We start from the raw sequence: 72,089 nt of genomic DNA, 5'->3' as shown, positions 1-72,089 counted from the left end.
TGTCCGAAAACTCCGCTAAGGGTAAATAGGTGTCCCAACTCCCTCCAAAATTTAAATCACATGCACGGAGCATATCTTCAAGCGTCTGAATCGTCCGCTCGCTTTGTCCATCCGTCTGCGGGTGGTATGCGGTACTGAAATGCACCTTCGTACCCAACTCCTCATGAAACATCTTCCAAAACCTTGAAGTAAAACGTACATCCCGATCTGAAACAATCAACATCGGAACCCCATGCCGCGATACCACCTCCCTCACATATAATTCCGCCAACTTCTCCGCATAAGAGCTCTCATTGATGACTAGAAAATGAGCGCTCTTCGTCGATCTATCCACAATCACCCAAATCGCATCGACTCCTCTCGCAGTCCTCGGCAATTTGGTGATAAAATCCATGATAATCTGTTCCCACTTCCATTCGGGAATCTCTAGCGGCTGCAATTTACCGCGTGGACGCTAGTGGTCGGCCTTAACCTGACGACAAGACAGGCACCTCTCGACGAACCATGTAGCATCCCTGTTCATACAGGGCCACCAATACTCCTTCCTTAGGTCCAAATACATCTTAGTAACCTCGGGATGAATCGAGAATTTTGATCGATGCGCTTCCTCCATCAAAATAGTACGCGTACCGCCCACAAACGGTACCCAAATCCGACCCTGAAAAGTCATAAGTCCCCGACCATCCGTTACAAATTGCGATACCTGACCGACAACCCGCTCCCTCTTCTGGTTTTCTGGTCTCGCAACCTCAGCTTGAGCTCCTCGGATGGTGCCCAAAATCGGGGTCATTACCGTCAACCTCATACAAATGTCTCGGATCGGGGCGCTTTCCGCCCTACGGCTCAATGCATCGGCCACCACATTAGCCTTGCCCGGGTGGTACAGGATTTCACAATCATAATCCTTTACCACATCCAACCATCTCCTCTGTCGCATATTCAGATTTGGCTGATCCATCAAGTACTTCAGACTCTTGTGGTCCGTGTAGATGGTACACCGAACCCCATAAAGATAGTGTCGCCAGATCTTGAGGGCAAACACCACAGCCCCCAATTCCAGGTCGTGGGTGGGATATCTCGACTCATGAGGCTTCAACTGCCTCGAAGCAAATGCTATAACGTGTCCCCTCTGCATAAGTACCGTCCCTAAACCCGATATAGATGCATCAGAGAATACCACAAAATCCTCCATCCCTGGGAGTGCAAGCACCGGGGCCTCGCACAATTTCTAACGAAGGGTCTCGAAAGACCCTTCCAGGTCATCTTAGTAAGTGGCACGACGATCTTGGAAGTGGCACGACGATCTTGGAGAAATCCTTGATAAACCTCCGATAATAGCCGACCAATCCCAGAAAACTCCTGATCTCAGTGGGCGATCTCGGCACTTCCCATCTCAACACCACCTCAATCTTGGCCGGATCGACCAATATCCCTTTCTGGTTGACAAGGTACCATAGGAACTGGACCTCTCGTAACATGAAATCACACTTGGAGAATTTGGCATACAGCCTCTCCGATCTCAATACTCCAAGAATTTCCCTCAAATGTTCCTCATGCTGCTCCCTAGACCTCGAATATACCAGAATATCATCAATGAATACGATCACCGACCGATCCAACATCGGCCTGCACACCCTGTTCATAAGATCCATGAACGCACCCGGGGCATTGGTGAGCCCAAAAGGCATCACCACAAACTCATAATATCCATAACGAGTTCAGAATGCAGTCTTCTGAATATCTTCATCCCGAACCCTCATCTGATGATAACCCGACCTCAAGTCTATCTTGGAGAACCAAGATGCCCCCTGCAACTGATCGAACAGATCATCGATCCTAGGTAACGGATACCGGTTGTTAACCATCAACTTGTTCAACTCCCGGTAATCGATACACATCCGGTGTGAACCATCCTTTTTCCTGACAAATAAAATCGGCGCTCCCCAAGGTGAGCTACTCGGTCGAATAAACCCCTTTCCCAACAGCTCCTGAAGCTGCGAGGATAACTCCTGCATTTCTGGTGGAGCGAGGCGATAAGGCGCCTTGGCGATGGGCGCCGCTCCCAGAACCAGATTGATACGGAACTCCACTTGCCTTTCTGGAGGCACACCTGGTAATTCTTCGGGGAACACATCCGAAAACTCGCATACTACTGGAACGTCGTCAACCGAGTTGGGCCTCCCCACGGCCACTCGAGTGTCCATCAAGTAGGCTATGAATCCACTGCAGCCCTGCTGCAAACTCTGCCTCGCCCTGGTAGCCGAACAAAACGCTGACCCACACTGGATCCCCTCGCCATACACCGTAAGCACTCCCCCACTAGGGTCTCGTATAGTCACCAGCTGTCTCTCGCAGTCAATGACTGCCCCAAACATACTCAACCAGTCCATGCCCACGATGATGCATACATCCCCCATCGCTATAGGAACCAAGTCTATAGGGAACTCGACCCCAAAAATCTCGAGCACACATCCTCGAATCACGTCAGTGGCATATACCACTTTCTCATCTGCTATAGAAACCTACAGGGGTCGACTCATCACCTCCTGATCAATACCGATGTGCTGGCTAAAAGCCAACGATAGAAAAGAACGACTCGCACCCGAGTCAAATAATACCAAGGCAGGTACAGAATTCACAAGAAAAGTACCTACGCATATCATAATATAAGCACAATATCTTAGCATAAAAGTAAATACGCGAAAGAATACATACCATCTACGACATCGGGCACCATGCGGACCTCCTCCGCAGTCAACTGAAAAGCTCTCCCACGAGCCTTCGGAGCCTCGGCTTTCACCGGCTGAGTCTCGGTAACCCTGGCGGCAGGCGCAGATCCCTTGCAAAGCTGGGGGCACTCGGCCTTCCGATGGTCGGTCTGGTTGCAATGAAAGCAAACCATAAATCCCTTGGGGCAATCCCTAGCAATGTGCCCCTCCTTGACACACTTGTAGCAAGCACCTGATCGACATGCGCCCTCGTGACCCTTGTCGCACTTTCCGCAAGTGCGGCCCTTCTGACCTCCAGTCCTCGAATCGGCGGACTTGGTCCGCTTGGCTGCCGGTTGGGACTGAGCCGGCCGCCGATCCACCCGCTGAGACTGGCCTCCTCCCTGGCCTGGGTCTCCAACTCGATCTCTCTCTTCCTGGCATTCGCCTGGAGCTCAGCAAAGGTCTGGTATGACAAGTTCGATATGAACTCCCGGATATCCCTCCTCAGTACACCCAAATATCAGCTCATCCGAGCCTGCTCACGGCAAAACATCGCCTTCTCATGAAACTTCCGAGTGATCACCGTAACAGAATCATTACCCTGCTTGAGGGTCAAGAAATACTGAACCAACCGTTCCCTCTCCACCGGGGGAACATACTCGTCTCTGAACATAGCAGTAAATCTCTCCCAAGTCACAGCTGAAACCTCCGCAAGAGTGAAATTTGCTGTTACGAATTTCCACCAATCCTTTGCTCCTAGGCCGAGCTGGTTCAAAGCGAACCGTACCCTCAGATGCTCCGGACATGAACAAGTGTAGAAGCATCCCTCGATATCATCAATCCATCTCATCGCAGCGATCGGATCCTGCGTCCCGTCAAACTTGGGTGGCTTCGTGTTGCTGAACTCCCGGAACAGCAACGAGTCACCTCCCTTCGGTCTGGCAGCGGCCACAGCTACTGTAGCTGCAGCGGCTGTGGCCTCAGTCACCGTGGCATATCGCTCATCAAAAGTCTCCATCAGTGTGCTCTTAATAGACCTAAACATCTCCGGAATCTTGGCCCGGATCGCTGCAGCCACCTCCTCATGAATCATCTGACGAAGCTCCTCGTCACTCACACCGCTCGTACCAGGTCTGTGGCGTGGTCCAACCATGATGCCTCTGAAATACAACATAAAAATATTAGAGACTCCATCGAGCATAATCGCACTCGATAACGCAACCCTACTCGGTCTTCGATACCCAAGGATTCTTGCTTGAGTTGCCCACTGACCCGGTGTCTTCAGTAGTACGGGCCCAATACTACCAACTCTCTTATCAAACTTTTATTGCTTTTATTAATTAAAATTTTTCTCAAATCCCCAGTTTGAGTTTAGTTACGCCCGAAGGTGTATCCGAATCCTTCAAACCAAGGCTCTAATACCAACTTGTAACGAAGTAAATTTTAAAACAAATTTTTCATTTTTGCAAACATCCAAAAACCATCATATAATATTCCAAATTCAAACGTGAACAATGTTATCATAACAATATACATCCCAATGATCATAAAATAGTTTCCCCAACAATGTGTACGATCACGCTGACGCCTTCCCACGGTCCTCGCTAGTACCTGAAACACATAACACAACAACTGTAAGCATAAATGCTTAGTGAGTTCCCCAAAACACAACTTACGCACATACGCCTTTCCAGGCCGTGACCTTCCAGTCCATGTGTCTTAGGGGACTTCCATCCCGACTAGGTAAACCTTCCGGTCCTACCTACATCAACCTTACGATCCACATCACCATGCCTTCCGGCCCATAATATAATGCCTTCCAGCCCATATCAAGCATATCATACATGGCACATATAAACGATTAACTTATCACATACAATGCATATATCTCATAACATATTCGACCTTCCGGCCACACGATAAAAACCCTTCCAGGTACAGTATATTGAGAAAACTCACCTCGTAGAAAGTCTAAGATCTCGCGTACTCGCTATCTCCAAATGCCAACGATGACCCTACCTCGCCTAATCATAAAAATATCATTTAATAATCAAAGACTTCCACAACTAAAACTTTACCTTTATCATCATTCCTCAGAGGGTAAAAGACCATTTTACCCTTCCTTGACCTAAAGTCCTCATGTTGACCAAAACCCTAAAATTCAACAAAAGTCAACCCTGTGAGTACGCGGGGCGTACTACTAGATGTACGCGGGGCGTACATCGCCAACCCATGGATCGGGGTCTCCACCTAGTACGTTGCGCGTACTGGAAGTTACGCCCAGCGTAACCATCAGATTCTAACACACTTCATTTCTGGTCTTAATCAGTTAAGCCATTACTCCAACTTCTAGATCCGACTCTGTTAATGTGTCTAAACCCATAAAGTCGAGACCTTTAAGCCTTGGCATGGTTGTAAAGGCTCCAACACTTCTTAACATCATTCTATTCCAACTCAAGGACCTAGATCTCATGCATGGTGCAATATTGACGTCCAAGATGTCATTTTATGAGTGTACAACTCCAATAGATTAGAATTATGAAGGATCTAAGCTTATGGAGGCCATTTGCACAAAAAGTCTCCACCTTTGGGACTAAATCCCTAGAAAATGTTACTTGAAGCATATAACATGAACCAAGTGACAAGATCCGAACTTTTTACCTGAAAATGAAGCTTCAACCCTTGCAAAGCTCGGATCTACACTTGAACACCACTTCTAGTCTTTCGAATGAGCTCTTCTTCTCCTTTGCAAACTTGGAATGGAACCACCAAGCTTAGAATACTCACAAAATGGCTTAAGAACGAATGCACACTCTTTTTAGGGTGTCTCTCTGAGGGATGGTGGCTGAGAAGTCCAACCACACATTTCTTTTATAGCCCTCCAAAGGAATTAGGGTTTTTAGGTCTGGACCAGTTACGCCAAGCGTAACCTTGGGTACGCCTAGCGTACCTGAGGGTGAACGCGTCCAAATGAGGTGCGCGAGTACGCACAGCGTACACCTTGTATGCCCAATGTACTTGCCTATCATGAAAACCCTAAAATGACAACATAACCAAGATGCAGGGCCAAATAGAAGAATACCTGGATTTCGGGTTGTTACAGTTGAAACTCGACAACAATGACAACAACCACCATGTGGAGACCAACGAGGGTGCTATGACCTCAACCAAGGGGGACCGGCGGTCAAAGCCCTCCCGACGAAGACCCAGCGGATCGCGAATATCGGGGATTAAAAAAAACAGGAAGACTACAATCCAAGTTCAGAAAACTGCGCCCTACTACGGACCCTACCATCTCTTGTACCCGTGATTCAGAATTAGACTACTATTCCTGAGGCCATCTCTCTTTTTAGGACCTTATCACTGCTCGTGAAGAGGAAAGAGAGTGATAGGGTAGACACATGACATTCAAAGAAAGGATGATTGCAGCCAAGCATCGGTTGGCAAAGCTACAAAAATGCATCGACCTAGCCTCAGGCATCACAAGGGATGGATCGTCGTGAGTAGAGTTCATACCGTTCACTAGACCTGGTAAATTAGCTTCATAAGTATGCATTGGTGCTACTCTATTATAGGTAAAAGCACGACACTACAAATTAAGTGGTCATACTAATCGAGAAATCTAGTTACTATCAAAACCCGTCCATGCACAAATGTGAGGTAGACCTGCATCGAGGTCAAAATTTTCACTGAAACCATGATTACTAAAGTCATATTAACAAGATGGGCTTAGGATGTACCTAAAAAACTCGAAGGTCTATTTAGCCTTAATTATATAACTAAGCATACATCAATAGTTCATGATAAGGACCTACCTCGGGTCAAGTAAAAGGTTTCACTTGGATACAAAACTACTAAAATACATGAGTTTACCATATAAAGAATCTCGTTGTAAATTGTTTTCAGAACACCCTCAACAACCAAATTACGTTACAAATCGATATGAGATAAACTTAGTTAGAAAACTTGCAACATGACATATAGCCACTCTAAAAACTCATTATCGTCTCACCTTTAAACATTTTATTGAGAAGTTTCTTCTTCATAGACCTATGGAGTGCAAACGTTCCAACACTAATGCACAGGATCCCATCAAAACTCCTCAACCAAGTGTGTTCGGACAAACATGATTCTAAGATGAGTACAGCGTAGCGCCCATATGAAACCTACTCCTACCTACTGCCATAACTCCATCTCAGGAGCGTTAGCGGAAACACTAGGAATAGTACACTAATGTGCAAAAATTTATATGCGTAAATATAAATTGTAAGGATGAACTTCAGATAATCATTTCCACTAACGAAGTCGTTTTTTGTCATGAAACAGGGCTATGTCTTCACCAAGAGGCAACCAACCAACTAGCAAAGCGCCAACACTGCAGATAGATGCTGCTAGTTTTCAGGCTGCAGTCACGGCAGCCGTGACAGCCATCATGGCACAATTCAATGCTAACAACATCAATAGAAGTGGAAGCGGTACTAACAATACAAATTGTGGTAACAATCAAGGACACCAAAGGGTGTCTACCAACGAAAATACCTCAGGCCACGAACCAACGAACAAGAAGAGAAAGTTTTGGAACATGAAAGAGCGCCACCAATCTCAAGGATCCACTAAAAGACAACAACCCATGGCCGCCCCTACCATTACAACAGCAGTCACTACACATGCCTCGACACTAGCCACAGGGTCTACCACCCAAACGCCAGCCATACCATATGAGGGATCACTCCCAAAGTGCAACCAATGTGGCTTTCATCACTATGGGGCTTACCGGCAGATGCACTGTAAAAACTGCAACAAGAAAGGGCCTACCGTCCATTTCTGTAAGGCCCCTGCCCATCACCTCCCTTCAATCACCTGCACCAAGGTAGGCCCAGTATGCTACCTATGCGGTGAAACGGGACACTTCAAGAGAGAATGTCCAACTGAGAAGAATGACGAAGGAGCAGGAGGAGTGTGATGAACACACCAACAGGAGCAGCAAGGGAACCATGTTAGGACTTTTGTAATGTTCCCAACGACAAAATGTTTAAGTACTATATATTTGTAATGAATTAGGTATGCTTGCTAAAGTCACCGTCTTTCTAAAAAGTAATTAAAATACTCTCTCTCATACAAATCAAACCAAAGACATTCATATATGACCTTAGGATCATTACTTGTAAGATGTGATGACTTCGTACATACATCAGGGTTAATTATAATCAAAATACTAAAGTCTTGAAACAAATAATTCCATCCTGACTACATTTTCATGTCTAGTATTAGGGGTTGAGTGGGGTCACCCACTCGACGATTTCACCGATATCAACTTACATACGACGATCATGTACCGCTCGATCGTAAGAAGACCTGTCAGGAATCATGATATCAGGTATCATTACTAGCTATCGAAACACACCCACTACCAGTGCTAGACACTGTGGTATGAATCATCTACAGTAATCATAACATCAAACAAAACTGAACACACGGAACAGAAACACAAGATACCCTATCACTCTAGTGATCTCTTCTTACGAATACAGCTTAACTCATGTTATCTAAAAAAAAAAGATATTGTTGTCATCATCCAATTTGCATTGATATAGCCCTCATCATCCCGATTTAACATCCACAAAAGGACCCTTCACCTAACCCCCTGAATATCGAAACCTTTGTCTCTCATAAACATCCAGCACGGACCTCCGGGTCATCTCTCGCTACGGAACTCCAAAACACGCACCAAAGGAGTGTTATACTTCCCGAAGCCTTATCACATGTATTTATAGGAGACCTTCGGGAATGTCACGCATGTAGCAGACAAGATTCAAGTACAAAAGCTTGGGACATATATAGTACGAGTCCTGCCATGAGCTTCGGGCTAATGTTGCTCAGAAGGACGAGTGAATGTCCTACCATCTGAAAAGGCCTAGTCGCATAAACCAAACCCACATGCTTCTTACCGAGCTACAAGAACTGTCAGGTCAAACCTGTCGAACTACTCAACAATGAAATTGAAGAACCAAGCTTCTCGCCCTAGAGAGCTCCGGTATTTTTCTTCAAATAGAAAGGCAAATTGCTCGTAATTCCATCGAATTCAGAGGCCCCGACAATATCTCCAGTAGAAACCTTTACTATCTACCTTGCATAAACAAATAGGCCGACCAACCGCAAGGAACGAGGTACCCTTCAGGAATTGGACCTGAGATATGAATATCACTAGTCACGAGTATTGAAGAAGGATGTCCGAGAACAGTCCTCCTATTTCGATGCGGACGCTGAAAGTTTGTAGTGATACCCCTCGGATAGGACCAAACCCACTCGTAGAATTCATGAACGTAATAAATAGGATATGCCGTTCTTACTAGGATCAGTTCGCCATTGTCATTCTAAATGACTTGCTTATCTACCCTCGTAATAAGAAGGAAACCAAGGAGAGCAGCTATAACAAAACCACGGAATCGATACGATCAGAGAAGTATTACCCGAAGTTCTCTAGATACGAGTTTTGGTAATTGAGGAGTCCAATTCCTAAGACACATCATTATCAATGTGGAAATTCTTAAGGATCCTTTCAATTGATCAAAACCGTTGAGAAATAGTCAGCACCAAAGGCGTTAGCAGGAATACGCCAAAAAAAAAATTTGGGTCTCGCTGACCTACCATCTTAGTTCCTTTGGAACTTCTCGTAAAATACGGAACCCCCCTCCCAACTTTGACCCTAAAGAGAGCAACCCTTGACAGGAAGAGAAGCAAGTGCGAGAAACCTTTAGAACTCTAGTATAACAGACCAAATTCCTGTGGAAACACTCACTCTGGGAAGGCTTAGTACGCTTCGGAAAGCATGGAAAGCCAATACCCCAGATAATTATGCCTTTCGAGATTCTTGTCAGAATCAGCCCTGTAACTCGCTACTTCAATCAACTCCCGCGAGCTTGATAAAGTACAGTCTACCTGACACATCCCAAACTTATAAGAAGTATATATCCGATGAGACTCTTGCAATTCCCCTCGACGAGATCGAGTTCCACAAGAGCCTCACCTTCTTGGAAGAACCGTAGTGACCATGGACCGAGGTCAAGCGGATGAAACAACGCTGCTTCCCATTAGTGAAAGTTCACTGGAATACTAACCAAGGACCTAGAGTAACTTGGGAGCGTGAGAATCAGTCGATTAGAAAGTATCCCCACTTCTTGTCTCGATTGTTCATGCCTACTCCTTGCCTTAATTCAAATTTCGGGACAAAATTCCCTCTAACAGGGGGATGTTGTGACAACCGTCTATTTTCGGTCAAGTCAAAGTCAACTAAAGTCAACAAGTCAAACCGTTTGACTCAATTTTCCCGTGGGTACTAGAGTTTACGTTAGGTAAATACTAAACAAGTCGCTATTCTAATGAGAAATCATAAATCAAAAAGTGCGAACATCTAGATCTCCTTAACCTAAAATTGTGGTACGTGGCGAGCCAAACCGATAAAACAATGTTGCATACTCATCGGGAGGGTGTAAGTTCCTTAAACAAGGCTTAACAGGGTTTCCGGACTTTGCATTGCGAAGCCGGACACTCACAAACACCACACATGAAACCTCTCTCAATCATTTTCACTCTATCTATTCTTATCAAGAATCTCTCCCAAATCTCTCTAAGAATGTCAAATCTCTCCCAAATCTCTCCAAGTATATGAAATCTCTCCCAAATATCTCTTTGTATGAGAAATCTCTCCAAGTATGTGAAATCTCTCCAAAAATTCTCTTTGTATGAGAAATCTCTCCGAGTACGTGAAATCTCTCGTAGATCTCTCTAAGTATGTGAAATCTCTCCCAAAACTCTCTTTGTATGAGAAATCTCTCCAATAATGTGAAATCTCTCCCAAATCTCTCTTTGTATGAGAAACCCCTCTAAGTATGTGAAATCTCTCCCAAATCTCTCCTTGTATGAGAAATCTCTCCAAGAATGTGAAATCTCTCCCAAATCTCTCCTTATGAGAAATCTCTCCCAAATCTCTCTCAAAAGTTCCTTAAACTTTTTATAGTCTTTCGGGCCATCCCGACCCTTAACCGGGTCAAAAACGGCTTAAAACAGGGTAAAAACGAGTAAAATAGCCTATTAGGACCCGAAAGTCCTCTTAGGGGCCGAACCCTCCTGAGCCGAACCCTCCTGAAACGAACCCGAAGCTACTGTTCATTCGGTCTATTTTGCTTCTTACTTCTGGAACCGAAACCTACGAACCAAAAGTTCCTTTCAGACTGAACCTGCTAAGAGCCGAAAATACACACTTGGGACCGAACCTCGCACATACAACCGAACCCGAACCTCGCTCAAGAAGAACCGAACCCGAAACTACTGTTCATTTCGGGCTATTTCGGTTCTGATGCCTATGGACCGAACCCTTTGCTTCTTGCTTCGGACTGAGCCTGCCTTTCGCCTCTTACTCCCGGTTCGCTCCTTTCACTTCCTGCTCGGCATCAGCAAGGACCGAACCTCGGCCTAGGACCGAGAGGTCTCGCTGGAAGTGCTTTTTCTCCCGGTTTTCGTGTAGTTTTGCGATTAAGGCCCGTTTTTAATTATTTTAACACGGGATTTTCACCCAAAATCATATTTTAACATAACGAACCCTAAATATTCACAATTTAATCATATTTTCATGAAAATCTTTATTTAAATAATAAAAGCTAGTGCGTAAAGTACAAAGAGGTGGAGTGTTGACTTTACTTTACCTTATGACACAAGCAACCACTCCCACACCCACTCTATGACCAACCACACCTCCCCACCTTACCTAGGTCACATCAATGTCCTTTACACTCAATTATCACCCTTTCCCACATTTTTGAAAGCTGTACATTCATCCTCTCTCCTCACTTCTCTCATTTGCTCTCATTTCACCAAGGATCCAACTCCACTTTTCTCTCAAACTTTCTCTCTCAAATTTGAGATTCAAGGCTGATTATCAAGCTTTGTCACACTCTTGGTAAGTATAATTCATCCTCTCTATGAGTATTTCATTTCCTTCTACTCCAATCATAGATTGCTTACACAAATTACATCATTTTGGTGTTAGATTCTCGAAACTCTTCAAGGCATCTTCAAGTGTTCTTGAGTTGAACACTTCCTTAATCCAACATTCATCCACTAAAATCACTCAAGGTGAGTTCATACCCCTACATTTTAATGTTTTCTCAAGTTTTAAGGGGGGGGGGGGGGAATACATGTTAAAACACCAAGAACATAACTAAACTTTTCTAACAGCCTTCATCAGAAAAGTTCAAATCCAATCACGGACTGTTTTGGACAACTTAAGGATTTTAGTCTTCAAAACTATTTTAGGTGCAAGTAGTTCCACTTATTAGCTTTAAAATGACTACTTTCACATCCCATACGATATTTCTAGAATTTATGGTATTTTTTACAAAACAGCCTGTCTTTTCAAACACAAATTCGGACCAGTCTGTGAATATGAGCATTTTAATACAAGTTAAAAGCTTCCAAAAATCATGATAAAAATTATGAGTAAACTAGACACAATTTAGGAACTCTCCGAATTTACGGATCTAGTTTTGGACTCCGTATGATTTTTCTATGATTTTTCCAAAACAGTGCAGAAAGGTTAAAGTTAGTTAACAGCATATAAATTTCATAACACTTTGTATTATGTTGAGCAAAGTGTATAATCATAAGTTATAATTATTGAATGTGTTTCCTTGTTAGTTTATCATCATAAACTGAAACAAAGTCATTCATGATAATATTATTCACTCATTTAGAACACGTATATTAAGCTATAAAAAGCATAGTTTAATGGATTCATAACACTAATGCATTTTCATAAAAGAGTTCTTACATATTACAAACGTTTTAGATAAACTATAATAGGTATAGTTTATGATACATCACATAACACACTCATACTAAAAGGGTACATTCATATAGAAAAGGTTTACACTCACACACATTACACATAAACTTGTTAACCTAAATTGTGAGACAATCTCTTTCCATACGTCCGAGTGCGGAATATAATTCCTGGTAGTTATAATCAGAGTCTCCCAGAGGGAGAAGGTGATACTTGTATATAGATCTATATTGGGTTTGACACCCCACACCTTGCTGCTAGCTATAGTGGGACCTGCAGGTCTACAGGTGACAAATGTCATTTCAGTTTTGCGACGCCTGAGAAACGTCGTGGCAGGTTCATTCAGTCATAGTATGATTATAGTGACTCACATAGGGAAAAATAAAGTTTATGGGATTTTTATAAAACCTAAATGGGTTTTATGTCGATTTAAAATCACTTTTAATCTCAATAAGTACAGATATAACTGTACACTTTCGGTTTTGGTAATTATGACTACACATCATTTGAAACCACATTTACACTTTTAAGTATGGCCAATACTTGTTATTTCTCGGTCCTGGGATCTAGGACTACATATACATAAAGTATTAACAAACATAAGAAATTACGGGAATTTCATTTAATTCAAGCGCGTTTATGTCGATTTAAACACATATCACTTTCTATTAGTAAGAGAGGTTATTTATACATTTTGGTCTTCGGTTATAAGACTACATTACACAGATTTTAAAGAAAATATCGGATTTTCTGGATACATATTCTAACGCTTTTACAAGGAAAACGATTTACTTCTCTAACGAAATCTCTTATGAACTCACCAACCTTTGTGTTGACATTTTTTTTAAAACTACTTGTATTCTCAGGAATTCAGTGAAACACAAAATCAACAACGTTTTGAGGATGGGACCATAATTCATCAAACAGTTCATTTTGTATCATAATGTAATTGATGTGAATCATGTAAACATATACTTTGATGTAACTTTTTCAATTATATTTGTGATGCTTGTATTTACTTTGAGAACTATTATACTCGTTGTTGTGATACTCTACATGAAGTCCTCCACCCCCGGACTTTTCCGCCATCCTTGGTTTAGGGGTGTGACATTGTGCAAAGATGTTTTGGGAGGTCAGTGATAGCAACCGGTGGTTGATAGTCAGTGCCCTAAGTGGGGGAGAATTGGAAATTCTCCGGATGGTTGATAGGCTTGAGAGATTGTTTAGTTGCTTGGGATTCAGCGGTATTTCTGTCAGCCGAGAGCAGACTGGTATGGGTGAGTAGCAGGCATGCGGGGCAGGATACAGATCTATGGCATTGATCGTGGAGGGACTGGGATCAGGCTGGGATCGAGTATGTATGATGGAGATAGAGTTCGGAACCCATAGAGGGCTAGAACAGTATGCATGGGAGGATTTCCCGGAGAGATAACTCGGAATGTGATTGCTAGTTGAGCAGTCCGGATAGACTGAAGGTCAGTAGGCGTACCAGTCAGGCCGAAGGCTCGGTGAACGGTCCAGCTAGACGGAAGGCCCTGGAGGGCGGTCTAGGTCTACTGAAGGTTATGAGAGTGGTCCAGTTTGGCTGAAGGTCTGGTAAGGTGGTCCAGTCATGCTGAAGACTCCGCATGTGTTGTTAGATCGGTGCGAGGAAATGGATTGAGTATGTCATGATATGTTAGCGTTGCAAGGTTTGGCCCCGAATAATGATCACGAGCAGTGGAGGTAGTGCATGGACTTGAGAGTCTTCGTGAGTGGATTCAGAGTAGGTATGGTGCATGGGATAGCGGTTATGCCATAAGGAAATGGTGTAGTGTTGGGTGAGCACTGTGGCACTTGTGGTGGTGTCAAGGCAGCCAAGTGGTTCTCCTTGGTAAGGAAAAGGAAAAAAAATGTAGCTTCGAGAGGGAATGTAAGTTACGAAAGTGAAATCAGTAGTGCGAAGTATGTTAGAGGTGTTTCAATTATGGCTATTGCACGGTGTGTGCGGCGGCGATATGGAATCACATCATGTTTGGATGTCTGTCGAGGTTACGGAAGGAAATTCCAAGGGGGTAAAGTCAAAAGGCTCGTAAGGGGTGCATGAATGGAGTTTTGGAGTCCCATCTTGATCTCGGTGAAGGAATTGTGTAGTAATGATTCATCCTAAGGGATGTTTTGAGGGTCGTCAGTGTGATGCGTTTTCCTAACCCGAGGGTGCTAGAGCTAGTTCAGCATGTGCAGGTGATTGCAAGAGGAGAACTCATGGGAGTTACTTTGAAGAATGTGTCTTTTTGTCAGCATGGAATGGATAGAGTTGGACTCGGATTGGGAATCCGGTGGTGCATGGTTATTTATAGCTCATATGGGTCGAGTGATGATGGTGATTTGGAGCAGTGTTGCATCATGGGTGGTACTCACTTGTTAGGTGTGGTTATCAGAGGGTAAAGTCGGTGGCAGGTTTGTGACGGTGGTCAGGACACCGCGAGAAAGGAGAAAGTGAGTTTTTGGCTTCCATGGTTGTGCTTTGGGGAACCTGGCTGGGTTATTGCCAGGAGTTGTAATGCGAGAGAATTTCTAGAGTTGAGTTGCCGCAGGCTTCGAGGACGAAGCCTAATTTAAGTGAGGGAGAATTGTAACATCCCGGAATATCAAGAGTAGAGTTGAAGGGCTAAAAGTGAAAATATATAAGGGCAACTCGGCGAGTCCATGGGTGGACTCGACGAGTAGGGTCGCGACTTTGGTCGCGTGTTAAGTGGTCTACTCGGCGAGTCCGAAGATGGACTCGGCGAGTAGGCGCTGAGTGGAGAAAACCCTAAATCCGGAGGATGAGCCCTATTTAAAGGACATTATACCCTCTCCCCAGCCTCTTTGATCTCCCTTGAAGTCCAGAAACCCTAGATACATGATTGTGGAGGATTTTAGTGCAATTGGAGCTTGGGGAAGTGTTTGTTGAAGAAATCTTGAAGGAGAAGAGACTTGGATCAAATGGCTTTGCAAGGATTCAAATTAATCTTCTCTTGGAGCTTCCATTTTAGGTATTAGTTCATTATTTGAGCTACTATTATCTAGATTCATCATTTTTGGAGGTGTTAGAGATTATATCTCTTGATGTATTGGAGTTTAGAGGTTAGATCTGAGGTTGCTACCTCAGATCTGGAATGGAGAAGGGTTAGAAGGCATAAAGGTCCTTGTTTTGAGTGATTGATGGAGCCATCTTGTCCCAAAACCCAAACCCTAGAGTGAAAATGCCTAGATCTTCTTGGATTCACGTAAATATTGCCACTTTACGTGATGGATGGCCTTAGGAGGGGTAGATCTATGGTTTGGATCATCTGCATGGCTTGGAAAGCCTCTGTATGGATTCAGACGCGGTGGTACTCGGCGAGTCACGTGGGTGGACTCAACGAGTTGCTTGAAGAAAGGCTGGAACTCGGCGAATTGGAAGAACAACTCGGCGAGTTGGATGAAGATGGTATCGAACTCGGCGAGTTGTAAGAACAACTCGGCGAGTAGGTTGAAGGTAGTCGTAGACTCAGCGAGTCTGTTCTTGGACTTGGCGAGTCTGGTCGTAGGGTTTGTGTTTCTTTTGGAGGGGCTGTGACTCGGTGAGTCAAGGCATGACTTGGTAAGATGTGTGCGTGTGGACTCAGAGTTGTTGGACTCAACGAGTCTCGGGGCGACTCGGCGAGTAGAGTCAGTCAGGTGTAGACTTTGTCTTTGACCAAGGGCTGACCAGTTGATTTCCAGGGGCATTTTGGTAATTGTTGAATATTTTTCAGTGTTTTGGTGGTTGGCGAGTGGTGGAGATCCTATCAGTAGTTGGAGCAGCTTGAGTTATCCATTCAGCCGACAGTTTTGAGGTGAGTTATCCTCAGTATATCAATGGGGTCTAAGGCACCAAGGCCGGCCCTTTATCGGATTGAGATCCGGGTATCTGTTTTTATGTTATTGCTTTGATATGTTTGCATCATGGTAGTTAGGATGGTATTCGTTATAGACCTGGTTAAGGTCGGTATCCTAGTATATAGGATGATGCTATGCTAGTGACCGGTTAGGTCGGTATCCTGCTTAGAGTATGTTGTGTTACGTGATCTACTAGATCGGTTTGATTAAATATGAATTGTTATGTGATTATATGTTTATGTGCACGTGGTTGTATGGTATGGAGTTGGGTTGAGGCGGGTCCTGCTTCGTGCTGTAGGCCAAGATACCCAGGGCGGACCAGTTGTACCGAAGGCCCATCGAGCGGTCCGGATAGGCTGTAGGCCCCACGAGGGCGGACCAGACGTGTCGAGGCTCGGAGAGTGGACCAGGCCGACTGAAGGCCCGATGCGGACGGACCAGTCATACTATATACTCAGAGAGTGGACCAGGTGAGTTGAAGGCCCGGTGCGGGCAGACCAACCACACTTCAGACTCGAGGGACATGACTAGACTTAGAGGGTGGACTAGGTGGACTGAAGGCCCGACACAGCGGACCAGTCTCACAGTAGACCCGATATGCATGGCTGTTTTGTGATCTGTTATGATATGTGTATGGTATATGTGTTGGATTAATGTCTAAGTCCATAACTATATTTGGTATGTACTTGACCCGACCCGGCATGGTCCATTTGGGTTGCACTTCACCGACACAATTTATATGCATAATATTTTGAGAATAGTATGTTTATGATTAGATATTAATATATTATAAGTTCTAATATATTATTATGGAATTATATTATTTAATTAGTATTGATCAAGAATTAATTTATAATTAATTAAGTGATCAAAAGGAACTAATTAAATATGGACTCTTATATATATGGAATGGGCCAAGTTCATTTAGGTTGGGCTAAGCTTTCATAGATAGTCCATGGAGTGTTTAACCCATGGATCCTAGGAAATGAAAGGTCATGGGTATTAGGGTTTAACCCTAATCCTCCACACTAAATAAAATTGTCCTTGGTTGGTGAAATTGGCACTAGTGTGGGTACACTATGAAGGGCTAGCCAATTTCACTAGAGAGAACCAAGTATCCATATTCTCTAAAGTCTTCCAAGGTGTTTTGGTGATTTGTGATTCCACTTGAGGCTTCCACACTATTGGGGCTAAGCTCTTAAAGCTTGAAGACATCAAGCTACATCAAAAGGTATGTCATCTAACTAGTACTTTGTAGTACAAGTGCTTCATAATATGCTAGTTAGGATTAAAGCCTTAGAAAGTTCTTATTTGCATGTATTATAGAGAAAACATAGATCCAAGGTTTATAGGGTTGCATGTACACCATAGGAGTGTTAGAATGCTCAAAACCCAACAATATGTGGTTAGTATTTTGGGGGTATCTCACTAAGCTTGCGGGCTTACAGTTGTGGTTTAATGTTTTTCAGGTTCTTCAGGAGACCGTGGCATGGCAAAGGCGTGATCGTACTACTCCTCATGTTTGTGTTTTATGATATGGACCTGGGAATACTCTGACAATGAATGTATTGAAACCCTTTTTGTAATAACTTAATGAATTGGGATGTTTTAGAAAAAGTTTAAATTTTGTTGAAAATTTTTATCGTTACATTTAGTAGATGGTAATGAGTCGTATGATTGATAATTGCATGTATTATGTGCCTACTTGATCCTTAATTGTTTATATGTTGATATATGGCGGCGGACGAGGTTGAGGTAGTCATTCTGTGTGTTGTAGGCCAAGATACCATGTGCAGGTCAGATGTAAGACGTATGCAAAGAGGCTTAGGAGAGATGTTGAGTTAAGGCGGTAGGCTAACAAACCCAGGGCGTTCCAGCCGGGAGACTATGGGTCGGGGGTATTCCAATTCGATGACTGAGGATCCAATATGCATGCTTGTATATATTATGTGGTGTTTGGTATTTTGGGGAAATTCGCTAAGGTTTGTGCTTAACCAGTTGTTATTGCTTCATGTATAATCGGTTATCGTGGGAATGCGAAGGCGTGATTGTACACATCCATCTACAACAATGAAGATTTTGTGATACAATATTACTCTTAATTTAACAAATGTAATCTAGAACAAATTGTTTTTTTTTCTTTATCCATATTTTATAATGAGGAGTTTTACCTTAACAAAAATTTTAAAAAAAAAATTGTTGTGAAAATGGGACGTTACAAGTTGGTATTAGAGCCTTGGTTTGAAGGATTTGTAGGAACACTTGTGTGAATCCAAACTCAAACTAGGATCCAAGGATTTTCAGAAAACATTTTCGAAAAGGAAATTTTATAACAAAATTTTGGGTTAGGGACTTGGATCGATCTCTTGTCATGTTATTGTTTGATTGTTGGCTTGGGATCGGGAAAGTGGACATTTGACGTAACCTTGGTTTTACAAGAAGCTGCGGTGTATATAGTCAGCCATAGCCCGAACAAGAGAGTGGTTCCCAAAATACCCATACTTGTTATATGTGTTGAATTTGAAGATATGAGAATTTTTAGAAAAAGCATGCTAGTGGATAAGCTAAGGTTCTCTTAGGGACTGTTGGATAATAATGCCTGATTTTTGTGATGCCTTAGGCTATAGGGAAATGCTTGACATATGTTATTTTATTGGGTGATTCAGGCGTCTATGTTGGATAGTTGTATATGGTTGGGATTAAATAACCTTAGAATGATTGACTTAGCCTTATTTTTTGTTCCTTGTTTGGTTGTGGACTTAGGGCAACATCAATTATTCGACAGTGTATCTGACCCCGTAGTATGTATAACAAGCATGCACAAAAGCAACCAGCGATACGGGAGTAAGGATGATTCTAGGAGGAGTGCTTAGGAAGTTAGTTGTGACTTAAAGGAGCATATGGGTGTTAGCATACCTAAGGGTGGTCTAGTGCAGTGACTTATGACTTTGGGATGAATTCTGAATCGACTACGGATAGGAGTGGAACGTATTATGGGCCCATACTACTAAAGCACAAAATTTGTATGAGAGTTAGAAGTAATCTTGAGGCTACTAAGTAAATAATATGTGTTGGGGGGGGGGGGGGGCTGGCGTGTACAACATTGTCTTTTGATGTTTGATCTTTTTGTTGTATATTTTCTATATGGTGACTATTTAGGTTCAGGATCATGTGTTTGTGGCTCTGTGAGGATAGGTCTAAGTGATGAGGAGATCCGCGGGTTCATTGTTGCCAAACTGGTCGAGGGAATAATGGGGGTAATTCCAGAGTTGTTATGGCTGCTTAAGATTGCATTTATCAAGGAGTTAGAACAACGCTATATCATCATCGCATAGGTTGTTGTTGCCGCAACCATCATCAGTGTAGGATCTTAGAAAGGTAGGGCGAGCCAGTATTGGGAGTTTAATTATACAAAGCCTCTGGATTTCAAAGGCAACATGGATCCGATTATCATTTTAAGATGGATTTCTGACATGGAAGGATGTTTCTTCATGTGTTCGTGCCCCAAGGACCAAAAGGTGAAATTTGTGCTTAATCTTCTTCTTTGGGATGAGAAGGATTGGTGAGAGCTTGTGACCCAGGCTTTTTTGCATGCCGATTAAGCTGTAGTGACATGGAAATAGTTTCTGGATATGTTCTGCATAGAGTATGTTCCTCTTATGGAGCAAGAGCGACTGGGATAGGAGTACATGTTGCTTAAGAAGACGACCGAGTTTGTGTCGACTAAGCCATATCAAACCTTGACCGAGTTACAATCAAGTGCTAGGGGGAGGTAAATTGAGTTGGAGACCAAGATAAAGGAGGAGATGGCAGCTTCAAGATAGTATCATCCAGTGCCCAAGTGGTTCAAGTCTGCGAGGTTTAGAACCCTGCAGGTACGGACTATAGGCAGAGTACGCGGGTTTCTTTCCATTGCGGCCAGGAGGGACACATCAGAGCTCATTTTCCCCTTTTTATTTTCGACGAGGTTCAGATCCCTGCACCCTTAGCTTGGCAGTTACCTGACGAACGTTATGGTACAACCAAAGATCGAGGATTGAATCAACAGTTCTTTGATTTAGTCGGTTACTATGGTGTTGGTATTCATCTATAATTTCCTGTTTATGTTTTGAAATTCAATTGTAATATTGAATGATCAGTGGAATGGAATTATCTTATTTAGCTCTTGTATTAAGTATTTTTTGATGATGAATGGATTGATTATTGTCTTTGGAGATTTGCTAATATGTTGGAATTTGTGAATGGTGTTATGGGTGTAGATTTTCATGAGCATCTAGATGTTAAGGGTGGGGATCAGTTAGTAGAATTCAATTTGGCCTGGGATTTAGAAAGGTTGTCGAAGTTTCAGTATTTGGCATATCCCAAGTGGGGGATAGTGGAACCTCGCAACAGAAAGACCTTTGCTAAGGTTCGGTTCTTTGTCAGATTTCTTCAAGTTCAAGACTTCTACGCAAATGCTGTAACTTTTGATTTCACTTTAAGATCATTGTCAGCTATGGTATTTTCCATTGAGTCGTATTGGTTTTAGTTGTGGTAGAATTCTGTAGGGCATCCTCGTGCTTTAGACTCTAGGGTGTTAGTGATGGGTTTTGAGCAAAAGAACATCCTATGTACACATGCAAAACCCTAAAGCTTTGGATCTAGGTTTCTCTATTGTACATGCAAATTTATCCAAAGCTTGAAAATTTATTCAGTTTTCAGAAGAGGAGCTCAGGAGGGTTGCAGTGCACACACCATAACAAGTTAGCCTGGGATGTTTACTCTGATAATTAAACAAGTGTTTTTGAAATGAAACTATGATTTGTCATATAAACCCTTTTTGTATGTTTGAATGACTTGATGCTATGAATTAGTAATGTTTTTAAAAGAAAATTTTGGACTCGAAATTTGGGATGTTACATTTATAGATCAGATGCTAGAGAGGCTTGCTGTGAAATCCCACTACTGCTGATTGGATGGATTTTCAGGTTTCCATCAGATTCCCGTTGCTATAGAAGACTAGGATAAAATAACTTTCACCTTCCCTTTTGGGACATTCGCGTACAAGCATATGCCCTTTGGACTTTGCAACACACCCGCTACCTTTCAAAGGTGTATGGTTAGTAACTTTTCCGAGTATGTCGAAAATGCCATAAAAGTCTTCATGAATGATTTTACCATTTATGGCGACTCCTTTAATATTTGTTTGGAAAACCTCACAAATTTTTTTATAAAGATGTATAGAAATAGACTTGGTGTTAAATTTTGAAAAATGTCACTTTATAGTTGACCAAGGTCTGACTCTTGGACATATTGTTTCAAAAAGAGGTTTGGAAATCGATAAAGCAAAAATAGATGTTATAAAGAACTTACCCTACCCGAAGAATGTTCAGGAAGTGCGTTCATTTCTTGGTCATGCAGGGTTTTACAGGAAGTTTATAAAATATTTTCCAAAGATATAAGTTCCTATGTGCCAGTTATTGCAAAAAGACATTGAATTTGACTTCAATGGAGATTGCAAGAAGGCTTTTGATGTGCTGAAAAATCTTCTTACTTCTGCCGCCATCATTCAGCCCCCTGATTGGAGTTTACCATTCGAGATAATGTGTGATGCCAGTAACACTGCTGTTGGAGCTGTTCTAGGACAGAGAAAATACCGGGTTCCTCACGTTATATATTATGCATTAAAAACTTTGGATAATGCCCAAGTAAATTACTCCACCACAGAAAAAGAGTTGTTGTCAATCGGTATTGCATTGGAAAAATTCTGACAGTATTTGTTGAGCACGAAAGTTATAATCTTTTCTTATCATGTAGCCATTCGGTACCTTCTTGCTAAAAAAGACTCAAAGCCAAGGTTTATTAGATGGATTTTCCTGCTGCAGGAATTTGATATAGAGATTAGGGATACAAGTGGGAGAGAAAATTTGGTAGCCGATCATTTGAGCGGACTCACTCCACCTGAAGACCCGACACCGATTCACAAAAAATTTTCTGACAAGCATCTATTCGTTGTTCAGAATCCTCCTTGGTTTGCTGATATAGTGAACTACTTGGTCTCCAGAGAGCTCCCTTCAGATCTTACCCGAGCCCAAAAAGATAAAATAAAGAAGGAGGCGAAAATATATGTCTGGGATGAGCCGTATTTATGGAAACACTATGCTAATCAGGTGATTAGAAGATGTGTGCCTTAAGATGAAGTCAAGTGGATTCTGAATTTCTGCCATTCAGAAGCTTGTGGAGGGCATTATGGTCCATAACAAACCGCACGTAAGGTCTTAGACATCGGTCTTTATTGGCCTCATATTTTTCGCGACTCTTTTCTATTTTGCAAAACTTGTGAAAGGTGTCAAATGACTGGCTCTTTGAGATCTCACAATCAAATGTCACTTACTCCAATCTTAGTATGTGAAATCTTCGACATTTGGGGCATACATTTCATGGGCCCGTTTCCGCCATCTTTTGGGTTTGTGTATATCTTACTTGCTATGGATTATGTGTCCAAATGGGTCGAGGCAAAAGCTACATGAACAGATGGTGCCAAGGTTGTAGTTGATTTTGTCAAGAAAAATATATTTTCTAGGTTTGGGACACCAAAAGCCATTATTAGTGATCGTGGCACGCATTTCTGCAATCACACCCTCGAAGCAGTCCTCAAGAAATATGGTGTCACACATCGGGTATCCACAACATATCACTCACAAACCAATGGGCAGGCTGAAGCTTCAAACAGACAGATTAAGGGCATTATAGAGAAAACCATCAATCTAGTCAAGAAAGATTGGAGTATTCGATTGGATGATGTGTTATGGGCTCACTGGACAACATACAAAACTTCTATTGGTATGTCACCATATAAAATTGTTTTTGGCAAACCTTGTCGATTACCGGTTGAATTGGAGCATCGAGCATATTGTCAAAAACTTGAATATGAGCATGGATGAAGTTGGTAAGAAAAGAATACTGGATATCCAAGAGTTAGAAGAAATCAGGAATGATGCTTACGAGAACGAAGCAATCTATAAGCAGAAGATGAAAGCGTTTCACGACAAGATGATCTCGCGAAAGGTATTCACTACCGGTCAAAAGGTACTCTTATATCACTCTCGTTTCAAACTTATTTCTTGTAAATTGAGGTCTTGTTGGGTGGGACCTTTTGTTGTTACTAACATGTTTGATCATGGTACCATAGAAATTAAGAGCGAACAAACAAGAAAGATGTTTAAGGTAAATGGTCATCGTCTCAAACCATTTTACGAAGGGTTTCAAGTTACAAATGAAAAAGTGGAGGCGATCGAGGTCCCGACTTACCGCAACTGAGGAAACCAAGTAACAATTTTGAGCCAACGACAATAAAAACAGGCAGCTTGTCGGGAGGCAACCCGAGCGTTTGTTTCTGTTTCATTTTATTTTGCAACTTCTTTTCATTTTTTGTGTGTTTTAGCTACTTAGGAAGTCTTTTTTTACTGAATCGTGTTTTTAAAATAAAAAGTGATAGAGAAAATTTGAAAAAAAAAAGTTGAAAAATACAGTTTTGGTGGAACCTGCGACTGCAAGCCCAGTCTTTGTGATAGCATGTTATGCATTTTGAGATCGTAGCATGTCATCGAGGTTTTTTGGATCATTTTTCACGGAAAAAAGGGGTCCTTGCGATCGCAGATTTAGCCTCTTAGATAGCATGTATCAGTTTTTTTGTACCCGCAACATATTTGAACATTAAATGATCGATTCTTGCATTTTTCTCAAAACCTTCGATCGCAGGTTTAGCCCCTGCAATCGCATGTATAACATTTTCGCATCTAGGCGTTAGCTTGCCTCGAACAAAGTGCCGAATGGTCATATTTTAAAAACCTGCGATCGCAGCTTCTCCCTTTGCGGTCGTAGGTTGTGTTTTTGCTATAAATACCGGTCACATGCCTCATTTGTAACCACCACACTTCAAAAATACTCTCTGAAATCCACTACATTTTGAGTTCTTTCACTAACAAACACCCAAATCACTCATTTTTCATCCAAATCAAGCAAATAAGGTATCAATCTCTTCTATTTTACTCCTACAACATCTTTACGGTAACAAAATCATTTTTTCACGGTTGAAATTCTCCAAAAATCACATTTTGTTCATTTGAAATTTGATTTTTTGTGAGTGTCTTTTTCAGATCTACGCTCCGTTAGTAATCCGCATGCCATGAAAAGTAGAAACGTTTGCCCACGACGCAATTCAAAAGGGATTCATCTGGACGAAATTTCAAAAATCAAAAAAAATATGGCGCGAAAAATATACTGCTGCTCAACGCACAGTCAGGTATTTTCGTTCTGAAACTAAATTTTTGTTTTTGTTATATATTTGTGCGGATTTGCGTATCCGCTTGGGAGTAGTTAGAGATAATTATTTTTGCTTGATTATTATTTTCTTTTACCTAGAAATTGTGCCTACCTTATTCCGCTTTTGACCTGGAAAAAAAATGCCCCATAGACCATCCCGTTCACGCAGACTTGCTGACGGTCCAAAGGCATCATAGACTGTCCAGGTGGACAATGTCACTGTGGATTTAGGCTCACAGGCTACACTCGACTGTTACTAGCGGCTTCTCGACCACGAGATTTTGCCACAAGCCTTGGCCCTAGCCTCACACTAATGCAGGAACTCCATATTTATGATGGTGTTCACGCTCTTTTTGCCAATATTGGTTGGGAGCGCCTATTATTTGCAGATTTTTCCACTTGTCCCCTACTGACCCTAGATTTTTTATCCACGCTTAGTGAGATAAATCATGAAGTAAACTTAGCTTTTCGCATTTTTAGCACCCCTCACACTATTTACGTGGAACCGTTATGTACTTTCATCCATACACCCATCAACAGTTTATACCATCCTACCCCTGCTTTTGACGTACGTGAGTTTTGGTACTCCATTACCGGTTTGGAGTTTTATTTTAACGACCAAAAATTTCAACATAATTTAAACTTTTCAAACAATTCATTTTAATAACATTATTACGAAAAGGTTTTCAATACATTATTTATCAGAACATTCCCAGGTCCATTTCATAAAACATAAACGCGAGGAACGGTACAATTATGCCTTTGCCTTGCCACAGTCTCCTCAAGAACCTGAAAAACATTAAACCACAACTGTAAGCCCGAAAGCCTAGTGAGATACCTCCAAAATACCAACCACATATACGCCCATCCAGGCTACGACCTTCCGGTCCAAAACATATTGCCTTCCGGCCCATAACATATTGCCTTCCGGGCCGTAACATAAAAAGCATACATAACATTACAGAACATAAAACAGCCATGCATATCGGGTTTACTGTGTGACTGGTCTGCCGTATCGGGCCTTTAGTCCACCGGATCTACCCTCCGAGTCTAGTCATGTCCTTCAAGTCTACAGTGTGATTGGTTCGCCCGCACCGGGCCTTCAACCCACTTGGTCCACTCTCTGAGTCTAGAGTATGAATGGTCCACCCGCATCGGGCCTTCAGTCGGCCTGGTCCTCTCTCTTAGCCTCGGCACATCTGGCCCGCCCTCGTGGGGGCTACAGCCTATCTGGACCACTCGCTGGGCCTTCGGAACAACCGGTCCACCCTGGGTATCTTGGCCTACAGCACAAAGCAGGACCCGCCTCAACCCATCTCTAGTCCATGTGCACATAACATACAATCATATAATAGTCATAGTCAACAAACCAATCAAGCATATCACATAACATATCATTACCCTAACCAGGTTACCGACCTAACCGGTCACTAGCATGGCATCACTCTACATATCGGGAAACTGACCTTAATCAGGTCTCTAGCATATACCATCCTAGCTACCAAGATGCAGACATGTCAAGAAATAACATAACAACCATATCTGAATCACAATCCAATAAAGGGCCGGCCTTGGTGCCTTAGACCCGGCCGATATAGTGAGATAACTCACCTCGGGAATGCCGATACTCTGAATGGAAGAAGCAGGCTCTCGAACCACCAACTCACCGCAAATCCCGAACTAACCAACATAACAAGCATAAGCATTAGGTCAACATACTTCCACTTATCGGGCCAAGACCAAAGTCCCAATCTCACACAAAGTCCAACATTGGCCCACTTTACCAAATTGGGGCCACCTCACCAAATGGGCCTAGATCCAATATTCATAATATTAATTGGGCCCAAAATACTCTATTCATAATTTCCAGACTTGGCCCAAACACCAACAACCCACAAATGGCCCAACACAAAGGCCCAAAAGGAAGTCCGTAGGAGGAGTACGCGGGGCGTACTCTCCTTGGTACGCGGCGCGTACAGCAAAGATCGCTAAAGTGAAACGGGGCACTGGCCCGCTACGCGGGGCGAAACTGCGAACTCTATTAAGTCCTTCTTACAGCTTAATGGCTTAAGCTCTTAAGTCCAAACTTTAGATCCATAGGCCAAATATGATTAGAAATCATAAAGTCTTAGACTTTATCACTTGGGACGTCCTTAAGCTCTTAATCCAAGGTCTTAATCCATTAAGACCCACATAACTCATACATGAAATAACTACAGCCCTTGGGACCTCATTTTTATCACTCAAGACCTCTGCAAAGGTCTGAAAGGACAGCTACACTTGACCAAATCAAAGTATGTAACAAGATGAAGACTTTAGGGACAAGAATGATAACAAAGCTTCAAAATACATAGATCTAAGCAATATGAAGGCCAACCAAGAAGCTTTATACCTTAAAGCAGCTCCAAAGGGTGGTATTTCTTCAGATCTACAAGGTTTACACGTTCTTCTTCTTCTTTGACAACTTCCCTTTTCTCCTTCAAGCCCTTTTTTTTGCCAATATAAGCTTTTCATGGTCAAACACACTCAAATATGGAGGGAATACGAGATTAGGGTTTCTCTGAGGTTGAATATGAGTATAAGGAGGCTGAGGGGTGAACCATCATATTCCTTATATAGTGGCTGACGCTAAAAATAGGGTTTGGGATTCCTGAGAGTACGCGGGGCGTACCTCCCTGGTACGCGGGGCGTACCTCCCTGGTACGCGGGGCGTACTCACTCGACTACCCGCAACTATTCGAGCCATTACGTTGGACGTACGTCCAACTTATGCTGGGCATACCTAGCCACCATTCAAAACACATAAGCATGCATGCATGCCATGCATGCATGGAACCATTTCCTTCTTATTCCACAAAGAACTATAAGCAATGATCAACTTCGAGGCACCGCAACTCCTCTAATCTAAACCCACTCTCAAATAACTTTACATTCAAAAGAGGGTGACGAGAAGCCCCAATACTTCTATCACATACAGTCGCCCGAAACCTTCTCGGATGAAACTCACATCTCGAAAAGGACCAGAATTACCTTTCTCTTAAACTTCAGGGACTTATAGTTAAACACTCGAAGAACGGGGTGTTACAATTCTCCCCCACTTAAATTAGGCTTCACCCTCGAAGCCTGCGACAACTCTACTCCGAACTAACCTTGCAATACTCCGCCTGGCGCTCACCAGACCAGGTTTCCCAAGACTCGACCATCGCGATCCGAAACCCAACTTACCTTTCTTGCCGACCGAATGAACGAGCTTCAGCCCTAGAGAAACTCCCACGAGTTATCCATCGCAATCTCATAACCGCACCAAAATGACTCTAATGTCCTCAGGTTAGGAAAACCCCGATTCACTGATGACACTTCCAAACACCCTTTCCGGATGCATTTTTACCACATAACAATTCTACCTGAAATTCTGAATTCCATCCATGCATTCCTGCCGATCTCAACAACCATCCAACCCGGATGTGCTCCATACCAGTGTCGAAATCTCGCTGCTCAATGTCCATAATTGGGCCACTCCCATCGGAAACCTGCGCTGCTGCATCTACTTCCGTGGATTTACAATCCCTTAGCATGACCGCTATCCATGAGACATACATGTCCTGAACCTGCTCGCAAGGACTCTCGAGTCCATGCAACACCTCTGCTACTCACAATCAATACCTAGGGCCAGACCTCCTAATGCTAACACATCACAACACACCCAACCCATTTCCTTGAATCGATCTGATAATACCTGCAGAGTCTTCAGCATGACTGGGCCACCTCACTAGGTCTTCAGTCAATCTGGACCACTCTCAAAAACTTCAGCCAATCTGGGCCGCCCTCTAGGGCCTTCAATCTGGCTGGACCATCCCCCGAGCCTTCCGTCTGATTGGTAGGCCTTCCGGCCTTCAGTCTATCCGGACCGCTCAACTAGCATTCATCATTCCGATTTATCTCTACGGGAAATCCTCCCAAGCATTCTGTTCTAGCCCTCTAGGGGTTCCGAACTCTAACTCCATCATACATACTCGATCTCAACCTGATCCCTGTCCCTACACAATCACTGCCATAGGTTTGTACCCCGCCCCACACGCCCGCTACTCACCCATACCAGCCTGCTTTCGGCTGAAAGAATTACTGCCGAAACCCAAGCAGCTAAGTAACCTCTCCAATCTATTGATCATCCGGAGAATTTCCAATTCTCCCCCACTTAAGACACTGACTATCAACCACCGGTCGCCATAACCGACCTCCCAAAACTTAGCCTTGCACAAATTCCAACGCTTACATGCAGACTGATTCCCACTAGCCTTAGCAACCTTCGCAAAACACATTCCAACACTGATTATTCCGCCCAAAAGTACTCAATACTCAGCTAACCACTCCTCAGACTGCCGATGCTACCCGACATTCAAACCAACGCCACATCTCCGCTAATAACCTTCACGAATGATAACCAACGATAGCCCGAAACACTAATCCATAACCATACTAAACCTTCAAGGAACAACGGATACCAAAACGAAAACTCGAAGCACTACCCCATAACCATGCCAAACTCTCAAGGAACAACGAATACAAAAACGAAAACCACCCAACGAGACTAGCAGATAAACGATACTCCACAATAATCATAAGTAAACAAGACAACAAGGAAGAAACATATGTTGGGTTATGAGCATTCTAACACTCCTAAGTGTACATGCAACCCTAAATACCTTGGATCTATGTTTTCTCTATTATACATGCAAATATCAACTTTCCAAGGTATTGTTCTATTCTAGCATACTAAACTTTGAATAACACAAGTTAGAATAACATACCTTTTGTTAGTGCTTGTCTTCATGAAGCTTGAGTGCCTAGTGCCCCAAGTGTGACACCTCAAATGGTTCACACGACACCATAAGCACTTGGAATAACTTAGAGAGAATTCTACACTTCATGAAATCGGCTAGCCCTCTCTAGAATAATACTAGTGCCGATTTTGTCAAGAATAAGATCTTTATATAGTGTTACAATTAGGGTAAACCCTAATTGTCATGACTTTCCATTTCCTTGGATCCATGGGTTCAAATACACCATGGAGCATCCATGGACCATCCTATGGGTTTTAGCCCAACTTGATTATCCATGGAGCATTAGCCCACTATACAAGTATGGATTATTTACACAATCAACCCATATATTTAATTAGTCTTCTTTTGATCACTTAATTAATCCTAGATTAAATCTTGATCAATACTAATTAAATAATCTCATTATTCTTATTTATTAATATACTAGAACTTATAATATATTAATAACCATTAGTGTCTCATTTATCTTATTATAGTCTATCCAAGTGCATGATGCCATGCAACCCAAATGGACCATGCCGGGTCGGGTCAAGTCTTACCAATTATAGTTATGGACTTAGACATTAATCCAACAGTCTCCCACTTGGATAAGTCTTAAACTACTATTGCGTATGACTTCAGGAACCAACTAGCAATCATAGCTCTCAAAAGCTTCTGTCGAACTCTGACCTTGTCGATAAACTCTGATCGTTGTCAATGACTTGTTCATTAGATAAGGGATCATATATTCCTCCATTCTAGATATCATATGGACTGAGACATGGATTATAATCATTCACTCTGTCCATTTGTTGTTTCTCGATTTCCGATTTATGACGACTGACTACTTGAACAAATCAAATCTGTCCTGGCCCGGTCGAGCACTTCCATTTGTCATCATCAAATCATCGAGGGGCCCACCTATATCGCTTTTATCCCGAAGGTAAAAGGAATAGATAAACTTCAACTCATATGGCTTGTTCTACTACTTGTTGAATCATACACAAAGACACGTTTTATAACATCGAGTTACCAATGCGTTTTCGTGCAATCAATGTACTATCAACTCATAGTAACAACTCATATCTCTAGGTTTGAAAAATATAAGATATTATCGTCTCATGATCACTCGTGATAAAATCCATGAAGTGATTCCAATGAGTGCGGGTTGAATCCAATACTCAGAACTTATGAGCACTCATGAGTGTTGTAGCCCTTTGTCCAACACCTTAGACCTTTACAAGCCAACCCATGACAGTCTTGATTCATCTCTACTTCCAACATATGACCGACTGTGGATGGTTTGAATAGCTTAGTCATTTCGGAAGAATAACCTAGTTTATTCGGGAAGTCAAAACATGCAAAGTGAAACACAATAACAATTGAATCCAATATGGTATCAAAACCTATGAACATAAATAAAACACCTTTTATTTATTACCATATGATTACACATTATTCATTGTATACTGTTTCAGCTATCAACTTTATTTTTGAATTTAAAACAATAGTTGTCCCATGCTCCAAGCATGTACACTATGTTTTCTAAACACTAGTCATGCCATACACCAAGTATGCATACTATGTTTGTCTATGATCTTTACTTTGTGAACTAGATCCATTGAACATAACTTCAATGATTCTCTTTTCACACTCCCAAATCCTTACTGCAAATGCAAGAATTCCAAATTCATTTCATTTACTGAAATCTGTTAGATTCTAAACTTATATGCATTCATCCTCTTGTAACGATTATGCACAAATTCACAAAGACTTGGCAACAATCATTACAGAGTATTCCAAAGGGGATCAGCTCCTTAGAAACATCCTTCTTGCATTAAGTTTCCTAATCTCAAACAGATAGAAAATTCTAACTTTGAAACATTTCCAGATTCATTTTGACTATCACTTCTGAACAAGAGTTGCCTCCTTACAGATTATGTCAATATGGTCCTTCCAGAATTATCACTATACTTCCAACTGTCCTTAAGCAACCAATCTTTGGTAAACCTTAGATTGTCCTCGACAATTGTTTAATCCTTTTAGTCATATCCAGTTCTAAACTTTTTCCCTTCTTAATGCCCCAGGCATTTGGAAACTTTTAGAAAGGATGAATATAGCACATGTAATCGATCCTATATCTGAAGCATATGGGACACGATTCATGATGTCTCACATAAAGACTAAACCAGTCTTTTGCTATAACATTTCCATTTCTATTTGCCAAGTTCTCATAATTCAGATTATGAAAAGGGATGCCGTAATCATAATCGAATTTAAGAACGCAAATAATGGACCCATATACAGAATTTCCTTATGTTGAGCCATTCCAACATGAAATTCATATATATTTCCTTGACTAAATGATTAAAACCTCATGATCTAAGCTTATAGATTTGAGATGAAGTATAATTTCCTCTCCCTTAATTATAGCAAAACAACTTTTCCCAATTGAAACATATTGTTTTCTATAATTAACATTGCTAGCTTGCAATACTTATCATAATTATCATGCTCCCACTAACATGATGATTATTAGCATAACACTTATGCTCCCACTAGCTTTGACATGTACTCAGAAATCAGCTGACTTTCTTACCAAAGTCCAGATTTCTGATACTAGATTGTTTTGATAAAACTTTATCAAAATCATACACCTTCCCTTAGAAAGCACACTTGTGTGTCTAAACAATTATGAAGAGGGATGCCGTAATCATAATGGTTAGACCTTTTTGCCACTTCCCACAAGTCCAGGTTAGTGTGCCAGTAAACCACAAACGCTCCACTAACGACTTTGAGAATGCAAATCCAAACTCATATGGACTGAACTCAATCTTAACTTCTTGCCACCTGGCCACTCAAGGGACTGCCATTGCTTCCAAGTTGTTGTGCAACAAATTGAGAACTCTAAGAACTCATATGCAAATCCAACTTTAACTGGAATGGGCACATAATATGTCAACACGATATGTTATGAACCTCAAGGCGTGTGCTAGTGAGGGACTTCAGGTTTCATTCTTAATTAGTTCTTGAGACTTTCAAGACCTTTAAGACTCCCACTGTCCTCTTAACCTATAAGACTCCCTTGTCAAACATCCAAGAGATAGTGTGGATTCTAACCAGGACAAACACTTCACACAATTGGCCTAAGTTGGTCTTTGTTTTATCCAAAACATCACAACTTACTAATTTCAAATGTACAAGAGTATTAAACTTTTACTCTTACATTTGACAAGTGTTTTAAACCTTCTTTGAGACATGTCACTCAAATTACAATCTTGGAGTATGATTCTAATACTTGTATTGGAACGAAGTATGACTCATCTTCTTGATTTAACCATTTCAACAATTCAAGTTCCTCTTTTTTCCTTAGAGAAGTAATTTTGATATGGTTTCTTAATCATTAAGATGATCACAAAACTGATACTAAAGTACTCTCCCATCTTTTCAGATTTGAGAAACTTTTATCCTTCTGCCTAATTTGATTCTTCTTATTCACTCTGCCTTACATTGGAACCTTTTTCCAATGTCTCAGAATTACACTTAAGCTTGTAAGTATAACCATATTTACTGAACTTTAGTAAATTATGACGAATAATCTTATTGATCTTTTGTGGTGGACTTGACCAGTGCAAAAGAATGTGTACTTGATCCCTTAGTCCTTTACTTGACTCACACATCCATGTGAACAAGTAATTAGTCTTAATTTTCTAATACTTGAAAGTTCTCATTCATCATGCTATAGAACTTGCATGATTCCAAGTTCCGGTCTAATTGAGACTTGGGTGATGAGAATCTTTCCTTATTTGGTAAATTTAGACATTACCACAAATGAAAGAATCAATTTCATATTTCCACTCTTGCTATTAATGGAATCATATAAGCAACAATTTTTCCTCAAATGCCATTGTAAGGATATTTTAAAATAAATAAAATCATCATTTTTTTCCTTTTATCTTAAAAACTTAGTGGAAAAACTTATCCTTACAATCCATATGAAAAAACTTGTTGTTATCTATTCCTAAGCAACATCTCATAACTCCTAAGAAGTAGCTCAAGAATCCGATCTTCAAACTATGCGATAGAAATCCATCTACGCGATCAGATTCAGCATACTCCCTTTTTAAGTTTCTTCCCTTTTCTTTGATTCTTAAAACATCACCATGTGACCCAGTCACATCATGTATCAAGAATCTCAAAATAGAAACTTAGTAGAGTTAGATAGTGGACTTTACCTGAAGTAGAATCAAACTTATTGACTTTAACATCCTTAGGTAAATTTGGCAGCTTCACAACTAATGACCCTTCCATTGGCAATATAAACATATGGACCCTTTGATAATGGTACACGGGACTATTACAGACTTAGCGTTTTCTCTTAACCATTTGGTCAACCTAGTTGACTATGGTCAATCCCTTTCCTTGGGAAGAGAATGCATTTTCTGTATTTCCAGTGTCACCATTGTCAATGTCCATAAAGTTTCAGGAAATTGATCTTAGCAAATAAATAAGATCACTAAGGGTCTTGTCATAGTCTGTTTCATAGGTGTTCCAAAAGAACTCACTATGTGACTTAGAAAGTAGTTGAACCACCAACTTCCTCAGGACTTTGACACCCTTCTCTCCCGACTTGTCAATATGTGACTACATCTCCAAGATGTGACCACTCCTAGACCTTCACTTGCCAATAGGGTTTGAGTGACCTTAAACTTTTTAAGAACTTGTGGGTTAGGGATAATAATTGGAGTAGGTGAAAAGAAGTATGATTTCCATGGGACATCATCTTCATTTAGGAAAGCTTGTTTCAAGAGATTTGGGAAGATCATAAATGTCTAAACCAGACATTTTTGGGAGATATTCAAGATAGTTGATTTTAAAGTCCTTAATATGACACCCAATATGAAATATTAAGGCTAGGACCCAACAAACTATTTTATAACTTAGAAGAGGGATGTCGTAATCCAAGCTATAAACTATTTGAAGGTAGGTGAATGACGATTCACCAATTTCGACCATGAAAAACGAAATAATAATTAGGTTTTAATTGGTTTTGAAACTCCTAGATCTTTGAGCTTCATTGAACTGTTCAATGGCATGTTTCAATCTCGAGTGTGCCCTTCAGGTTTTGTGATTGGGATGCCGAGGATCACAAAACAAGGTGTGAAGTAACCATGCAAATTACTTGGTACCCTTATGTGTTTACCCCTCAATCGATGTGTCGGTTAACCACACACGCTCCATCGATACTATGATAAACATTAAGTTACCCTTTGCCTACCTTGTTAGATACGAGTTAGTGTGCCGGTTAACCACACACGCTCCACTAACCGACTTAAACAAAGTGCAAAGTGTAATTTCATGGATTAGCACCTTATTCACATTTTCCTAAGTAACTAAGATTGGGTATTATTAAGAGTTTAGTTACTTAGTATTTATCATTAATACTTTTAATGAAGGGAGAATTATAGTCCTATCAAACCCGTTCGGCTAACGACCCTCCACCAGTCAAGCAAGCGGTGGGTGAGAGTGGACATCCATTAAGTTGCCATTTTATAGGCAACAACCTTATACCCACCTTATAGACCGGCTTCGTGAATGAGGCGTACTAGCGGTAAGACTGACTTTACTCTTATACATATATATATATATATATATATATATATATATATATATATATATATATATATATATATATATATATATATATTATTAACTTATAATATTATAAAGTATAAGGGTTGAATTTTAATTTTTAAAATTCTAAGGGCTAACTTGGAAGTAAAGTATTCATTAGAGAAAACTTTACAAATTCCAAAACTTGAGGGCAAGTTTTGAAACTATTTAAAACTAATTAATTCCATAACTTATTTGTTTAAAGTAGTTTTAATCCAAAAACTCTTCAAGTTCCATAACTTGAGGACAAGTTATGGAAGACTTTAAACTAATAAAAGAATTAACTTTTCTTTATTTTATAACATCTGGAATTAATTAAGGTTACACTTTTTTTTTATTATTTAATAAAGAGACTCTTGGTCCTCCATAACTTGAGGACAAATTATGGAGTCATAACTCCAATTAATTAGAACTAGACTCTTCATTTTGTAACCTTTGCCAACTTTTATGAGTTTTATGAAACTTAAATGTGACTTTTCATATAACTTGAGGACAAGTTACAAAAACACATTTTAGAATCAACTCTTAGATTAATTTGGATTGAAAACAACTATTTCACTCAACTTTTCTATTAATCTAAGCAACTCATAAGAACAAGATAATTCAAATCAAACTTTTTCATGTAATTAGTCTAACCCTTAAACTAATACAAAACATGAATCTATTAACAATTATCTTTGAAATTGGATTAACATGAACATTATCACATCAAAAACAAGTTTATAAGTTCAAAAACATCTTAGGGTAATGTTCCTAGTCCAATTCCAGCCAAAAAAGTCGAATTTATGCTGTCTGGGGGTCCAACTCGTTGAGTGCACTAACCAACTCGGCGAGTTGGATGCTTTTTGCCTTGGACTCGTCGAGTCCCTTCATGGACTCGGCGAGTCTGCTGGGCAGACAACATTCTAACAAGAAAACAAGCCTAGGCTTTGATACCACTGTTGGGTTATGAGCATTCTAACACTCCTAAGTGTACATGCAACCCTAAATACCTTGGATCTATGTTTTCTCTATTATACATGCAAATATCAACTTTCCAAGGTATTGTCTATTTTAGCATACTAAACTTTGAATAACACAAGTTAGAATAACATACCTTTTGTTAGTGCTTGTCTTCATGAAGCTTGAGTGCCTAGTGCCCCAAGTGTGACACCTCAAATGGTTCACACAACACCATAAGCACTTGGAATAACTTAGAGAGAATTCTACACTTCATGAAATCGGCTAGCCCTCTCTAGAATAATACTAGTGCCGATTTTGTCAAGAATAAGATCTTTATATAGTGTTACAATTAGGGTAAACCCTAATTGTCATGACTTTCCATTTCCTTGGATCCATGGGTTCAAATACACCATGGAGCATCCATGGACCATCCTATGGGTTTTAGCCCAACTTGATTATCCATGGAGCATTAGCCCACTATACAAGTATGGATGATTTACACAATTAAACCATATATTTAATTAGTCTTCTTTTGATCACTTAATTAATCCTAGATTAATTCTTGATCAATACTAATTAAATAATCTCATTATTCTTATTATTAATATACTAGAACTTATAATATATTAATAACCATTAGTGTCTTATTTCTCTCATTATAGTATATCCAAGTGCATGATGCCATGCAACCCAAATGGACCATGTCGGGTCGGGTCAAGTCTTACCAATTATAGTTATGGACTTAGACATTAATCCAACAACATACCCGTAGCTGCATCTGGCACTGCTCTAACCTCCTCCGCTACAAGCTAAAAAGCACGAACCTAAGCCCTTGGGGGCTCCGCTCCACCCTGACCTCCACCTGTGATCCTCAAAGTGGATGGTGCTGGAGCCTGCACCGGTCCTGCAACAAGCTGTGGGTAGTTGATCCTCAAGTGCCCAACCTGATGACAATGATAACAGATCCTCAAATCCCGAACCGGCACTGACTGCCGACAATCCCTTGCATAGTGCCCCTCCTTTCCGCACTTGCGGCATGCACCACCGGACCGACAAACTCCGGCGTGACCCCTCCCACACTTTCCACAAACGTGGCTGCCCTGATCTCCTATCCTGGAATCAATGGTCTTAGACCGTTTCGTCGCCGATTGCGACTGAACCGGAGCTTGCCTTAGCTCACGCATTTGCAACTCAATCTCTAACTCACGCCGCCTGGCGGCCTCCTGCAATTCCAATAAGGTCTCTCACCTCTGCGTGGACACAAACTGCCAGATGTTCCTCTTTAGCATACTCAGATATCGGGACATCTGAGCCTGCTCTGAAGCGAACTCAGGGCAAAACATCGCCCTCTCAGTAAACATCCTGGTGATTTTCGTCACCGACTCCGTATCCTGCTTCAGCTCAAGGAACTCCTGAGCCAACCTCGCCCTCTCAACCTGCGGAACATAGCGAGTGCTGAACATCTCTCTGAACTGATCCCATGAAATCGCAGCCCTCTGCGCATCCGAGTATGACCTCGTGGTCAATCTCCACCAATCCTTTGCCCCGAGCCTTAACAGGTTCAGAGCACACCTCACCCTCTGATCAGCAGGGCATGAACACGTGAAGAAACACCCCTCCACGTCTGATAACCATCTCATAGCAACGATCAGATCCTGAACTCCATCAAAGGTGGGAGGCTTCGTATTATCGAAGTCCCGATACTAAAAACCTCTACTAGCTCCTCCCCCTGCTGCTGCTACAACCGCTGTAGCCGCCGCGGCAGCCATCTCCGTGAGAGCTGCATAGCGCTCATCAAAATACTCCACTATGGTGGTCTTGATCGACCCAAACAGTTCCGGCAGCTCGACCCGGAACAATGTAGCAACCTCATCATGCAGGATGTCCCGAATCCTCGCATTCAACTCGTGCGTACTCATCTGACCAATAACCTCGGGCGGTACTGACCCGTCTGCAACTCCTTCTCCTGCACCCGATCCTGACCCGGATCCACTCCCAGCATGCCTCGAAATCTCCATACTGAAAATAAACCACAAAACCTCAGACACTTCCCACTATCCTGGGAACCAACTCTCAACCCAACCCTAGTGGTCATGGTTTCCCTGATACGCGTATGGGTCCTGTGCTTTCAGTAGTACGGGCCCATACTACCTTCCACACCTACCCATATTTGTTTGAAGTACTACCACAACAACCTAAAGACAAATATACATAGCAAGCGCTCGATCCTCACTCCTAGAGGAACACTGGAAATCTCAACAGAGGAAAACCCTAGGCTAGCAGGCATCACAAAACAGGCAACATTATCATGAAATCCTGAAGATCCCTAGCCTATCACTAGCATGTTGTTCTATCAAGCTCAATAAAACAAATATCATAAATGGTAATTTGGGGTTACTTACTGGCTCTGGCTGATCGTACCTCCGCATCCTTCTTTTACTTAATTTGAAAACAATTTTAATTTTTCTCTTTTTTTTATAAAACCCTCCTCGATTTGAGACTGGAGTCATAGGAGTGTTCCTCCAATTCACTCAAACCAAGGCTCTGATACCAACTTGTAACAACCAAAAATTTCAACATAATTTAAACTTTTCAAACAATTCATTTTAATAACATTATTACGAAAAGGTTTTCAATACATTATTTATCAGAATATTCCCAGGTCCATTTCATAAACTATAAACGCGAGGAACGGTACGATCACGCCTTTGCCTTGCCACAGTCTCCTGAAGAACCTGAAAAACATTAAACCACAACTGTAAGCCCGAAAGCTTAGTGAGATACCCCCAAAATACCAACCACATATACGGCCTTCCAGGCTACGACCTTCCGGTCCAAAACATATTGCCTTCCGGCCCATAACATATTGCCTTCCGGCCCATAACATATTGCCTTCTGGCCCATAGCATAAAAAGCATACATAACATAACAGAACATAGAACAGCCATGCATATCGGGTTTACTGTGTGACTGGTCCTCCGTATCGGGCTTTCATTCCACCGGATCCACCATTCGAGTCTAGTCATGTCCTTCGAGTCTACAGTGTGGTTGGTCCGCCCGCACCGGGCCTTCAACCCACCTGGTCCACTCTCTGAGTCTACAGTATGACTGGTCCACCCGCATCGGGCCTTCAGTCGGCCTGGTCTACTCTCTGAGCCTCGGCACGTCTGGTCCGCCCTGGTGGGGCCTACAGCCTATCCGGACCGCTCGCTGGGCCTTCGGAACAACCGGTCCGTCCTAGGTATCTTGGCCTACAGCACAAAGCAAGACCCACCTCAACCCATCTCTAGTCCATGTGCACATAACATACAATCATATAACAGTCATAGTCAACAAACCGATCAAGCATATCACATAACATATCATTACCCTAACCAGGTTACCGACTTAACCGGTCACTAGCATAGCATCACTCTACATATCGGGAAACTGACATTAATCAGGTCTCTAGCATATACCATCCTAGCTACCAGGATGCAGACATGTCAATAAATAACATAACAACCATATCTGAATCACAATCCAATAAAGGGCCGGCCTTGGTGCCTTAGACCCTGCCGATATAGTGAGGATAACTCACCTCGGGAATGCCGATACTCTGAATGGAAGAAGCAGGCTCTCGAACCACCAACTCACCGTAAATCCCGAACTAACCAACATAACAAGCATAAGCATTAGGTCAACATACTTCCACTTATCGGGCCAAGACCAAAGTCCCAATCTCACACAAAGTCCAACATTGGCCCACTTTACCAAATTGGGCCCACCTCACCAAATGGGCCTAGATCCAATATTCATAATATTAATTGGGCCCAAAATACTCTATTTATAATTTCCAGACTTGGCCCAAACACCAACAACCAACAAATGGCCCAACAGAAAGGCCCAAAAGGAAGTCCGCAGGAGGAGTATGCGGGGCGTACTCTCCTCAGTACGCGGGGCATACAGCAAAGATCGCTAAAGTGAAACGGGGCACTGGCCCGCTACGTGGGGTGTAACTGTGAACTCTATTAAGTCCTTCTTATAGCTTAATGGCTTAAGCTCTTAAGTCCAAACTTTAGATCTATAGGCCAAATATGATTAGAAATCATAAAGTCTCAGACTTTATCACTTGGGACGTCCTTAAGCTCTTAGTCCAAGGTCTTAATCCATTAAGACCCACATAACTCATACATGAAATAACTACAGCCCTTGGGACCTCATTTTTATCACTCAAGACCTCTCCAAAGGTCTGAAAGGACAGCTACACTTGACCAAATCAGAGTATGTAACAAGATGAAGACTTTAGGGACAAGAATGATAACAAAGCTTCAAAATACATAGATCTAAGCAATATGAAGGCCAAGCAAGAAGCTTTATACCTTAAACCAGCTCCAAAGGGTGGTATTTCTTCAGATCCACAAGTTCCACACGTTCTTCTTCTTCTTTGACAACTTCCCTTTTCTCCTTCAAGCCCTTCTTTTGCCAATACAAGCTTTTCATGGTCAAACACACTCAAATATGGAGGGAATACGAGATTAGGGTTTCTCTGAGGTTGAAGATGAGTATAAGGAGGCTGAGGGGTGAACCATCATATTCCTTATATAGTGGCTGACCCTAAAAATAGGGGTTGGGATTCCTGAGAGTACGCGGGGCGTACCTCCCTGGTACGCGGGGCGTACTCACTCGACTACCCGCAACTATTCGAGCCATTACGCTGGGCGTACGTCCAGCTTACGCTGGGCGTACCCATCCACCACTCAAAACATATAAGCATACATGCATGCCATGCATGCATGGAACCATTTCCTTCTTATTCCACAAAGAACTATAAGCATTGATCAACTTCGAGGCACCGCAACTCCTCTAATCCAAACCCACTCTCAAATAACTTTACATTCAAACGAGGGTGACGAGAAGCCCCAATACTTCTAACACATACACTCGCCCGAAACCTTCTCGGATGAAACTCACTTCTCAAAAAGGACCAGAATTACCTTTCTCTTAAACTTCAGGGACTTATAGTTGAACACTCGAAGAACGGGGTGTTACATTTATGATTCACCATGTTCTCAAAATTGCATTAAAAATTATATGCAATATTATTTATGCACAGATTGAGACGACAAAAGTCAGCAAAGCCAAGATTTTTCTTTTGTGGTGCATGATTATCGGGTCATACCGGCCAATTTTGGTGATATTATCATCAGACGGTTCCATAGAGTCATAGCCCTTCGTACCGGCGGTGCAATTCACTTTGGTGGTTTGATTTCTATCATTGTCCGCTCCCTCGCACCATAATCTCCTCCGGGCTACACCTTCTTTACAGGTGGATTCTTTCAGTCTGACCCTGCAGAACCTTTGGGCTATGCACATGTTTCGTACTGCCCTAGGTGGGTATGTTTGGATGCAGGGTCGCTCCACTTATTTCAAGGCCACCGGCCCTGATGACATCGCCCTCGCTGACCCCATCAACGAGATTGTATAGGTTCTTCCATTGAACATCCCAGCACCTCTTCGCCCAAGTAGGGCATAGTAGGTCCGGAAGCCACAGTTTGATCGACCATCTTCTTCCACTTAGCACCCAGATTACACAGACACTACACCTATTTCCTTTAGCCAACCTGATCCCATGCCGACTGACTTTCAGGGTCAGGCCCCACCCACCCAACCATCTCACCCAGACCCTAACTCCCCCTTCACTTACCAGCATTATCTTGACCTCCATCAGGATATTGCTTCCCTTCAGTAGACTATGACTGGTCTTCATCTAGACTATCAACTATACAACACTCAGGTTACCGGCTATCGTGACGAGGTCTTAGGTTTGCGCGATGATTTCACCGATTTTCGCGACGATTTCTTCCGTCACTATGCACCCCCGACAGAGTAGTCGCCTTCCACTCCTCCCTAAGCATTGAGGACAATGCTTAATTTTAAGCGTGGGAAGGGGATTTCCTATTTTTTTGTAAAAAATGTTTTTATTTTGTCATTTTATTTAAAAAATAACTTCAAAAAGCCAAATTAATCAAAAAACTTTAAAAAATTCAAAAAAAAAAAATTCAATTATGTTTCTTTTATTTGTCATTTTATCTCTTCCTAGTTTTTTTATTTTTTATTTTTTTATTATTTTTTTTTCTAAAAATATTTTCATTTTGTTGCATTCTGCATTTGCATAAAAAAAAGATTTTATGTTTTATTTTTTATTTTTTATTTTTATTCATATATATATATATATATATATGTATATATATATATATATATATATATATATATATACACACACACATGAGATGATGACACTCTTTACATACGACAGCTCCATGAAGTGGGATATTGAGAATTGAAAATGAAAAAAATCCGAAGCGACCTGATTGTTATTGGAAGTGTAGAATCAGTTGTCATGACCAGTGGACCTAAGACACCGTGATTCGAGACCTTAGCTTTAAATAAAAAAAAATGAAGTACTGAAACATTTTTTGGGTGGTAATTACAGCTTTAGGATGATTTGCTTCTGAATGTTTAAAAAGAAGATTTATCAGCAACTATGAACCCATAGAACATGACCCTATTTGCTGATACGCATTACCATCGCGGTAACAGAGAGCTTAAGTATCAGATCCACACAGTCGAAGAAAGAAAGATGAAAGGGTACAACGTCATATCCGGTACCCAAATCAAGAATTTCAAGTTCTCAATTGAAGAATTTTCAAGAAATTCCAAAAATAAAGATTGAAGAAATCAAGCTCAAAACGAAGTACAAATCAAATTTTAATCAAATTAGAAGTCATTTCAATGTTATATCTGGCGAATAAAGAACTATGTGATATGATACTTGTGGCTCTCGAAAAAGTGAAAGCATAGAGCTCAGGCTCCTACGCGGGTTGGCCCTTGCTGCTTTGGTGAAAGTTGATTTAGTCATGCGGGTTCTTAAGGATGCATCGATTCTGATTCTTAACCATCTAGTCTTAAGGACATGAGATCCAAACTGTTTTATTTTCTCTCATAAAGCTAATTAAGGTATAAAGTTTAAATAAAACTAGAGTTGGATTATTGGGTTACACCGTTTGTGGTCTTCCTCACTTTGGGAGTCTGTGATACATAAAAGATAGCAGGATGGTTGCTTTGGTGTTAGTGATTGGAGCCTATTATCGATGTAAAGTCTGATCGTATAATAAAAAAATATATAAAATAGAAAAAGTAAAAAAAGAAGCATGTTTCATTTTAGTTGTTCGTTTCTCATTTGCATATTATTTTAGTTCATTGTTCATTTCCTTTATCTTTGCATGCATATTTTATGTTTAGCTTTGGTAGTTCTTATTATTTAGGTTTTCGTTTTCAAGTTGACATGTGTCTAGGTTATTCTTTTATTGCTCTTAGCCTCAATTCTGTTTCCAAAGTTATCGTTTCCTTAATCGAGGGCAAGTAAGGTCTAAGCTTGGGGAGGTTTGTTAGATGCATTTTATATGCATCTTTTAGCACAATTTCCTTCGTATTTCATCATAAAAAGTTAAACAACTCCCGATTATTCTTATGTATTTCGTGTTTCATGATTATTTTGTAGAATGCCCGTACTACTAACGTTTGTTATGACTTTTCAGGGCTATTTGGAGCACATGGATGATCGCACGAGTTCGGGATGCGTTTGTGGATGCTTTGGAGCTTAACTGGAGTCTAGACCAAGGAAGGATGCCGGGAAATGATCAAAATCAGATTGGAAGGAGGAACAACGATCAAAAGAGTCGAAAACTGCGATCGCAGGTTGGGTCGCAGGTTGCCTTCGAGGTTTTGTCGAGCCATAAAAATCATCAGCTAAGGAAAAAAAGTAACCTGCGATCGCGGGTTGTTCCTTTGCGATCGCAGGTTGGTCAAATTACGTCGAAATGGCAACATACTTCATTAAAAAAAGTTATGTGATACGTTTAGGGAGATACATGCGATTTCAGGTATGTCTTTTGTGATCGTAGGTACGACGTTTTGACAACTAGACGATAAATACAACCTGATACTCTTCCAGTAACCCTAATTGGCGATTCTTGGCGATTTAGAGTCGATTTTTCAGAGGTTTTCAAGTGAAGAACGCAAATCTAAAAGAGATGATTCAATTTCTATTCATAGTTTAGTAAGATTTATCATTTAGATTTCATTTCCACTGTTTGTAATCCGTTTTTAGCCATGTCAGGCTAAAAACTCAGATTTCAGTTTCGCAAGACGTAACCTTTTCGTATGATTAATCATTAGGCACTATGTTTGACTATGATTACTGTCTAGTTTGATCAATTCTGTGTTAAATTGAGTGTCTGATTTTTATTTTGATTTTTGTTGGCCACTTAAATTGTTTGTGAATCATTCTAGTCATCTGGTTGTTTAGATCCGTAATTGTCTAGACTAATTAGTTAAAAGTGAAAAATATTGGATTAATTCTAAGATTAGGGTTAAGTCTAATATGAACTGATCAAACAAGTTTTAACGCCTCCGAGCTTATGAGAGGTATTGAACTTTACTTGGAATTACAATGTGTCTAATGTAACTTTCATTTCTTAATCAAGAGTTTGTTTGGTTAATTCATTAAAAAGTTAGATTTAATTCAAAGAACTTATTTTGATTAAATGATTTTTGTAATAGAGGTCATTAGAGCTTGTTAATGAACTTTAGTACCAGTTTAAACAGGTGCATAGTCAAATATTGTGTTGAGGGTTAATCATATGATTAGGGGTGTCACTGCGAAACTGGAATTGCTTTCTCTTATTTGAATTTACATCACTTTAAATTTAGTCATTTTCTTGTCATTTTCGATTTCTATTAGTTTAATTTCCAGAAATAAATTCCCCTCCCTTTTTATGTTTATTGCATTCATCAAGAATTAGTTCACACCTTACGTAAAGAGGTGTAAACATTAGGACATGTCCCTGAGGATTCGACCTTGCTTACCTGTACTACCTATTAGTGCAATAAAGCAGTTTATTTGATATTTTTATTTGTTGTTATCGTGTACGACAGCTGTCTTAACAGAAGTGTTTTCCTTTCCAAGCACCATCATTATGCTTGGATTTCAAAATGAGGTGTGATTTATCAGCTTTGACTTTCAACAAGAAATGGGAGTTCCCAAGGGTTGAAATATCATAGACATAAGCTAACTATTCAAACCAATACTAAGATCCATGTAGTGGTTTAATCGATTGATCCAATAAAAGATCCTCTAAACCGCTGGCATGGCTTGAATATATGAGAATTTGGTAATCTCAAAGAACTTAGAAATAATCCTAAGAAAAGGTTAAGTAAGACCTAGGGTGAAAGGGTATTCAGGGAAAAGAGACCCGAAAGGAAGAAACAAAGTTTGGTTAGATCTTTGCATCAAAAGGTCTAAAACTAGTGTCGGCGGGAAAATCCCCAGTCAGAGCTTCGATATCATTGTCATCAAAAGTGCAAGTTTCTTCGTAAGACAAGGCCTTCTGATTCACAAAATCATCATCAGGAACATTGATGACATTTCTACGAGAGTGAGTTGCTTTTTTGCCCATGATTAAAGATGAAGAAAGATAAGGAGAAAAGAAACGAGGATAGTACATTCGATGGTATTCAATGAACGTTTGGAAAAGAACTAAAGCGTAAGGAAAAATCAAAAGACTGAACATCCTATTTATATGAGAATTATAGAAAGGTAGAAGGGTGATTTGACAGATTACTATGCTTTGCTTTAACGATTATAAATTTATTCGTTGGAATTCAAATTACTCTATCCATTAAAACTTCAAAATCTTTATTTCTCTCTTTATTTTAAAATTATACTTTTAAATAGTTGGAATTAACCTTGATATTTTGTAGGTGTAATTTTAGGGCTATTGTTAGGGGCATGATCCCAAAACCATATTTAGGATCCTTGATGTTAACGAAGCCTCGGGATCGTTAAACATACCTTAGGATCCTGATCATTATCGTTATAATTTCGTAATGCTTTTAACAGATATAATTCTATTTATTTTTCTCACATGTGCATAAATGGTCAACATAAGATTCATTATCTACCAATAATCTCTTCAACCAGGCTCAAGAACTCGGAATACGAAGTCAAACAACGTGCATGTACTCAGTCAAGAAGATCCCAAAAGTATCGGAGTTATAGTGGTTTAGTCTAGAATATATATACAACTGTAATTCACACACTACATACACAATTAGCTTTACTACTACATTTGTATTTGTATTATGATCACCATTTCTGTAAAAACTTACATTCAAAATCAATCAAAACAACACAAGATGTGATCATTATCAACTACCAAGGTTTTGTGTTGAAGATTCTATAAATGATCAATGGCTTTCCTTGTAACTTACTTGTCTCACTATCATCATTATTCGATACTTGCATTACATTAAATATCACAACCTCTCATATAATTTTGTTGAATAATATTTGATCAATTTTTGACCAAAACACATGCATTATCTCGTACTGCATAACATTTGTTTCATAATAATGCTACTTGAAGCAAATTTTGAAGGAGAAAACATAATCCAAATAGCTTTATGAGAGAAAACATAATCCGACATTACTTTGTAGATGATTCAACCTATGCTCACGTGCAATTCCGCAAAAGGTTCAGTATGAGCAAAGGTTTGTTTATGTGACTTGTTGGTGACCTAGAGATGAATTATCTCTATTTTCAAACAACATGGGATGCAACAAATCAGTGAAGATTCAGTCCGCTACAAAAATGCACCTCAGTAATACATCAATTAGCAAAGGGTTATAACCTGAACTCGTTTGATGAATATCTAAATATATGATAAATAACTTCTCATGAATCTCTTGAAATTTTTGTTATACTGTTGTCCAAATGTTTGGCTAAATATTTATGCCGTCCAACCTCCACTAATATTCAACTTTTGTATGAAGCACATGAAGCTAGACATGGGTTTCCAAGAATGCTTGGTAGCATTGACTTCATGAGGGGTGACAGTTAGTATCCAATAATGATACAAGAAGTGGTGGCGTCATAAGATTTATGGTTTTGGCATGGATATTATGGTGTAGCTAGTTCAAACAATGATTTGAACATCCACTACCAATCACCACTATTTCATGAGAAATATCATGAAATAGGACCCAATTTTTCATTTTATCTAAATGGTGAACTATACAAACATGGTTATTATTTTAGTCAAAAAACGATCAAGGAATATCAACCAAATTGTTACTTTTGATATTATTTTTAGATTTTTTTTGTTTTAAATTAGCAAAAGTTTATTTTAAAGAAAATAATGTTATGTTTTATTTTATTATATATTTTGTAATTTTTTTGGAACGCTAGGAATTTTATTAAAAAACTAGCAAGAAGTTAGAAAAAGAACATTACAACAACTTACAAGTAGAGATAGGATTATGAAGCCAATTAGTCCATCTTGTATTAGCTTTGCTACACCTATTGAAAATCCACAAAAAAGAGTGTTTGACCAGGTCATCAAAAATTACTGATTTCATATGCAACATCATTCAAAAAAGAATGGAATTATGAAAATTCCAAATGCACCTTAAGGCCGTCATAATCACTGCGTCAAAAACTTTCCGTTGACCACTTCTCCAAGAGAACGGATTAGACCAAAATAATAACGAATCTATAGAAAGATGTAGAGGAACATGAACACCCCACCAGATGGAAACTCTAGTCCAAAGATCAATCAACTCATTACACCCAACGAACAAGTGATCAATAGACTCAACCGTAGCAGAGCAAATTGGACACGAGATCGAGTCCAATAAAATTCCCCTATAAGATAGATTTGGTCGAGTAGGAAGCCCATTTAATCTTAATCTCCAAATAAAAATATTCAACTTAATTGGAACCCAATTATTCCAATAAGTTTCGCCACCACCTGTAGACAACATCCCATTATCAATATAAGACCTGGCTTAAGAGACTGTAAATTGATCAGACGTATCCAAGAGCCAACCCAACCGATCCAAACCGAAATTAAGCTGTAAGCCCTACATCAAAGACAAAAAAAAAAAAAAAACATCCCACTGGAATTGCTCAATACCACCCTGAGGCACTCTCCTTAGAGAACTAGTATCCCAACCCATCATCACCCTATCACAAACTAATGCGAATTTATGCTGATCCAAAGAAAATTTTCTATGAAAAATCTCTGCAAGAGGCCTATCTCCTTTCCAAATATCCTACCAAAACAAAGTCCGACTACCATCTCCAATCCAAATTGGACATACAGAAAGCAAATCCAAACCCCGATCACGCATATGAGACAGCATATGAATGACACCATTCCAAGGACCCATCCAACCTTTTTTGAGAATTAAAGAACCACAACCTCCATTAGAGCCATAGATAGATAGCCTTTACTAACCGAATCCATATGAGACCAGGATTATAAAAAAAAAAACACATCTCCATCTTAAAAGCATAGCCCTATTAAAAGAGAAAAGACTACCAACTCCTAGGCCACCTCATTTCCTACCAACCAACACCCTATCCCACTGGATCCAATGCATACACGTGTCATCCAACTCCGCACCCCAAAAAATATAGAATGTAAAGCCTCCAAGGACTTAAGGAGCGGAATGGGAACCAAAAAAATAGACATCAAATAACTTCCCAAACTCCCCAGGACATACTTGATCAACTTCAACCGGCCACTAAAAGAGAGTTTTCACCTTCCACTCCGACAACTTGGAATGAAAACGATCAAAAATAGGAGACCAAGATATAACTCTGGACATACATTGACCTACTGGCACATCCAGATGAACAAAAGGAAGATAGTCCGGAGCACACCCTAACTTTCAAGCCACCAACTCGACTTGAGGCTTAGAGACACCAACCCCAATCAACTTGCTTTTCAACAAATTAATTTTAAGACCCGAAGCAAGATAAAAACATCACAAAATACGAAGAACTGAAGCATACTTAAACAAAAAAAACGTATTTGTTTTTTCCCTTCGGTCTCCATTTATCAATCTTGCGTGCAAGAATTGACAACACTATTCATATGATAGAAAGCATATAAAACAGAAGAAAGTGTAGGAAAATTTAACAATTTAAGTTTGTGTAATTTGGTAAGTATTCCTGTAACCCTTCTCATTCATTGATAAAATATACATACAGAAAATACAATAAAGGGGCCACACATAATGGGCCAAAATAATATACACGACTATACACAATAAAGATAAATAATGATTAATAAATCAACTGGCCCTATAGTGAGAATGGGAGGGGAGCGAACATTTAAGCTGGAGGGAAAGTCTAAAAAGAGTGAAGACGACAGACTCTTAGTGAAGATGTCTGCATATTGAGAAGTAGATGGAACATGAAGGACCCGAAACTGACCCAAAGCAACCTTTTCAGGAACAAAATGTATATCAATTTTAATGTGCTTGGTGCGTTGATGTTGAACCGAATTTGAAGCTAGATAAATTGCACTTATATTGTCACAATAAACGATAGTCGCCTTTGTAGGTGAGTGATGAAGTTCACGCAACAAATTGCGAAGCCAGCAGGTTTCAGCAACAACATTAGCAACACCTCGATATTCTGCTTCGGCACTAGATCTAGAAGTGGTGCCTTGTCGTTTGGAGGACCATGACACTAAATTAACACCAAGAAAAATGCGATAGCCCGATGTAGATCGCCTGGTAGTGGGACAGCCTGCCCAATCCACATCAGAGTAGGCAATGAGATCAGAGTCGAATTGAGAGTAGAGTTGAAGACCATATTCTATTATGCATCGAACATATCGCAAAACTCTCTTTAAAGAAGCAAGGTGAGGTTCTCGCGGGTCATGCATAAATAAGCATAGTTGTTGAACCGCGTATGTGAGATCCGGGTGAGTGAAGGTGAGATATTGGAGAGCACCGGCAAGGCTACAATAAGCTGTAGGATCTTAGACTTTAGGGCCGGACCCATCAAGTTTGGGTGAAAGATCAGCTGGGGTGGTGACTTGTTTGCAGTGTAACATGCCAACATGTTCTAAAATTTATGAAGCATACTTTTGTAGAGATAAAAAGATGCCCTGTGAGTCACGAGAGACAGAGATACCGAGGAAGTAATGAAGATCACCTAAGTTGGACATAGCAAACTCGGCACTCAATGTGTTAATAATCCAAGAAAGCAGCTCAGTCGATGACCGTGTCAAAACAATATCGTCTACATAGAGAAGTAGATAAGCAGTGTGAGATCCATGGCGATAAATAAACAAAGACGAGTCACACTGGCTGTGAACAAAACCCATTCTGGAAATGAACAGGGCAAATATATGAAACCATGCTCGTGGAGCTTGCTTGAGTCCATAAAGAGACTGTTGTAGAAGGCAAACATGATTGGGTTTTGATGGGTCTCGAAAACTAGGAGGTTGATGCATGTACACTATTTCTTGAAGATTAGCAACAAGCCGAGCTTTGTAATGAGCAAGAGTTCCATCGTCATTGTATTTCTTTTTGAATAACCAAATACAATTTATAATATCAGCCTCCGTAGGTTGTGGAACAAGAACCCAAGTTTTATTAGTGACAAGAGCATTATATTCATCTTGCATAGCATGAAGCTAGCGACGGTCCTTAAACACTTAAGAATAGGTACCAGGGAGAGGAGACTCAAACTCAACATGAAGGTTTAGTTTTTGAATGGGCTTGGTGATGCCGAGTTTGGAACGAGTGGTCATTTGATGGGTAGACATAGGAGGAGGAGGAGGAGGGGAAGGAGGGTGACTATGTTCAGAATCATTAGAAGAAGGTGGAGAGAGAGGAGAGGATACCGAGGGTGCTGCTGAGGAGGGGGAGTTAGTATGATCGATTTCAGGAGGAGAGATGACATTAATCAGATTTGGTGTTTGAGGAATGGGGTTTATGAGAAATTGAGGAGAAAATATTTGGGGAGTCGTTTGAGTCAAGAAATGAGTAGGAAGGAGAGTGATTAGGTGTCATGGAGCCAAATGGGAAGATGGTTTCATCGAAGACGACATGACGAGAGATGATGATTTTCATGGTGGATAAGTTTAGACAACGGAAACCACGATGGTTGGAAGGATATCCAAGAAAGAAACATGGAGTGGTTTTAGGTGCCAGTATGAGGGAGCTTGATTAAAGAGTTTTTGGTAGGGTGTGTTATCTTGAAGGGTAGTGGAGGGAAGAATATTTAGAAGATGAGTAGCCATGTGAAGGGCTTCCACCCAATAAGAGGGTGGAATGTGATCATGAAATAATAAGGTACGGATGACATTGTTAATGGTTCGAAGCATGTGTTCAGATTTACCATTTTGCTGAGAGGTGTATGGACAAGAAAACCGAATATGGATTCCTTTAGAGTCACCAAAGTTATGAAATTGTTGGTTGTTATATTCTCCACCATTGTCACATTGGAAAGATTGAATATCACATTTGAATTACAGTTTGACATATGATTGAAAACGAAGAAATTTAGAAAATACTTCAGATTTTGCATGCAACGGGTAAACCTACAAGAAATGGCTGAAATCATCCAGAAATATAACAAAATATTTAATTCCACTAACACTCTCCACAGGAGAAGTCCAAACATCATAATGGATAAGTTGAAAAGGACACACAGTAATAGAAGTAGATAGAGAGAATGGTAACTTAACATGTTTACCCAATTGACAAGCATGACATAAAGTAGACACTTTTTGGTTCTTACAAGAAATGTGATTATGAGAAACTAAATGTTGAAAAACATGTTGACCTGGGTGACCCACGCATTGATGCCAAAGAGAAGGAGTGATGGTGTGGAAGACTTGCAGAGAGATGGTAGTGACAGGATATAGGTCACCCATGCTGTCACATCGAAGAAGCGTTTGTTTGGTGCGATAATCCTTCATAGAAAAACAAAAAGCGTCAAATTCGATACTACATTTATTGTCACGAGTGAAACGACGAACATAAATCAAATTTTTAATGATGGAAGGAGTAATAAGGATGTTATTAAGAGTAAGAGTACGAAAAGAATTAGATTGATAAATGGATGAATAACCAACTTTATGGATGGGAATTTTGGAACCATCACCAACTAACACGTATGAAGATGAAAAAAATATTATTATCACTAATAGTTTTGAATATACCTTCGTTAGAGTGAAGGTGCGCGGTGGCTCCCGAGTCCATGTACCATCCATTATCGTTAGGGTCATTGAGGTTCATAGTGTTGAACATTTGTGGCAATGCAGTCGCTTGATCAGGTGCATTATTTTGGAACAGTTCCAAGGAGGTTGGATCGGTTGCTGAGAAGCTGAAAACGCAGCCTGAGGCGCTGTTGGTTGAGTGGGCCGGAACTGCATCTGGGCCGAGGGAGCAGGAAATTGAGCCGACATCTGATGTGGGAGCGGAAGCAAGCCAGCAGAACTGTTGGTTGGAGGCCCAGTTCGCAGCTGAGATGGTGCTGGTAAGGGATACCAGCCAAAACCCCAACCATGTGGAGCATGCGGCTGATTTCTGGGAGTGTAGGAATTACCACGACCACCACCACGGTTGTTTCTTCCGCCACGTCCATTTCGACCACCATTACGACCACCTCGAAAGTTGTTGCCACGAAAATCACGAGTATTGTGGTTATTGTTTGCATGTTCAACATTAAGAATTGTAGGAGATGAAGAGTTATCGTGATGAGTGCTTGTAACAGACCTGTTTTGAATTTGATTCATAGTTTGCTCTTCGAGAGCCAAGATGGATCGGGTTTCCAGCAACGTAGGAAATGGGGTGCGATGACGGAGGATGCTAGCAATATGATCAAAGCGAGGATTGAGACCATTAATAGCATAGTTTACCAGATTCTTTTCAGGGACAACAACTTCAGTATTCTGCAGCAGATCAACAAGATTCTTTATCCGGGTACAGTAAGCATTGATCGTGGAATCGCCTTGCGTGATATCGCCTTGCGTGATATTACGTAGTTCTTGATCAAGTTGCATTGCTCTTGCATCTTTGTTGTCACGAAATAGATTTTCCAAAGAGTCCCATAAGTCAAACGCACTCTGCTTCTTCTTGTGTACAGATTGAGTCAAGCTTTGAGTGATTGTACCAAAGATCCACATTTTAACAAGAGCATCAACATGATCCCACTCTTTCTTATCAGCAGCGATAATCTTATCATCCGGAGGACTGAGATGTTCGGCTACACCAAAAGCAATGCAGTGAGTTTCAAACGCGTCTCACCAAGCATCATAATTCATACGTTCAATATCAAGAGTGAACGGAATGTATGCTTTGATGTTCGTGATTCCATAGGGTTTATTAGAGGAGTGAGGAGTCGATGATGAAGAAGACGACACCATTGAATAGCCGTGCAGAAAGGGAGAACAGAATGAGAAGAGGAGCTGTCGTCAACACGAAGAAGATGTCGACGGCTAGGTTTAAGATCGACAGAAAAAAGTAGAGAAAATTGACTGCTCTGATACCATGTAATTTGGTAAGTTTTCCGGTAACCCTTCTCATTCATTGATAAAATATATATACAGAAAATACAATAAAGGGGCCACACATAATGGGCCAGAATAATATACACGGCTATACACAATAAAGATAAATAATGATTAGTAAATCGAGACCCACTAACAGTTTGAACAAAAAATATGCCACTATTTTCCCTGAACAAGAGAGTACACAGATTTATATACTCGCAACGGCTATTAACATGACTAGCAAGAAAATTTTCACACTCACATAAATTACAAGAATGATGATTAATCAAACTAGAAAATAGCATTTAGAACTGTGGCGATGCGGGTAATTGAGGTGAGAAAGAATCGGAAGAAAGGGAACTGAATGGGAGCTTGTTTTCCAGGGAACTGAACGGAAGGTTGTTTTCCAATGAGATATGATTTGAATTCAGTTTCTTCGATGGTCTTAGGCAAGCTAAATGTTCCCCATTATTGCATGTTGGAAGTTTGTTTGCCAGCGCCCAAGTTTCCTCCTCCTTTTCCACTGGATCCTACATCAGCACTTAAAACTTCAGTTTTTTTCTTCTTCCACTAATAAAAACACTCTCTTTTCGACTTGATGAAAGGAAATGAGCATTTTACAGTTAAAAAAGTGGAGGAGATAAAAGTCCATTACGTAAGAAAGAAAGAAATAGTAATTAAGGTTCAGATCGATGATGAAAAGTAAAAACAGTAGAAGATGATACCTCAAGTGCAAGAAAGGAGAAAGCTTGATTATCGGCAGCAATATAGAATTGAATCAGCTTCCTTAAGTCAGCAACGGTTGCATCTTTTACAAGTCTTAAAGTTGTAATTACTTTGTCATCCTCCTCCCACTTCACAACCACTTCCACCACATCACCCGTATCCTTTAAACTCACAGGGCTGCAGTTCTCCTTTGAATCAAAGAGACCTCTCTTGTTGGTGGTAGAAAATGGAGAAATCTCTGTGTAGTTCCCACAAAGTGGAAATATATTTTGGATACGTAAATGCCTAGATGAGGTTGTATCTTCACCACCAGACTCAGAATCAATATCAAAATTGAAAGCCCGAATCTTTTCCTCAATAACTTCTTTCTGCACTTCCTCTTCCTCTCTCTCTTCTTCATCCTCCTCAAAAACAGTGCTCAAAAATGGTTTTATTGTTGAGTCCTCGACATAAACATATTCTTCATTATTAGTATTCTCCATAAAGATGGCTTGTATGCTAGAGGTATTAGTAGTTTTATGGACATGGACATGCTCCATATCAAATGATTTATCCAAATCCATGGATTTCTCCATCCCTGGATCCTCATCGGCATGCATGTCCAGCAGCCTTTTTGTAAAACTGCTTCCTTGTATTTCTGTGGACGATGAAAAGTTCATATTCTTATCATCTTTTTTATTGTCTCTGGAACGAGTCAACTCAGACTCGATCTCCTCCAAGCGATGTCTCAGCATCTCAAGCTCTTCCTGTTGTTGAAATATCTTCTCTTCCATCTTCCTCCTCTCCATTTCAACAACCCTGTCAGCCATTTTTTGACATTCTTCTATCTTCTTCTCCAACTCACTCCTCAACATGTGTGTTCGCTCCTTTATAACCTCCTCCTCAGCCTTCTTCTCTTCTGCCTCTGAAAGTTTAGCCCTCAGAGCTGCAATCTCTTCTTCTTTTTTCATGAGCTGTTTGTGAGCTTCAATCTTTTCCTTCTCTTGAGCCTTATTCTCCATTTGCAGCTTGTGAATAAACTGATCCATGGCTGCAATCACAACCGTTGAAGAATCTTCTGTCTTGATTGGTGTATGAAGCCCCCCCCGAACAATGCATTTGGCTTTTGCACCATATTCCAATGTTGATATAGTCTTGTGGATTTCCTTGGGATCTGGACTAGCACATAATATCATAAGAATCTTGGACTTGTCATCTTCAAAGGAGTCCTATTGAAATCATCATATCACATATATATCTATATACATAGCTAGCAGCGTATGTAAAGTGTTTAACATTTATTTACCTGCAAAAGCATGGTTAGCTTGCTATCTCTGAAAGGTACATGAGAATCACCATTGGCAATAGACTCTACCACTCTCTTCAATGCTGTATTACCCTGATTAATCTTTGCTGTCTGCTAGCAATGCAAGCAAGATGAATCAATTTTTTGGTGGTTTCATAATTTAGTCAAGAAAGTAAAGTTAGAAAATTACCTGCATTTTGGCTTCAAATCCAGTTTGACCAGCTTGTTCTATATTTTCGGACCCAGCCATGTCAACAAGCATCAGCCTCCCCCCCACAGTTGGGACATCAAGAATTATCTGCACCCACACACACAAAAGAAAATTTACTTCAACCAATCAAATTTCATAAGCAATATATATATATATATATATATATATATATATATATATATATATATATATATATATATATATATATATATATATATATATATATATATATATATATATATATATATAGAGAGAGAGAGAGAGAGAGAGAGAGAGAGAGTCGAACCATGCAGTGACTCCTGGAGCTTCTTTCATTGCAAAATGTGCTTTTAATAATTCTACGTTTCTCAACCTTTTGGATCTCTTTCGATATCTTTCCTGCTTCAGTCCCAGAGATGAAAGTCGCATTCTTTGCCTTCTTCCCCATAACTTCCAGTTTTACCTGGATTTTTTTTAAGAATGTTGTCTCAGACGAAAAAAATGACAACCTACATGATGACTCAACTCTGAATTGGTCAACATCATTAATTTTACAAGTAAAGAGTGTTGAATTTTTGCGCAAACCTTGGAAGCATTTCCTTTGGACCAGCCAATGCTGAATCCACCGTTATTATTGGTAGACAAGAGATCATAAATCTCCTCATTGTAAATCTCCAGAACGCTAACTTGAACAAATGTACAAACTCCCACCTTCTGTTCATCAATCTGCTCATCTCCCAAAATATCCCTCAAAGACTTGTACACAATCCCCTGTTGTTTAGCGCACCCAAACATAGTGTGACTCTTTCCTGAACCGGTGGGCCCGTACATCATGATGGTACATTTGTCTCCTAATTTCACACCATTAATTCTGGGTTGAACAAACTTCTTATAAAACCCTTCAAGATTCTGATCTTCACTTAACGAAGCGCCATCAAGTGTGAAATCACGATATCCGACTTCAGTTCTTACCCTAACAGAATGGCCGTCAGAGTTAACCTTCAGAATCGAAATAGGTTTATCTTTCCGATCAGGATAGTCTCTGATCCGGCCGATAACTTCAACGGGGTGATCCACATGTTGATGAGCTTCTTTAACGCCAGAAGTAGGGTTTGATGAGGGTTTTGTGGGGTTAAAATTGAGTCGATGTTTCGACTGGGGAGTTCTTATGTGGGTTTGGTTTGATTTAGAAGAAGGCGTGGGAGCCATTGGAGATGAGTGTCCACAAACTCAAGATTTTATTGAGAAAGAAAACAGAGAGGGGAAGAAGAAGATGATTGCCTCGTAGAGAAAGAGATGGGATGGCTAATGGCTATTGACGGAAGGTTGACGGCAAAAGAAAAGGGTGGTGTGATTCTGTTCAAGATTGAAAATTGAAATGTAGCCGTTACAAACTTTATAAAATCTGAATCCAAATAGATAGGTTTCATCTTTTTCATTTTCAAACCCAGGTATTATGTCAAAAATAATGAAATAAAAGCGCTTAAATCGTCGTCAGTTGTCAATGAGATTTCAGCGACCCGACTAAAATATAAGATAACAAAAAACAAAAAAAAAATGATAAATTTCAATAATCATATTTTCTAATTTTCTAATGTGTGTTCTAAAAACACACATAAGAACTATTAATTATAGAAAATATTACTATAATTAAATGTGAAGTGTATTAATTATTAAAAATATTTTACTATAATTAATGAATATCACATTTAATTTATAATAATATTCCCCCTAATTAATAGTTCAATTAATGTTTTTTATGTGTGTTTTTAGGTACATGTTAGAAAATCTTTTTTTTTTACAAAATTTAATCAAAAGATTAAATTTTCTTTTCAAAAAAAAAAAAATACACCAAAATTAACAGACTTTGAAATTTTATACAGAAATATAACCGGGATCTCAAAATGTTAATTTTTCTTTAACAAGATTGCAAAAATGGTACATGTTACCTGAAATTGTCACTTTAGTCTAAATAAGTTTGGACTAGCACCACGTGTTAAAAATTTCATTTTGTTGTCAGTTTGGTTTAATTTTATTTTAACATTTTTATAATGATGATTTTGCTATTGATATTTTGTTTTTCAGTTTTTTTATTATAAAAATTAGAAATCTCTCTCTCTCTCTCTCTCTCTCTCTCATTAAAACCATTAGATGAAGATGATTTCTCTATTTTCAATTTGGTATTAGTCTCTCTTATTGAAACCATTAGATGAAGTGGATTTCTCTGGTCTTTCAATGCTTCATATTGGTACTAGCATCTTGCAACAAAAATGAACTTATCTTAAGTTAAAAACATCTGAACTCACTGTGGAATCCTCAGGGACACAGTCTAACGGTCAATGATTGTTTGCATCAGACACATTCTAGTTAAGAGATAGAAAATATAAAAGGGAGGTTTTTGAATTAACTAAAAAAAACTAAAATTTACAATGATATTAAATTAAATGAAAATCAATAATAAAAATGATTTCATTTCTGTTGCGACTTTCCTAATCATACAATTAGTTCAGATCTGATTATTTGAAAAACATTCTATCTAAGCTATTACTGAAAAAAATTAACATGCTCTAGTATAATCTCTTTTACCTAAATTAGTTAACCAAAACAAGTTTTTTGAACTAACCCTAACTTCTTCCTGTTTAATTGAACAAACTCTTAATTAAATCAGAAAAATTGCATTAAGTTCTATTTAAAATTCTAAGCAATACCCAATACTCCTTAGAAGCTCGAAAGCGTAAAGATATGATTTTTACAATTTATATCAGAGTTAAATCTCAACACGGAATCAATTTGATACTTGTTACTTATTACCAGTTGATAAGAACAATTACAAATTATATTAACTGCTTAACTGGAATGATAAAAACCCTAGCTAGGTGACCAGACTAACAAGAATTAAAAATCAAATGTTCATTAAGTTCAAAATGGAAAAGTCTAGATAGAAACACAAAACAAAAACCAGATCTGAAAACTAATCACATGAAAAGTACTAGTCTATGCGGAACTAAAAACTATAATTTAGCCATACATGACTAAAAACGAAACTAAAATAGTAGAAAGAAACTTTATTGATAAATATAGATAAACTAAATGTGTGACATGATTCATATCTTTAGATCTTCAAAAATCGGTGAAAGGTATCAAAAATCGCCTTCAGAAGGGTATTCTACCGTCTGGAATTGGCTAACCTCAGAATATGATAATGAGGGTTGTATTTATATGCGATACAGTAAAATATGAAGAAAGAAACCAAAAATATGTGATCGTAGGTTGGTTATATGTGATCCCATATTTTCCAATTTTTTCCAGATTTTCCCCTAAGTGATGCAGGATGCTATTTTCGACATTTCTAGAACTTCGGGACAAGAATGCTATCACAGAAGTGAAAAATGCGATTGCATATTTTGGTTTTTTTCTTCAGATGACTTATTTTGACCCTGGGAAACTTCATGGCAAAAATACGATCGCAGAAAAAAAAATGCGATCACATTTTGGCCTATATGATCACATTTTTGTTCTTTTTCACAAACATGAAGTCGTCTGAAAGTTTTTCTAGCTTTCGGAACGTTTTGAATCTCATCGATCATAATTAGGAGTCATGATATATGGTTAAAATACTGACAAAGGGTTAAAGCTACCAAAAACATACTTTAGGATTCAGATTGTAGGAATTTATCTTCATATGATCAATTCGATCGAATGTTTCTTTACCAAAACATCCTCCACACATTCCTCAATATCCTCCTTTAGTTTCTACTCCATTATGCTCCAAATATGCATCCAACTGCTCCGAAAGTACTGCTCCACTCAAACTATCTGAAAATGACACAAAAATGCTAGCAGTACAAGAATTCTGATAAAAGATATGAGCTGAACATTATTTAAACAAATTCCATGAAAATGTACAAAATGTGATGTTAAATGATAATAAAAACTACCCTAAAAGATGCATAAAGTGATTATATGTATGATTGGCTATTGGCTGATTATATGTATGCTTATATGTCTGATTGGCTATTGGCTAATTATGTGTATGCTTATATTTTATGTATATGTCGACATGGTTTATGTGTGGTTTGGTTAAGGCGTACCAGTGTAAACTGAAGTCCAAGTGACCCAGGGTGTCCCGGATATACTGCAGGCCCTAGAGACATACCAGTCAGGCTAAAGGCCCGGAGAAAGTTCCAGATAGGCTGAAGGCCTGGTGAGGTGTACTAGTCATGCTGAAGGTTTTGTAAGTGTACCAAATATATTGTAGGCCGGTATACATGTTCTCTGTATTATGCTTATATTATGCATTGGTATTTTGAGGGAACTCACTAAGCATTGGCTTACATTTTGGGTTATGTTTCAGGTATTTCAGAGGACTACAAAAAGGCGAAGGCGTGACCATCCACATCCTCATGTTTTGGGCTTATGAATTTTGGAACTCTGATGTTGAAATTCTTTTGAAACTATGTCTGTAAACAATTTGTGGAATTGGTTGGTTTTAAAAAGTTTAAACTTTTCATGATTTTTATGAGTGTTACAAGTTGGTATCAGAGCCTTGGGTTGAGTGAATTAGAGAAACAATCATGTGAATATAGTCTCAAACTAAGGAAAAAGATTTTAAAATTGATTTTCAAAAGTGTTTTCATAATAATCAAGGAGGATACGATGTGTACGATCAGTAGGAGCTAGTAAGTAGACCCTAAATTACCACAATGTTATTTGATTTTGTGATATGTTAGGACAACATGTTAGCGATATGCTAGGGATCTTCAAGAATTACATGATATAATTTCCTGATTATATGATGCCAGATAGCATAGGGTTCCTCTTAATATGAAATTGACATCATTACTGTAGTTTCTTAGTGTATGCATTAGGAATATACATAACTAAGATTCTATAGCCTGAGAATGTTTGGTTTGGCTTTATTTCCTGTTCTTGGTTGATGAAGAGCTTAAGGTAGGATCATATATTCGACTGTCTAAGGGTCCAGTGTTATGTATGATTAGTATACACGAGTGTGCACGGTTGGTGGAAGTTTAATGGATGAGTTGTGTGGGGTCAGCTGACCAGTTTTGAGATGTTTAGCCTTCCTCTAAGGTGTGAGGATTGAGTATATGCGTATGCTAGTATTTATTGTTAGGTTTGTTATGATGACCCTTAAGATAAATATGGGTGGGTGTGGAAGGTAGTAAGGGCTTGTACTACTGAAATCATAGGATCCGTATGCGTAACAGGGAAGACACAACCCCTAGGGCTTTATTGGCTGTTGGTTCCCCTATTATGATATGTGTGTTATATAATATCTACCTGGTTTATTTGCAGTATGGTTACGATGAGACGATTTGAGGCTGGATCTGAATCGGGATCGGGAGCTGGCAGTAAAGGTGGGCCAGCTGTGTCCAAGGATAGGATTATGGAGATTCTTTAGGAGGAGGTTGTTGCTCACTTTCAAGCATAGTTTCCAGAGTGTAACATCCCGAGTCCAAGTATACCTTGAAACCCTTGATCTTTTGAGTAGTTGTCCATTTTAGCCCTTTATTGAGAAAAGGTGGTAAATGAGTACGCGGGGCGTACGCGAGTGTACACTCAACGTACTTATATGCGTGCATTTTTTGCGGAAGCCACCTAGTACACTAGGTGTACTAGGCCTAGAGTGAAAACCCTAATTTAGGGCGAGTCCCCTATATGAAGGATATGATGACCTCATTCCTGGCTACTATTTCGTTCTTGAACTTGTGAGTGCATTTGAGAGCCTTTGAGAGTCTTTGTGTGTTCTTGAAGTGAAGGAGAAGCTTTTGAGAAGAAGGAGTGAGAGTCCAGGCCCTTGGATCTGATCATATATGTGTTGGGAGCTTCACATAGAGGTATAAAGCTTCAAGCTTTCTTACTATTTTCATTTGTGCATCATAGTAGAGTATTTCAGGGTTTTTGTCCCAAAAATTGGAGACTTTATGAGATATTGAGCTCTAAAGACTTTGATCAGTCCCCTTTGAGTGTATTTAGTGGTGTAATGTCATAAAAATCCAATACTGGACGTTGGAATCAAGCCATGCATGAGTTATGAGCTTTTTGAGATAAGAGAGTGAGTGTTTTGTGTGCTTGTGACCAGATCAGCCATGCAAAGGCTTAAAGTCACTGGCTTTATGGAGTAAGAGCTATTAGGGAGTCCAGATCTGTGAGATGAGCCAATGTCTTAATTGATTAAGACCAATTGGGTGATAAGAGTGAAATTGGGACGTACGTTGGGCGTAATCCCAGTACGCGCAGCGTAGGGGTCGAGCACCCCTGATGCTTGCATGGCAGCTGATTACACCCAGTGTAGAGAGTTGGTACGCACAACGTACTCCCTATCGTTGATTTTTTGGTTGGCTTTTAGGGTTTGGTCAATTTGTGGACTATTAAGCCCATGGAGGGGTAAAATGGTCTTTTACCCTTTTGTGAGTTATAGAAGAGTTAGTATAGCTTCATGACAGCCGTTATTAATTAGGGATAATTATCATATGTGTTAGGCGGAGGCTAGATAGGTGATTTGAGTTCTAGATTATCCGATTTCTTACGAGGTGAGTCTTCTCACTATACTTTACCTAGAGTGGTAATCTTTGTGTGACCGGAGGGTCTTAGATGCTTATTGAGTTATGTGATATTATGTATTTTTCCTGTGTAATATATATGTTATATTTTGTGTTTAATGAGATCAGACCGGAGGGTCCAACCCGAGTAGTGGGATCGGAGGGTTCCCACTGAGATAGGACGGAAGGGTCTCACCGAGACACATTGACCGGAGAGTCTTACGGAGTTATAGCCTCAGGTGGCTAATGAGTTGTGTGTGATATTTTGGGGAACTCACTAAGCTTCGTGCTTACCATGTTATGTGTTATGTGTTTTTGGTATTTCCGAGGATCGTAGGAAGGCACCGACTTGATTGTACACAATGGATGATGGTCCCCACCCATATGCAAAACGGGTGGAGGGTATGTATTAACTACTGCAAACTCAATGCAAGCATAAGAAAATATCAGTTTCCATTGCCTTTCATTGACCAAATGCTAGAAAGGTTGGCCGGGAAATCTCACTATTATTGTCTAGACGGGTATTTCGGTTTTCACCAAATCCCACTAGCACTGGAAGACCAAGAAAAGACAACCTTCACATGTCGATTTGGCACTTTTGCATATCGGAGAATGTCATTTGGATTGTGTAATGCCCCGGACACTTTCCAATGTTGTATGGTTAGTATCTTTTCGGAATATGTTGAAAACATAATTGAAGTTTTTATAGATGGCTTTATGGTATATGGAAATTCATTTCAAGAATGTATAACCAATCTCACCAGAATTTTGAAAATATGCATTGAAACGAATTTGGCTCTAAATTTTGAAAAATGTCATTTTATGGTGAGTTAATGTCTTATTTTGGGTCACATTATGTCAAAGAAGGGAATAGAGGTTGATAAGGATAAAATTGATGTTATTCAAAGCTTACCTTACCCGAATTGTGTTCGGGAAGTTCGTTCGTTTTTAGGTCATGTCGGATTCTACTGAAGGTTTATCAAGGATTTTTCCAAGATAGCAAGACCAATGTGCCAAATCTTGCAAAAGGATGTTGATTTATAGTTTAACGAGGCGTTCAAAGAAGCTCTTGACATGATCAAAGAGTTGCTTACATTCTCTCCTATCATGCAAGCACCAAATTGGGATCTCCTCTTTGAGATCATGTGTGATGCAAGCAACTATGCTATAGGTGCCGTTTTGAGTAAAAAGAATGGAAGAGACTCCCATGTGATGTGCTATGCATCGAGGACACTAGACAACACTCAAAGAAACTACTCTACCATGAAGAAGGAGCTATTAGCCAGAATGTTCGCTTTGGAGAAGTTTAAGCAATACCTACTTGGTACCAAAGTTATTGTGTACTTGGATCATGCGTCCCTCAAGTATTTGATGACGAAGAAAGATGCAAAGTCAAGACTCATCTAGTGGATCTTACTATTGCAAGAATTTGATTTGGAGATTTGGGACAAGAGCGGATGTGAAAACCTTGTTGCGAATCATCTAACCACTTCTGGATGAACATCTCTTTTCCCTTACTCAATCTACTCCTTGGTATGTCGATATCGTTAACTTTTTGGTCATAAAAAGGTATCCCGACACATTCGCACGTGATCAAAAAGATAAATTAAAAAATGATGCAAAATATTATGTGTGAGATGAGCCTTATTTGTGCAAACATTGTCCCAATCAAATTATTAGGCGATGTGTACCCCAAAAAGAACATCAATATGTTTTGCAATTTTGCCATGAATTTGGTTGTGGGTGACACTTCAGACCTAACCAAACTTTGGGAAAGGTTCTTAAGTGTGGACTATTTTGGCCAACCACGTCACACGATTGTTATTTGTTTTGTAAAAGTTGTGAACGTTGCTAAAGGACAGGGAACATTTCACATAAGAACCAAAGGCCACGAAATCCAATAGTTGTTTGTGAAGTTTTTGACATATGGGGGATTGATTTTATGGGTCCATTTTCTGTCTCATTTGGCAACATTTACATTTTGCTCACGGTTGACTATGTCTCAAAATGGGTTGAAGCCAAAGCCACAAGATCAGATGATACCAAAACGGTTAACACGTTTTCAAAATCTAATATCTTTGTGAAATTTGGTGTGCATAGGGCTTTGATTTGTGATTGAGGGACACATTTTTGTAACAAAATGATGGAGGTTTTATTAAGGAAGTATAATGCGACCCACCGTGTCTCTACCGCGTACCACCCTCAAATGAATGGTCAAGCGGAGGTTTCGAATCGAAAAGTGAAGCGTATCCTTGAGAAGATGTTCAACCCAATAAGACATGATTGGAGTTTAAGGCTTGATGATACCATGTGGGCCTATCAAACCACTTACAAAACCCAGATAGACATGTCTCCATTTAGGTTGGTCTTTGGAAAACCATGTCATCTTCTCGTAGAATTGGAGCACCGCGGATTTTGGGCTGTCAAGCAATGCAATTTCAACATTGATGAAGCGGGAAGACATATTAAACTTCAACTTCTAGAGTTAGAGGAATTGAGGAATGACTTTTATGAAAACTCAAGAATTTACAAGGAGAAAAATAAGCTTTTCCATGAAAAATCCATCACCCGGTAGCATTTTGAACCAGGACACAGGGTCTTACTTTATCATTCCTGCTTGAAGTTATTTCTCGGAAAATTGAGGTCAAGATGGATAAGTCCATTTATTGTGTTAAAAGTCTTTGAGCACGGAGCAGTTGAGATCCAAAGTGAAGATTTTGAGGTTAAACCCGGACACTTATGTAATCGTATTGGGGGTAAATATAGCCTGATCAACTATATTTATTCAAAATATGACCAACATGTGCTTGGGAGTGATCATGATGGGCAACAAATCTGAAACTTGTCAACCTAATACCCAAAGGATTGATGAACCAAACATAAACAATTAAAATACTATAGGAGCATTTTGGGATATCATATAACCGTTACACATACACTTTCTACATGCTTCTCACGCCTCCACGTTCGCACAGGCACCATGGCCAAAATTCCATAAGGCAGCCTTTACTACCAGGCCTTAGTGGCCAATGGATGGATTGAAGGAGAACCAAAAATGGTTCAAGAAGAAAATCCAGATTCGAGACCCGAAGAGTATATATAACTGGACTATGAGGATAATGAATATGAAGAGGAGTTAGATAAAGGAGAAGACATTAAGGAAACCCCTAGTGAACTCTACCCTTCGGGAATCATACCAGACTAGCAAACAGTGAAGGGGAGTACTATTGACCGTATACACTCTCTAGAGGAAGAAGTAGCCATCCTAAAGCAACAACTCTTTGCGGCTGAAGCTAGGGCAGTTCAAGAAGAGAAAAAGGAGGATGAGATCAATCGTGAGATGAGTGAATTGGCCGATCTTCTGGTGCATGACTTCGGAATTTGTGTATCACCACCCCTATCGGTAAGACTCTCTCTCTTTTCATGTACTATTGTATGTAGGACCGACTCGATGATTAAGTGACTACACTACTCATAGAGTCATGATGCTGAAATATTTTATTTTCTCTATGTACTGTACGCCTTACAAAGGCAAATTTTCATGCATTGTACTACAAAGTTTATCATTAACGAAATGGTTCTATGTTTTATTTATGATGTTGTTATCGGCTAGGTTTTCTATTTTCCATATTTCATGATATTGTATGAGTTCATTTATATGCATAACCGAAACATCGAAACCACTATATGTCGAGGTAACTCGAAACCACAGATTGTTATGTACTTACCATCTTTCTGTTTCATGACAGAAGATCCCTCAAAGACCGGTATACATAAACAATAACACGGCACCACCACCACCACCACCTCTGCCAAAGGTAAACTCTGCTACATTCCAGGTAGTAGTATCGGTTGCGGTCACCACAAGATTGGCTCATATTCATAATGGAAACAATGGTGGCAGAAATAGTCAAGGAATGGGAAGCTCCAACCACGGAATGAATCAAGGGACTATGAAAGCTTGGACTTACAAAGAATTCTCTAATGCAAAACCTTGAACATTCAATGGAACCGGCGGCGTGATAGCCTTGAAGCGCTCGATTGAAAAGACTGAGTCTGTCTTTGAAATCTGTGAATGTTTGGAAGAAAGCAAGGTGACATTCGTAGTCTGCACATTTGTTGATCAAGCCTTATCCTGGTGGAATGGTCATGTGAAAGCCTTGAATTTGCCGGTCGCAAATGCTATGCCGTGGGAAGAACTTAAGGAGACGTTGATGGCAAAGTACTGTCCTTGTGGGGAAGTATAGAAACTAGAACAAGAGTTATGGAACCTCACAATGAAAAACTCAGACATCGAGGCTTACATTTCCAGATTCAATGAGTTAGCACTTTTGTGCCTAGGTATGATCATTTCAGAGGGAAGGAAGATCGAACAATTCATTTGGGGGTTAACGACTCTAATTCAAGGAAACATGACCACCTCAAACCCTGAGACTTTTGACAGTGCAAAATGGCTAGCTCGGAAGCTTTATGATCACATCAATAAGAAAGGCACCAAAACTATTGAGACTGAGGCCAAGAAGGAAGCGAATAACAAGAAGAATAGGGAAATAAACAAAAGGGGCGACAGAACCAAGAATCCTCTAAAAATACAACAAACCGCAGCAGTCCACACTGCTACCGCTCGACTTGCACCAGCACCAGCTGCTCCAGCCTCATTGGCGCAAACTACTACAAAGCCTTACACAGGAACCTTACCAAATTTAACAAATACAACTACCACCAAAATGACGAGTGCGAAGAAATGCAATGTACCAATTGCAACCACAAGGGGCACATCACCTGGTACTGCAGATGTCAACCCTAACGGAACCAACAGCCCAACAACAACAACAACTACAACGCTGGGTCCAGTCGTACTTGTCACGAATGTGGAGGAACTGGCCATTTTAGGCAAGACTACCCCAAATCCAACACTCAGGGTGCAGGAGGATCAGACAAGATCCTAACTTTGGGACAAGGGGGTGGTTGAAGATCCAACAATTGTCACTGGTACGTTTCCCCTCAACAACACTTACGCCTGCATTTATTCAATAGTGAGGCTGAGCGGAGTTTCGTTAGTCATGAATTCAAACACCTACTAAATCAACAACCCCCAAAGCTAAGAAAAGCCTTCACGGTGGAGATGACCAATGGGAAAACTGAAACAACCAAAGATGTTTACGTAGGATGCACGTTAACATTAAACAACCACTCATTTCAAATAGATTTGATGCCAGTTAATAGTAGGAGTTTTGATGTGATAGTCGGCATAGATTAGTTAAGCGCTCGCCATGATAATATTATGTGCCACAAGAAGGTTGTTTGCCTTCACCTCCCCAACAACGAAATCCTAACAATCTACAGTGATAAACCTAGTGCCAATCTCTATCTTATCTCGTGCATGAAGGCACAAAAGTGTCTGCAAAAGAAAAATTATGCCTTCCTCGCCCATGTTGTGGATAAAACAAAAGAGGACATAAACATGAAAGATATCCCAGTGGCATGTGACTTTCCGAACCGATTTCCCGAAGACCTTTCGGGAATACCCCCAGAAAGATAGGTTGAATTTCGAATTGATCTAATACCGAGGGCCACCCTAATTGCCAAATCATCCTACAGGTTAGATCCCACTGAAATGCAGGAGTTATTGAGTGAATTAAGCAAACTTCTGGAGAAGGGATGTATAAGGCTGAGTTTGTCACCCTGGGGCGCTCCGGTCTTGTTTGTCAAAAAGAAGGACGGATCCTTCAGAATGTGCATCGACTATTGGGAGTTGAACAAGCCTACTATCAAGAACCGATACCACTCCCTCGGATTGATGATCTATTCGACCAACTTCAAGGAGCTAGTTACTTTTCCAAAATAGATCTAAGGTTCGAATATCATCAGCTGCGAGTCTGGGAAGAAGATATTCCCAAAACTGCTTTTCAAACTCGATATGGTCACTATGAATTCGTTGTTATGCCCTTCGGCCTGACGAATTCTCCCGTAACATTTATGGACCTCATGAACCAAGTTTACCACACATTCCTAGACAAATTTGTAATTGTTTTCATTGATGCAAAACTCTCTAAATGCAAGTTCTGGAGACATTGAGGGCAGAGAAGCTATTTGCAAAACTCTCCAAATGCGAGTTCTGGATTCAAAATGTAAATTTCATGGGTCATGTAGTCAATGAGGAAGGAATTCATGTGGATCCTTCCAAGATCAAAGCTATTGAAGGCTGGGCAATTCTGAAATCGCCAACAGAGATCAGACAATTCTTGGGTCTTGCTAGTTATTATAGAAGGTTCATTCAGAATTTCTCCAAAATTGCCAAGCCCTTCACCACTCTAACCCAACAAGGCGTACCCTTCAACTGGACTGGCAAACAAGAAGCTGATTTTCAAACCCTGAAACGAGCCCTTTGTAGTGCTCCAATTTTATCTTTGCCAGACAATTGAAGACACACGAAGTAAACTATACCACCCATGATCTTGAGCTGGGAGCAATGGTCTTCGCCTTAAAAATTTGGAGGCACTACCTGTATGGTACTAAGTGCACCATCTTTATAGACCATAAAAGGCTCCAACATATTTTGAACCAAAAAGAGCTGAACACGCAATAGCGACGATGGGCAAGCTGCCGAATGACTATGAATGCGAGATCAAGTACCATTTAGGAAAGGCTAACGTGGTGGCCGATGCCTTAAGCATAAAAGAATACTCGGGTTGCTGTTTGAAAACACTAACAATAACCATCTACTCCCACCTAACTTTACAATTCAAAGAAGCTTAATTGGAGGCATTGAAGCTAGAAAATTTCGTGAATGAAGTATTGCATGGAATGGACAAAAATCTTGAAGTCAAAGAAGACGGAGCTTACTATTTCATGAATCGAATCTGGATTCCAAAATTTGGAGGATTCAGAGACGTGACCATGAACGAAGCTCCTAATACACGATACTCAGTCCATATAGGATCGGATAAGATGTACCTGGATATCAAACAACATTATTGGTGGCCAAACATGAAAGCAAAAATTGCTACCTACGTGAGCAAGTGCTTGACTTATGCAAAGGTAAATGTGGAAAACCAGAAGCCCTTGGGATTGTTACAAAAGCCAGTGATACCCGAGTGGAAATGGGAAAGGATTACCATGGATTTCATAACCAAATTACCGAAGACAACAGAAGGACTGGATGCTATCTGGGTGATTGTCGGTTAACCAAATCCGCCCATTTCCTACCAATAAAAGAGTCATACAAGATGGAAAGGTTAACACGAATCAACATAATAAAGTGGTAAGGCTGCATGGGGTGCCTATATCCATTATCTCTAATCGAGATAGTAGATTCACTTCTCGATTCTGGTAGTCACTCCAGAAAGCATTGGGAACGCAACTGGATATGAGCACTGCCTACCACCCCCAGACTGACGGCCAAAGTGAGCGAACCATCCAAACGTCTGAAGACATGCTTCAAGTCTGTGTGATTGATTTTGGCAAGGCATGGGATACCAACTTGCCCTTAATCGAGTTTCCGTATAACAACAACTATCACACAAGCATTAAGGTTGCTCCTTTTGAAGCCTTGTTTGGCCGGAAATGCAGATCACCTCTTTGATGGGCCGAGGTGGGAGACACTCAGATGGCAAGATGCCAAACACCAAACAACACTCTTGTAGGACCTGAGATCATTAGAGAAACAAATGAGAAGATATTCCAGATCAAGGCACGACTGCAAGCATCACAAGACCGACAAAAGAGCTATGTAGATAGAATAGGAAAACCAATCAAATTTCAAGAAGGAGATCGGGTTCTATTAATAGTCTCTCCCTGGAAAGGGACGGTGCGGTTTGGGAAGTGGGGAAAACTAAATCCACGATACATCAGACCATTCGAGATTCTTGCCCGGATCGGTCTGGTAGCTTATAAACTGTAGCTACCCGCCGAGCTCAGCAACATACACCATGTGTTCCATGTGTTTAATCTGAAAAGTGCCTATCAGATGAAACCGTCGTTGTTCCTTTGGATGAAATCGAGGTGAACGAGAATCTCTTGTTCATTGAAGACCTAGTTGAAATCATTGACAAGGTAGTGAAGTGTACAAAAGAAAGCCGCATTCTGATTGTGAAGGTTTGATGGAATGCTAAGCGCGGACCGGAATTCACATGCGAACGCAGAGATCAAATGATGCAAAAGTACCCTTACCTTTTCGCTAGCTCTTAAGATTAAATTTCAAAAGAATTTCGGGACAAAATTCCTTGTAACGGGGGGATGATGTCACAACTAGTATTTTAAGGCTAGGAAAATTTGTCCATGTGTAATTACTTTTGGTGAATTCTTGTAACCCTAAGTTTTATGTTATACAAGTTATTCATTTAAAAATGACAATTTGAATAAAAACTCACTCGTGCAAGCTCTAAACCTAATTCAATACACTACATTCACTCAACTTTGGGCTTGAAACCCTAACATTCCGGTTCAAACCTCTTAATGGACTAGGATTATCATATTGGGCCTAATGGGCCAATAAACCCTTCAAATTGGTTCTTTTGGGCTAAGAATCCACATTTGGGTCCTAATTGGACCCACATTCATAAAACAATAGTATTTTGACATAAAATTTTCATGGGCCTTATTGGGCCGGAAACCATTCAACTTGTCTCTATGGGCCGAAAACCCACTTAATTAATAACATTGGGTGGGAAACCCAATTCTTATACTCTTTTGGGGCTCGTAATGGGCCTTAATGGACTAAAAAACTTCTTATTGGGCTATAAGACCTCAATTACTATTCAACTCAAGCCTAATATTCAATTATAATTTTTATTTTATTATTCTTTCTTTCCCCCCTCTCTAATTCCCGATTATGGACAAAAACAAAAGAAAAGCTAATGAGGGATTAGTGTTTTGACACCTCATTATTGTATTGAGGTAATCCATGCTCAATACACAACATGTATAATGCATAGTTTATTAGCCTTGAAGTAATACCTTTGATTCTCCCTCTCTTCTCTTCTTATTCTTGGTTGAAGACCTATCTCTCTTCACTCTCCACTTCAAAATTTTCTAATAGTCTCGCTCTCTAGCACAAGAAAACTCCTCTAATCATTCCATCAACTTTCGTGAGTTTGTGTGTGCTTGCAAGAATATCACTTCAAGCTCCACATTCTTGGTAAGTCTATAACTAAACTCAAGTTGATTCAATCCATTTTATGCTAAATCGTTCCTCATAAATACTTTGTTTTCGTGATCATGCTCCTAGAACTCTCTAGGATATGAAAACTCATCTTGAGGAAGCATCCAAGATCAAAAACATCTTCGCTCTCTTTCATTTCTTCATCAAAACCGATCGATCACCTAAGGTGAGCTTCATACCCCTCATTTTTTGTGATTTACTAACTTTTAGGGGAGAATACAAGTCAGTTTTGTGTTAAATCTAAGTATTTATGAATGCTTGTGTGTATTTTTATGATATTTTGTGTAAATATGTTATGAAACTATGTTTTATACTCATGAAGTCGATATATCTGCAAGTCTTGAAGATCTTAGGAAAAACAAGTTACTTTATGTCACTCATTATGTTGTTAAAAGATAAAACATGTTAAAGGATACTTGAAAACTAAAGAAAACCTAATGAGGGGCCATATTTGGCAAATAAACAAAAAGTGAGCCTTTTATTATACTCACGGTTTTGAGAGGACCAGAAGAGTAATTTTTAGATAAAAATGGGTTTTAATGACAATCACGGTTTTGTAGTGGTCAAAAGTGTTTTTTTTTTGATA

At 40.1% G+C, this 72,089-nt stretch overlaps 2 protein-coding genes and 1 pseudogene across 2 annotated transcripts; 2 read left to right on the top strand and 1 right to left on the bottom strand.

Annotated features, from left to right (window-relative positions):
* The first annotated feature begins 20,659 nt into the window (after positions 1–20,659).
* LOC145002762 (uncharacterized) lies at positions 20,660–23,733 on the top strand. Its single transcript, XM_078961959.1, has 5 exons — positions 20,660–20,932; positions 21,891–22,161; positions 22,231–22,444; positions 22,997–23,256; positions 23,360–23,733. The coding sequence occupies exons 1-5, from the start codon at positions 20,660–20,662 to the stop codon at positions 23,731–23,733; spliced, it is 1,392 nt and encodes a 463-aa protein (XP_078818085.1).
* A 29,952-nt stretch (positions 23,734–53,685) lies between these two features.
* On the bottom strand, positions 53,686–57,170 carry LOC145003208 (kinesin-like protein KIN-10A). Its single transcript, XM_078962336.1, has 6 exons — positions 56,363–57,170; positions 56,085–56,240; positions 55,778–55,885; positions 55,588–55,698; positions 54,302–55,510; positions 53,686–54,106 (listed from the first exon to the last, which is right to left on the bottom strand). The coding sequence occupies exons 1-6, from the start codon at positions 56,984–56,986 to the stop codon at positions 53,882–53,884; spliced, it is 2,433 nt and encodes an 810-aa protein (XP_078818462.1). The 5' UTR covers positions 56,987–57,170; the 3' UTR covers positions 53,686–53,881.
* An 11,226-nt stretch (positions 57,171–68,396) lies between these two features.
* On the top strand, positions 68,397–68,765 carry LOC145002761 (putative mitochondrial protein AtMg00860 pseudogene; annotated as a pseudogene).
* The last annotated feature ends 3,324 nt before the right edge of the window (positions 68,766–72,089 follow it).

This window comes from Lactuca saligna, chromosome 6, assembly GCF_052625555.1.
Source record: "Lactuca saligna cultivar CGN05327 chromosome 6, ASM5262555v1, whole genome shotgun sequence".
Taxonomy (NCBI): domain Eukaryota; kingdom Viridiplantae; phylum Streptophyta; class Magnoliopsida; order Asterales; family Asteraceae; genus Lactuca; species Lactuca saligna.
This window is presented reverse-complemented; position numbering and strand designations above follow the sequence as displayed.

Bases quoted from the DNA above. Each gene is read 5' to 3' on its own strand.
- LOC145002762 (XM_078961959.1), top strand. From the start codon at position 20,660: ATGTTGGAATTTGTGAATGGTGTTATGGGTGTAGATTTTCATGAGCAT. The intron at 20,933-21,890 runs GTATTTTCCATT...CCTATGTGCCAG, and splicing joins TAAGATCATTGTCAGCTATG to TTATTGCAAAAAGACATTGA. The intron at 22,445-22,996 runs GTTTGCTGATAT...TATATTTTCTAG, and splicing joins GTTGTTCAGAATCCTCCTTG to GTTTGGGACACCAAAAGCCA.
- LOC145003208 (XM_078962336.1), bottom strand. From the start codon at position 56,986: ATGGCTCCCACGCCTTCTTCTAAATCAAACCAAACCCACATAAGAACT. The intron at 56,241-56,362 runs GTTTGCGCAAAA...AAAAAAATCCAG, and splicing joins CCAAAGGAAATGCTTCCAAG to GTAAAACTGGAAGTTATGGG. The intron at 55,886-56,084 runs GTTCGACTCTCT...GTGTGGGTGCAG, and splicing joins GCTCCAGGAGTCACTGCATG to ATAATTCTTGATGTCCCAAC.